The 65,277-nt window shown below is 43.3% G+C and overlaps 5 protein-coding genes across 6 annotated transcripts; 2 read left to right on the top strand and 3 right to left on the bottom strand.

Moving 5' to 3' along the window:
• Window positions 1–12,321: 12,321 nt before the first annotated feature.
• Window positions 12,322–18,891, top strand: LOC129589974 (uncharacterized). Of its 2 annotated transcripts, none has more exons than XM_055484916.1 (5): window positions 12,322–12,401; window positions 13,588–14,513; window positions 15,735–15,846; window positions 16,051–16,776; window positions 18,710–18,891. In XM_055484916.1, the coding sequence occupies exons 2-5, from the start codon at window positions 13,598–13,600 to the stop codon at window positions 18,831–18,833; spliced, it is 1,878 nt and encodes a 625-aa protein (XP_055340891.1). In that variant the 5' UTR covers window positions 12,322–12,401; window positions 13,588–13,597; the 3' UTR covers window positions 18,834–18,891. The 2 variants fall into 2 exon arrangements, with proteins under 2 accessions (XP_055340891.1, XP_055340892.1); XM_055484917.1 differs by lacking the exon at window positions 18,710–18,891 and adding an exon at window positions 17,276–17,393.
• A 10,412-nt stretch (window positions 18,892–29,303) lies between these two features.
• On the bottom strand, window positions 29,304–33,877 carry LOC129590014 (uncharacterized). The gene is made up of 10 exons (XM_055484979.1): window positions 33,594–33,877; window positions 33,303–33,526; window positions 32,976–33,050; window positions 32,611–32,745; window positions 32,179–32,413; window positions 31,877–32,007; window positions 31,167–31,299; window positions 30,448–30,623; window positions 30,206–30,314; window positions 29,304–29,699 (listed from the first exon to the last, which is right to left on the bottom strand). The coding sequence occupies exons 1-10, from the start codon at window positions 33,721–33,723 to the stop codon at window positions 29,611–29,613; spliced, it is 1,437 nt and encodes a 478-aa protein (XP_055340954.1). The 5' UTR covers window positions 33,724–33,877; the 3' UTR covers window positions 29,304–29,610.
• A 346-nt stretch (window positions 33,878–34,223) lies between these two features.
• LOC129589944 (uncharacterized) lies at window positions 34,224–46,381 on the top strand. Its single transcript, XM_055484887.1, has 15 exons — window positions 34,224–34,937; window positions 36,427–36,855; window positions 37,646–38,208; window positions 38,498–38,516; window positions 39,247–39,403; window positions 39,475–39,877; window positions 40,330–40,607; window positions 41,199–41,341; window positions 41,990–42,130; window positions 42,612–42,817; window positions 43,318–43,451; window positions 44,061–44,305; window positions 45,179–45,298; window positions 45,368–45,529; window positions 45,990–46,381. Exons 1-15 carry the CDS (start codon window positions 34,353–34,355, stop codon window positions 46,068–46,070), a joined length of 3,666 nt encoding a protein of 1,221 aa, XP_055340862.1. The 5' UTR covers window positions 34,224–34,352; the 3' UTR covers window positions 46,071–46,381.
• Window positions 46,382–52,349: 5,968 nt separating this feature from the next.
• Window positions 52,350–53,564, bottom strand: LOC129590040 (uncharacterized). The gene is made up of 3 exons (XM_055485015.1): window positions 53,300–53,564; window positions 53,133–53,231; window positions 52,350–52,778 (listed from the first exon to the last, which is right to left on the bottom strand). Exons 1-3 carry the CDS (start codon window positions 53,358–53,360, stop codon window positions 52,630–52,632), a joined length of 309 nt encoding a protein of 102 aa, XP_055340990.1. The 5' UTR covers window positions 53,361–53,564; the 3' UTR covers window positions 52,350–52,629.
• Window positions 53,565–54,259: 695 nt separating this feature from the next.
• On the bottom strand, window positions 54,260–55,344 carry LOC129589928 (uncharacterized). The gene is made up of 4 exons (XM_055484861.1): window positions 55,305–55,344; window positions 54,852–55,124; window positions 54,420–54,632; window positions 54,260–54,347 (listed from the first exon to the last, which is right to left on the bottom strand). The coding sequence occupies exons 1-4, from the start codon at window positions 55,339–55,341 to the stop codon at window positions 54,316–54,318; spliced, it is 555 nt and encodes a 184-aa protein (XP_055340836.1). The 5' UTR covers window positions 55,342–55,344; the 3' UTR covers window positions 54,260–54,315.
• Window positions 55,345–65,277: the final 9,933 nt, after the last annotated feature.

Raw genomic sequence — 65,277 nt, forward strand, 5'->3', positions numbered from 1 at the left:
GATTTTCTGGAGACCAATATGACTGAGCCAGAAATGCGCCGTGTCCTGGACATCCGGCTGCCGAAGTCTCTGACAGAATTTCGGGACTATATTCGGCAGTTTATGGCAGGTAAACTCGAATACGACGGGAAGGCGGGCCAAGGATACCGGGCCATCCGGACGGCCGGACCAACGCCACCTGCCCGTCGTAGCGCAACAGCCAACATCACCGGCTTACTATCCTCCACAGATGCTAACACGAACCTAAATCCAAGTTGAAGCAACATATGCCGCTATCGCGGCTATGAACTTAGGTTCCCACGGTGGTGGTGGTGGTTATGGTCAGGCCCGGAACCAGGGCAATTCTGGCTATAGCCAGGGCAACGGTGGCGGTGGCACCGGGCAAACTGCCGGTGCCTGACAGAGTACTCACGGGAAACTGGTCCAGCGATACAAAACATGATTCACGGGGGTGAGAATTTCTTCGAATACCGCGCCGACCAACTCCTTGCCCTAGTAAAGGGCTGGCTGGAAGAAACAGGTGCACCACTAACGTGGGCGCAGATAGCCGAACAATATGGATCATTTGCCCAAGAACTAAACAATCTCCAAGAAGAGTGAGCACTATGGGAAGACGAACGTCTAGCCCTATTGTGGGACTATAGAGAATACCACATGGAAACTCCGAAAGCACTCCAACGGATGTACTCGAACCTCTTCAATGACATTATCAAACTTAAAAATAATTGGCCCAACAACCTGGCGTAACCGTCAGCATATGGCTAATGTACGACTTGGGCCTGACCAACGTCAGGACCATACCGGAACCATTGCAAGAAGCAGCACCACACATAGCAACCAGAGTGCGCTTCAGTAGCGGCCCACATCCTGAACAGGGCCGACGAAGGGACACCCGCAATGAAATGCAGGATTCTGGCATTAAAGTCCCCCATGCCGGACAGCTATGAATTCACTCCGGCATTAATGTCTCCCATTGCCGGACAACTATGAATTCACTCCGGTATTAATGTCCCCCATGCCGGATATCACTAAATTTATTCCGGCAATAATGTCTCCCATGTCGGTTAACAAGAAAAGTGGTGTACAGTAAAATCTTTCCTTAAATACACTCCTGTATAACATTCCCACTCCAAGGAACCGGATTGTCTCGTAGAGTATATCATAGGGGGATTATCTTTATAACATTCCCCTCTTTATAAGGATTACATACACTTTCCGCGGAACCGAACGCAGTCTTACCGATGTAGAAAACCTGGACATAACATTCAGCTCCGGCTCTGGGGGCTGTTGTTCTTTATCAAATACACCTCGTCATAGCATACGAAATCGGTGTAACCGTGCGTGTATTTTATAGAGAGCTTTTACTGTAGCAGTAATGTCCATCGGGTCACCATTTATTGCAGTTGTTTTTCATTGGTAACGCTATGGTACCGCTGGTGGCGGTTTTTCAAAGTTCAAGGATTGACCTAAAAATCAGCTTTCTATGGTACCCATGTCACCATTCTGGCCGAAGGGTTAGTGTTTTGGCGATGGTGGCAGGAAGGACAAATGTCCTGGGGGAGTCGGGGGACATTCTTGCCGGTCACCCATGTATTTATCTCATACGGTCCACATCTTATCAGAAATTTTATCCTCGGTATCAGCCGTAGTCAAAGTCTTTGCTGTATGCTGCTGCGGTCAGACAGCTCTAAAGGTATTTATTGAGCATGATTATTCAATTTGTTGTCAAATTTGTTAAAAATTTGTTCACGGTGATACCTACCTGACATTTATCGGGCTATTTCAGCTCTGCTCAACCACACGCGGGCAGTTGCACAAAACAATTTAACCATACTTATATGCATCGTTATGTTTTCCTCTTTGCATGTTTATGGTGTAACTTGTTAAAGCGGATTCAGGAATACTCAAATCTGAATCTTTTGATGTGCCGGTAACTGCCCAAGGGGAGATTAAGGGGAAGGGGTCGTGATCATTTTTACCGTGCGTATAAATCCTGCTCTAAAACCGTCATCAGAAAACAGATTACCGAAGGCTAAAATTATTGTTAATTTTGCCGTTAATCTTAAGGCGGCAAAACGCAACCTAACTATTACCATTCCTTAGCAAAATCCAGCGCCGCTGAAGCATTCTCTTTAAGCCAACAATAATTAAAGACAACGAGGCAGCTCCCATGGAGTCCAGGTAGAGGAACCATAGACAACCCCTGCCGTCACTTTTCCAGGATCCATCACAGTGGAAACTTCCGGCGGACGATATGTCGATGCAAGCATTCAGGGCCTCTCCGACAGCAGAAGGCAGGAACAGAACACCATCTGGATGACACCCTTGCCGCAATGTAGCGAATATATTCCAGATCGTCAGCAATACAGCGAAGATGCCGGATATAAGCGATATCCACAAAAACTCCCAAAACATGGTGACTTTTCGGAAATTTCTAGAGTTTCACCTCCTCTATGAACCTTTAGCAAAAACTTAAATTTTGCAATTAAAGATTACGTTACCTAGAATGAGTTGTTTGTGTGAACACTTTTAACTCTAGCCAACACACTTTAATGCATCTTGTTTTTGGCAACCAATCAGCCGGACTGGTATGGGGCAATATAGCCGGAAGGATATCCACCCCCCGGACCGGGGCAAAATAGCCGTCTGGCTGCTCATACGGAGAACTGGGGTAAAATAGCCAATAGGTTATTAAACCCCAGACTGGGGCAAAATAGCCAACCAGCTGTTCCGCCCCCATTAAGCAGTACTGGGGCTAAATAGCCTTAGCCATTTATTTTCTAATTTGTGTATCTGATACTGATAGCACTGTCTGTAATGTACGATCCTGACTTTTTTAGTTAGGCGTAAAAAATTTGGTGACGCACAGGATATCGGGCACGGGACACAACCATCTTGAAATAACAACCGCGCGGCAGTGTTTGTGGCACCTTTTGAACTGAAAATTCGGTTAAAATGATCACTTTCAAAGAAATTACCTTAGAAAGGTTTTTCGACTTTTTGTTTTATAATTATACTTACCTTGTGATATTTTCTCGCCTTTTTCTCGCACGTTTTTGCTAGGATAACGCCATGGCCATAAGATAGCGCCATCCACTCTAATTCTCACCGGCAGACTGTTTAAAAATTTATTGAATTTAGGAATAACCTGAAAGGTTTCAAACGGGAAGTATCTGTGTCTCTTTAAGTTTTCTTTTCAGGGGCCGCTTCCTCTTCTTAACTTTTTAACTGACAATTCGAAATTTAACGAATTATTTTCATTTCTCTCCGCTATCAGCACTTGGCGTGAACACCCTCTGTTTAACCTGTCTCTGTCCAGGCGCACTCCTGTAGACGTTGCGACACCCTTTGATGTTCTTTGAGCTTGCCTTACGCTGACTTTCCTTAGATGCGGAAACGGATTCAGCCTGCACGGTTACTGGTCTGCGTCACCTGCCGCCGTCTCTTCTGAGCGAAATATTTCCCAATATGGACTTACATTCACAGATGCGAGCGAAACGGTAAGGCATCGTACATGGCGCGGAATGTACTGTAAACACGAGTCAAGTTCACGAGACAGTATTGACATTATGATAATTGGGTTTGGCGACGACCCAGCAACATTTCACTGAAGGAAATTAGTCGCGCATCCGTTTTGACGACATCGGAGGTGAGGTTTACGTTTATTTGATTTAGTAAAACCCCGTGAAAAATAAGTGCATCGAATCCTTTTGCGGCGATTTGTCTCATGATTTCAGCGTCCCAAGATGAATTAACGCGAGGTTTCCAGTGGTTAATCATTTTGGGGTTTACAGCTCTTTGTAAAGAATGAAGTGTCCTCCATTAGAATATGGCGCTATCATGAATGTAAAAAATTGTTTACGTGAAAAAAACAGTTTTCCGTTATGAGTGTCGAGGGGGGAAGTGTAATTCAACAGAGAGAAAGCGACTAGCGCTGCTTTTATACATTCCGGGTTATAAACCCGGTCTTTTATGGTCAAGAGCGATAGATGGAATTCTGATGTGAAGCTATTGTTAGAGCAGGTAAAGTAATCAGCCGTTCCAAAGGAATGCTGAGCCGAAGCAATTAGTGAGAGGATGGTGCGATAACTTAGTTGACCGACGGCTGTTGTCTTTGCTTGCAACGTGCGCTTCTGCCGTCTCCAGCCCTTCTGTCCTTTAATTTGCTTTACTGAGCGTTTCAGCTGAAGGTTTTCTGTACTGAACATAGCGCAACAAAACACGGTAGACTTTAAACGCGTTTTGTGAGAAATCAAACTTAATTTCACAGCACATCAACGCGCTATCAAAAATTACTCCAAAAGTGTCATTAAATCGAACACTACCTGCTGAGCTTGTTACACATACCGTTTTTCGGTACCATGTAAGCTTTAAGAGTTACAGCAGAAAATGTTCAGGGGCGGCACCGCCCCACCACCCCTGGATCGGTTTTTTACACTTTAAATTTTTAATAGCAATGATATTGAGATTTCCAATGTGTGATAAGCTTTCACACTGTTTCCGCATCGAATAGCGTTTCCAGAAATTTTTTTGAATGAACGGTACTCAGTAAATTTCACCTGAAATTTTTGACTTTAAAACTTCGTAATTAGTTTACTGTGAGCAAATAAACTTTTTGCTAACGCTATAGTGTAGTCAAATCATTTTCCTGATATATCGTTAAGTGTGTTTGATGTAAAATCGTGCTATGACCGTGTTATATGAGTTACCGCAAAGGGACCGAACCACTGGAAACCTCGCGTTAATTGTCCGCGGCCAAACATCTTGTTTAAAATGTCGATAAGTGAAATGTTTCAACAGTTTGTCTTTAACCGAATTGTCCCTGCGTCCAAAGTTCTCAGTTCTCACGGCGAAAAGCCGCGCATCTGATTTGAGTGCGGCGAAATATCGCACTCCCAGTTGTCCGGGTACGCTATGATCAGTATGGTTAAGAAATCGGGTGCAATGTCAGACAAAAATCTAAGCAATCCCGCCCGGCCATGGTGACTGACCAAGGCCGGCTTAACACTTCGTTGATTGGGTAGCAGATTTGAGCAAGAGGCTGACTTTCGTGATGGAAGTTTCAAGTCACCAGAAGCATCCTGCTGGTCAGTAAGATCTTCTAACCAGTTATGCTTTTTGTTTTAACGAGGTCTGACCAATCATACTGACCTTTAAGACAAGAGAAATACACTAGCACCTGCGTCAGAACTACTGGCGATGAAAGATGTTCTGCTTGGCTACCGATCACTTCGGCCGTTTTCATTTCGGCCGAGCTCATTTCGGCCGAAATGAAAACGAAGTTTTTTCGGCCGCCACTCACTTCGGCCGCCATTCACTGCGGCCGTCATTCAATTCGGCCGCAATTCACTTCGGCCACAATACATTTCGGCGGAAATAAGGTTTACCAAAACTTCTAATCTGCACAGAGAACTAGTAAATAGCTACGTAAGTTCTTACGCGAAAAATTTTGATCTGTTTCTTTTTGTATTTCATTTTTGCACGCTCAATTTGTTTGAGCAGTTTTTGAAGTGTTATTCTCACCGTCATGTCTCCCTTTCACGATTGTTCTGATTAACACCTCTTGTTGACCGTCATAAGGCCGATGACGCCACGCCACGAAGTCTACCGTCACGGAAGAGTACTGAAAACCTAACAGTACGAGACTAGAAAAGATAACAAATGAAAAAGTCTTTGTCCTAAAGCACCTAAGGATAACCTAAAAATACCTATGAAAGCATAAGAAAACCATAAGAAAACATAAGACAATTTAACAAATTTAAAAAAGCCTAAGTAAACCTAAGAAACCTAAAACACATAAGAAATCAAAGAAAACCAAAGAAACCTGAAAAGTCTAAAATACCTTAAGATATAAAAAGATACTATAAGACACCCCAGGAAACCTAAGAACCTAAGAAACCTAAAAACCCTACGAAACCCAAGAAACCTAAGAAACTTAAGAAAAACCCTAAGAAACCTAAGAAAAAACTTGAGAAAACTAAGAAACCTAAGAAACCTAAGAAAGCCAAGAAAACCTAAAAAACCTGATAAAAATTAAAATGGCCGAAATGTCCAGTTGCCGAAATGAGTGTTGGTCGAAATGAGTGCTGGCCGAAGTGAGACGCTGCCGAAATGAACGTTGACCGAAATGCATCTGTGCGGCCGAAATGTAACGCTGCCGAAGTGATCGGACGCGGTTCTGTTTAGTGCTTACCTGCTAATTGATCGCAGGCTCCGCACCTACTGTATTTGCCCCTCGCGTCTGTGCTGAGCTTTAATTCAACCTTTAAGGGAAGTGGCGATGGTGATTTTCACCGTTCTCAGTTCTGAATCCGGCTGCACTGGGTGTGTTGTAAACTGCAGTACTAGCAAAAAGTCAAAAACTAGACTTTTTTTCACCCATACAGCCCATAATTTGCTCTAAAATTATTTTGTTGAAATTAGCTAGTGGTTTAAAAAGGCCGCTTATGGTGTGAGTAACCGTGCTAGTCCACGAAATGTTTTAAAGCGGCGGCTGACTGCAGAGGAGTTGTCTGCATGGTTGTGACTGTAGCAGTATCGTAACGACAGATTTTTTGCTTTGCCATGGTAAAGTGTTTGCTTTGACAGGGTGTGCGCTTTGTGGCAGCTTTTGCTGAGCAGTCCCCGCTTGGCCCAGCACATTATCATCGTATTGGACAGCTGTGCCGGAATTCATTCTGACAACAATAACTGTTTCCGTGCGGCATCGCTCTTGCGCCGCACCCTCAACACAACGACCGAAAGTCTCACCGTGCTGGGTGAATTCCTTCCACACAACTTCTTATTTCTAGAGCACATGTTGCTAACCATGAAGACTGCATTGCCCTATATCGTTTTCAAAAGCCATATTATTACGGGTCTCCAACATTTGAACCGTCAGAAACCACCGTCCTTGATACACGCTGTAGCTACTACTATAACACTGTATAAGGCGTATGGCAAGATCGTTCTTCTACATAACTGCAAAGCGGACCATCTTTTTGGCGAAATAATGTGGTACGTGCTCAAATACGCTTTCTTCGGTCATGACAACGATCATCCCCTCCCAGCACATGAGCAGGCATTCATGAGGGATTTCGCGGATAAATCCCACGAACTGCCCATCGACCAACTGCGCATCACCATTCCGCGGCTCCTGCTGCGCTGCGACGACCACAAAATGCTCATGGCCAGCCGCGTCATGCGCGCCCTGCACGACAACTTTCCGCCAGTCACGGAAGACATGCTAGTAAAGGTTACGGCTGTGTATGCCCGTTGGGTGCGCACCCTCAATTACCCCGATGACTGGCAGCCCATTCGCAATTATCTCGTACTGTGAGTGTATGTTGTAAATTGTAGCTATAACTTTTATTTGGTTTCTCTTAGGTTATATGCTAGCGAGTGTTGACTGTCGCATGCAGGTTTGATCTTGTCTCTAAGTGCGGATCTAATGTTGATTAGGCTTATTTAGGCACATACAGAATTACAGACACCGTTAAATTATCGAATGTGTGCCCCCATCCCGAATTAAGGGCACCTTCCCTCCCGTAACGAGTGAACCGCCCTTCCGATTTAAAAAATAAAGCCAGTCCCCGAAATTGTCACATAGGGGACAGTAGATGTCAAGCGCTGCAAACTAATGCGTGGAGTTAGACCGCCAGTTGCTTTGTGATTGATTCATATTTTCGATTTTATCGTACCGTGGATACTTCGTGGATATCGTACCGTGAAGTATTGATAACTGCCAGCGCCTGCGAAATATTTAACCAAAGACCAATAGCACACATAACATGCCCGCACCTTTCCCATTCATACTTCATGGACTTATCTTTCCATGAATTCTAAAATTCGTGAACCGTTGGCATTTGGCAGTTTGGCTGCGAGGCACTGTTCCAAAATAATCAGCGCTGTCCAATCATTTCGCGGCTAGTCTTACCTGTTGTTCTGTTGCCTACTTCCGTAGACAACAGTGCCACAAAAACTCTCACCACACTCACTACCACACAACAGGAATACCAACACAGTAACTTTCGCCTAGGTACACACTAGTGCTTTCCCTAAACGAAGGTCACTCACAACACAAACACCAACAGGACCACAATGATGTTACTCACTTTAATCTTATTGATGTTCACTCAAATCAAGTCACATCGTAACTCAACTCTCTCACAATTGGCCAACTGGCCGTTGCTAGCCGACGACGAAGCGCAGCTTCCGATCGGAGACTACCGAAAAAAACAGGATATACTACGTCATCGCTAGTACAACAGGGAACACTCGTACTTTCGCATAATAACTCGTACAACATAGTACCAATTAATATGTCAATACCGTGCACAGGTAGTTCACCGTAGTTGTCATCTAATAACAATTATTGTGCACAGGTTCAGCCCATTCGAGCTCGACGGCCGACCACAAATGTGGATCAAGGTCGACTTGCGATTGGTGGATATCAGGACACTAAGCAGAATGGCCGTCTACGGAATCGACGCAGCATTTCGAGAATAGAAGATCTGAATAATCGCAAGCTCTCGCTTCTTGACGGGATAGACATCACGGCCCATCGCTGGCCTTAGTGCTGGATGAAGCAAACTCATTTGGGTGTTTTGAGAACAGTCAATTCATTAGCACAGGAAACAGCCATAGTTGGCTGTTTAGTATAACCGACAAATGCATTGCTTTAATATTATCTCAGCCGCTATGTTCATCTCTTAATGATCTGGATTTACAGTACCTGCTACAGTAAAACCCCTCGTTACATACACCCTTATACAACATTCACCACTTTATTACATACGTGCGGCTGGGAACCGAACTGTTCGGTGGATTATAATATAGGGGCGGTTCTCTATATAACATTCACCCCTCTATAAGTATAACATACACCTTTCGTGGAACCGCCTACAGTATTTAACATACAGTCAACCCCTGCGTTACATACAGCTGGCTGAATAAGCGCAGAAATTTTTCAAAGAAAGTTCCGGTTTCTTTTTCAGATCTGTCCAGTACCAGATCTGACAGTAAAAGCAGCAAAAAGGCGTTGAAAATTAATGGTTACCGGTTTATTCTGTAGAATAAACTGCCAGTAACACAGCAGCTTTTCGAAAAGGCATGCTCAACAAAAGCGCTGCAGAGCCATTTTTGGAGGATTAACATAAATTTGTAAGCAAAACATTAGCGGCACCGTGTTTAGTTGCTATTGACCAATATATGGCCAGCCCCCTGGGGGTGAGTCATTGACCACCCCCAGGGGCAGTGCCCCTGTGTAACATACACCTCTTTACAACATTCAGAGAGCTGGGAACGGAGGGTGTATGTAGTAGAGGGATTTTACTGTACCTTGACAGTGTTGTGTTACCGCCAAACTTGGATGCTATTGCTAAGGACATGGTAGTCGTTTTCTGCCGGGTAGTGAAAACACTACCACCGTCGACATAAGCCCTTCATCGCTTACGTATCTGTAAATGAATCTGTTGAGTTTCTACTTTCTACAGTAATTCTTGTGTGGTCTGGGTGTGACGCGTTATTCCTTCCCGTTTTTGGTTTGATGGTTTTCTGTTCGGTGAGCTTCTGTCTTCGTAGCTGCTTCAGTTGTCTGTTTAAAATCATAATGAAGCTGGTTGTGTGGGTTCGAAACCTGTTGTGTGGGCAAATAAACCCTGTATTTCAGTGCATTTGCCGATCATGGTACTGTCGCATACATTCGTCCACATAGACTTTTCAGCTTCCGAGTTTGAGATTATGAGTTTGTATAAGTAACGTTTATCGTCAGTAGACACCGTTGCGCATGTTCACCAGCTACAATCGGAATGTTGCTCTAGTGCGTTAGCCCTGGCAGAAAGGTTGATGACCTTCATGTAACATCAACCTTCCTGCCGGCTACAGCTGCGGATATAATCAGACGAGCCATTTACCGACGAATGAATAATAAATCGTGAAGGCTCCCGGACACCACCTTTCACCATGAACGGTCGCCTTGCGCCACGCTTCACCACCCCAAGGCTGCCGACACCAATATCTGATTAATTTTTTATTTCAAAGCCTACGCTATACAACACTGAAATATCATCGCTCCCCCACCACGGGAAATGCACACAAGGTTCATTGCTGGGTTCCAGAGACCACCATTTGCAAATTTCTCAGTTTAATGTTGTTATAGGCGAGAAATTAAAACTATATGACCGTATCCTTGAGGTCTGGCCCAGCTTGTTACGTGCCACTCGCCCGTTTCCGTTTCTGTTATTATGAGCAGATCCTTTTACAGAGTGTGTTCACTCAAGAACACATTAAGCAGCAGAACGAATGCGACTAATTAATTTGATCTGCACACCGAATAAATTTGGTATGCACACCACACCAGTGCATTTGCGGTGACCAAGCGGATGAGCATGGATATCATGGTTCAAGTTGCAAGTTCAGTGCCGGACGGAAACCGACCCACGAAAGCCTCAAAGCGGTAATAAAGCGCGCCTTTGCATCGGCCGGAATCGAAACCGAGCTGGAACCTCCCGGAATCTCCCGTACAGATGGCAAACGACCAGACGGAGTGACAATTACCCCGTGGGAAAGAGGAAAGGCGCTGGCCTGGGATGTAACCTGCCGCAGCACCATGGCATTGTCATACATCGCAGCCACATCCACTCGAGCCGGAACGGCAGCAGCGCTAGCCGAGCGGAGCAAGACCGAGAAATACCGCAACATCACCCAGGATTACTGGTTCAAGCCCCTGGCTTTTGAGACCTACGGAACATTCGGACCAGAAACCACCCAGCTACTGAACGTGCTAGGAAAGATGATCCAGCAGCAGTCAGGCGAACCGCGAGCACTAGAGTTTCTGCGTCAACGGATCAGCATCGAAATACATCGGGGAAACACAGCATCTATAATGGGAACAGCACCACCGGCGGCGAATTTAGACGAAATATTCTCTATCATTCGCCCGCCTGTGTTTGTAGATGTTGTGTAACTCGCTTGTGTTTGAGTTTCTCACGATTTACGTAAAAAGTGCGAAACTTTTGTTGCTACTGACGCGAATAAAAAGACATACAGGAAAAATTTGATCGCACTCGTTCGGCTGCTTTACCAGGGCGGTGGCTAAGAAATTCGCTTGACCTCAAAGGATGCTGTCACCCATTACGTTATCGTTTTGCCGCAAAAGAGCTTTCTCCCGGGATCATTTCCGTTAAGCAGATCGTATTTGCGAATGCTGAGGCAAAGGCGTCAGCTAATTACTTATAACAGTATATGCTGTACAGAAGTACAGTACATTCACAAATCACAAGTGCATAAGTTCTGTAGAATACAGTATTGCATTGAAGTTTTAAAACAGCAGGCTCTCGTTGGGTTTCTTCAAATGCCCCCGGATGATTAATTTCCCTCATCCGTGTAAGATGGGTGGCTACGGGACCTACTCTGAAGCATTTCTTCGGAAATACTTCGGAGGCTGTCGTGGCAGCTGTCCCGTAGTTATCAGGGACACACTTGCTGCCTCGTATATCGATCGCACCTCACAAGTCAATGAATGCCGGGGCCGCAGCTGAACACTGTATCCAGATACAACGGGGGAATGCGATTTGCGTAAGGGTACATTCCCGATCAGGATAGCATTGAGGAAGTGTTTCTGTTATCAGTGTTTCTAGTGCTAAGTTTGTACTTGTGACATGATACTTATTAAAGGTGCAAGGTATTCACAAGTCAGTTCACTGAATGTGCATGTATACAGTATCAGTATGTACCCTGTAATCTCTCAAACTTACAATAGGTAGAGCACACTCAGCGCAGAACTGTTACTTATAACTGTGCAACCATAAAGTGGTGTCCTGAGACTAACGGTATTCTGTTATAATCTGTGGTGTCTCAAAAATGGTGGTCCGAGACAAAACGTGGTGTAAAAGTGGTGTCGGGAGCTTAAAGGGTGATAAAATTGTAAAAGGCTTCTATTCTATTTCTCCATAATAAATTGAATAAGCAGCCACACCGGATTTGTATTGTATAAGCGATATAGTGTCACGAAGAGCGTCATCGAACATGATTCCCATCCTCATGAAAGCTGGCGTAGCCCATCATGAACCTGTTGCATACTGACCGGAAATCACAAATTTTTTTTATTATAAATTCAGTCCTAAATCATTTTATGATGAATTCATTTACGAAAACTAACTACTGTTAGTACTGTAAACATCTACCAAAGCCAGGTGGATTCGAATAAATCAAATGGCCTCGGCGTTCTGTACAACGGAATTTGTGTCGCACCGGCCACCGCCTTACCTACACCGTACGTATTAGATATCAGTGCCCAAGCGGTGGAATTTCCACGTACCCTTCAAATTTTAGACTACTGCATATTTATCGGTGTGAAAATATTCTCAAAATGATATAAGTTTGCTGGGATTGTTATCACTTTCAATCAGCTGCAAGTTACAGTAAGTTAAAGTGTTAAACTATTAAAGTACGTAGAAAATGCTCGCGAACGCAGAGAACCTTCGTAAAACTTTCAGCTTTCCAGAGAAACACGGAAAATTTTTAAACTTTCTCCCTGACTTTATTCTACAGGCAAGAAACGAAGAGTAAACAACGGAGAATAACAGTCATTTGAAACTTTTTTACGCAAACCGTTACGTACCCTCCTGTTTTACAGTTTACAGTTTGAGCGCTGCCTAAAGCTCCATGACTTTTTAAAAATATTCTGCGGTCGTTTTATTTGTTATTTGGCTTCTGTCTGAATCGTTCGAATGTTTTAGGAAATTTTTTTCTTTAACTTCATTAAATTTTAGGAATCGCCGTACTACTGATTATTTAGTACTAAACCATATAATATTTCTCTAATATTCAATTATTCCTACTTCCTAGATCATATTTCATAAATAACAGAACCGAATACCAATACTGTACATGAACGGGTAATTCAGAATCTGACGAAAAGACTAAAATTAAATTGCTAAAATTTGATAATTAGTCATTTGTTTTTACCTTCTTATGGTTTGGTTTTGATTATTCGACTACCGATATCCTGTTCAGAAACTGTATAGAAATTCACAAATTAAGAGTTAAAACGAATTAAGTTTCCTCAAGTGTTAAAGTGAATTAAGTTTTAAATTTAGTGCACGTTTCCATTTAGCCAAGCTGAATGGGTGAATCTCTTAATTAAATACGACAACGAACTGGCCCGGCTCAAAATTAAATTGTCGCTTATATTATATCATATAAATATTATATCATATTTAAAAGGTCGCTAAGATAATGCACCAGTTTATTCTGTTATCTCTTGACTAAAGCAAATTTTGGTTCTCTGGTGCTCTAAGTGCTTTACATCCCAATTCCCAAGTGATCCCAGTATACAGTACAGCAGCACAAGTTGTCCTACCTGAATTTATGATTTTATCACGCGTAAAGCTGCAGCAAGTGCGTAATGAGCGCTATGTTAGCAACTGCACTACAATATTCGTAGTGACGAATATATTGAGGCTAAAATATATTTTTACGGTTTTTTATTTTGATAATCATATATTTTACCAATCACCTCCAGGCTCGAATATTTACTTATTTTCATATCAGTATTTGGCGTCCACCAGCCATTTGTCCCCATTAATTACGCATTTTTGCTTTAAGGCATATCGGTATGGAGTGCGCGCCCCTGGTGCTGCCGCAGTTTCAGCCGCTCTTGGCGGACGCCAACCAGATGAATTACCAGAATACTGTGGCTGTCCACAATGATGATGACAGCTGGTGGCTGGGATATATTCAAGACATGGACGGCGACCAGGCCTTCATCCACTTTGACGCCAAAAAGGTCGCTGACCGCTGGGTGCACCAGGAACGCGTCTGGCCGCTACTATCTCGCAATGACTACAGATGGCAACCGTATTCGGCCTATATGCGAGTCCATGCGGCACTTCGTGACGAAGATGACGGACCGTTTCGGTATCGACCAGTCAGGATAATAAACAAACTCCTGGGATGTGAGATATGTGAAATGTACTACATCCAAACCGATACTGCCGCCACCAACGGTCAGCCAGACAACGCTCCCTGCGAAGTGGTTCAGAACTGCCAGATTATCAAACAGCTGCCGCCGGCTGGTTTCCCTGTAATTCAAGAATCCAGTAGCGGTCTGCTTTCCACCAAGTACTTCGCGCCGTTTTCCCGAGCCCAAACGATTTTCAATGACACCTCTGATAAATTTCGCATCATCATGCATTTTCGCCAAGCATTTCAAAGTCGTTTGAGATTTTCTGGCGTGTCAAAATGCTGTGACGCTCACGCCTCCGGTCAGTTTCGAATTGGCCAGCAGTTTCGCCAAGCACTGGAAAGTAATTCATACAACCACTTCTCGGACGGCTTTCGCTTTCACCTGCCAATCGAACAAGCTGGATGTGCATTTCTTCTGATGCATCTCGCTATGGACGCGGAGATGGCACAGCTTGTTACTGCAACATTGACAGAAGTGCTGGAAACACATCTGTTCAGTCGAGGGCTTTTCCCATCAATTAGAACCCGAAATCTACACGTGATGGAACTTGGTCTGCATACTATAGGTATTGTACCCGTCAGTATTCAAGGAACTTTGCAGTGTACCGCAATTTGGAGCGGGCAAACATTCACAGCTGGTAACGACAAACAACGATTTTCAGTGTTGTTGTATTTCGAGTTGTGTAATAGACAACGTGACCGCGCTCAATTTCCTTGTCTTAGACAGTAGCACTAGATATTTGGCAACATAATAAGCACTTAATTCTTAGAAGGCTGCTGAACAAAATGACCTCCATGGTTTGCTAAGGCGAGTAGGTCTATTCAGTACTTAATTGCATGCTATCAGTTTTATTTGAAAGAACAACGGTTTGAAAACGTTTGATTTTTTCTGACTTATTTTTAAAAATGGGTGGTTTTGAAGGACATCTTGCAGACTAAAATTCGAACATTTTCATTTCTATGCTAAACTGTAGGCACAGACACTCAACTAAGTACAGTACCTTATGATGCATATAACGTTACTATTTCGGATAGAGAAATTATTTGTGCATTTTCTGTTTCTGTGAACAAGTGCGGCATTCTACGGACCGTGTCTTACCCACTAACTGGTAAGACCAAGAATCTATATTAAACTTAACCATTTAAGTAACTGTGCAATAAATTTAAGTACTGGAGTACACCCCTCATACATCAATAAACCTTCTAAGCAACTGGAACTGCTATAATTCTAAAGTTACCTTTTCAAGTTTTACCGGAGCCAGTTCTGCCGGAACTGGCATCGGTGGGACGGGGTAAAAAAATTTTCCTAATAAATAAAATGCATGGGACACAGTTTCTGAATATGTTGAATCTGATGCCGTTTAGCCGTTTGCAGTTTTTCTCATTATTATTCAGTATGTTTTTTTCCGATCTCGATATCTCGGATTGTACTATATATCTGTTTTGTAGTAGTTGTAGTTGTTTGTAGTTGTACTATATATCTTTGTAGTTGTACTATATATCTTGTTCCTAACTTCCTTGATAGACTGCAACATATCATGCGCACTAGCATGGTCCTCTGTTTTCCTTCGTGCTGCGGTGTCCGCGTTTATAAAACTGGCGGCGCATGTGCACTAGCACTTTGCAGTTCCTGTACATAGCTGAAGCAGCTGTTTTCTCTATGGAATTTGAATACAACTCCTGAAAACAATGCGAAACAGATTTCTTAAAAGGCACATTCCAGGAATTGCAGCGACATTTTTTGTTGTTCTGGGAGTTGGCTGAGTGAGACTATTATCTTTTTTCAGATGCTGAAACCGATGTAGAATGCACGGGTGTTCATCTATGTCACCTGCCGCCGATTCTTCTGCGCGAAATATTTTCCCACATGGACTTGCATTCACAAATGCGAGCGAAACGGTAAATACAGAGCGCAGATAAGTACACTTCTCAGAATTCTGTCTGCAGTTCACGATGTAGCTTTAACAACCGAGTTGTCGATGCACGTGCAGCAAAAATCAATTGTAAAAGTACAAATTATAGCACGACAAAAAGTTTATGACTAGTATTGACTACCTTAGTCTACCTATGCTGGTGTTCTTATGGTGAGTTTTGCTTTGATAGGGTGTGCGCTTTGTGGCAGCAGCTGCTGAGCGGTCTTTGCCTGACCCAACACATCAGCATCTCACTGGAAAGCTGTACCGCAGTTCATTCTGACAATAACAACTGCTTCCGCGCGGCATCTCTTTTGAGCCGCACCATCAACTCCACAACCAATAGTCTGACCGTGTTGGGAGATTTCCTTCCACATAACTTATCCTTTCTGGCCAGCGTTTTGGGAGTCATGAAGATTAAATTGCCCTTAATTGTTTTCAAAGACCATCTTATTACGAACTTCGGATATTTGGGTCATTTAAACCCAATTTGTTTGAAGCACCCTATAACTAACGTTACGACATTATATAGAAACAAGTGCGGATCAATCCTCCTGCACAACTGGAAAGCCGATCATCTCTTTACTGAACTAATGCGCTACGTCTTTAAACAAGCTGTATACGGTCCGGGATCAAGATGTGCCATGCCATTACAGGAGCAGGCATTCATGCGGGATCTCACAAATAGATCGCTTGAATGGCCCATCGAGCAACTGCGAATCTCCATTCCGCGGCTGCTGCTGAGCTGCGGCGATGATCACATGGACATGGCCGGCCGCGTCATGCGCGCCCTGAGCGACAACACCCCTTCGGTCACGGCGGACATGCTAGGAAAGGTCACCGCTGTTTACGCCCGCTGGGTGCGCACTCTCGGCTATCCAAATGATTGGCAGGCCATTCGCAGCTACCTGTTACTGTGAGTTTGCTTAAGATGTTTAGTAGTGACTAGTACATTATTAAAACTGAACACACGACCTACTCGTAACCCGTGTGGTCGTTTCGTTCTGCCACAAGTGCGTTCAGCTGTCGCTAGCAGAAAAGACCCGTGTTCCGTACAACAACTAAATGCAGTGCTAGTACCTACGGAATTAAACCATAATTATTATCGAATGTGTGGCTTCCACCGTACTAAAAGCACCTCCGTCATGGTCTGTGTATTACTAGTCCGTATTGTTCTTCGAAATCCATAATCCAAGCGTGACTAGGTTGATACGCGGTGTAGTGGGAGGATTTCTTACGTAAATACACACTCTGCGCTACGTAAACTTTACGCAGCCGAGCGCAGACGCAAATCTCCGTATGACGTAAAATTGTTTTGAAAATTTCACGCCGGGCATCGAACTTTTCCCATGGCGGATTTACTGTGTGTGTATTATAACATGCGTCTTATCAGTAAATTATCACTCCACGTACAGGTAATGACGTAACTGAACCCCAAACTCTGATATACAGAGGGGTTGAGCGTGCAAGCATGAAGAAGAAAGGGGACAGAATACGAACGGATGTGTTCAAGAACCACTGATATACCTGTTGCGCGCTTACTCTGTTTTGATAGCTGTGGTGTAAAACAAATGATTTTTTCGTAAGTACTTGGAACGTTAGTAGCTGAAAGTAAACATGGATTAATGCGATGAAATTACGCTTTCGGTGTGTTCCAAGTTACATTGCTAATTGCTATAGATAATCACTGACACAGGGCCTCGGGTCCGCAGAGACAGTGCTGTTTTGTTGTCGATAGGAGTGTTTCATGTTTGTAAATACGATCATTGACGATCAACAATGAATACTGTACTGAACTGATGAATACTCCTTATTAATTATTCAGGTTAACCATTTACACAATCACTGTTACCGCTCAATGCAAATTCTAAACAGAAACAAAGATCAGAATGTTGGGAATCAAAGATAACAAATACCGGATCGGAAAGACCGGGGAGTACGACGCAATCAAATCGATCATGAGGCGCTGCGTCATTGCAGCAGAGTGTGCACTCTGCCAGTAAAGCAGTGTGTATTAAAAACCCGTACCACCGCTTAAATTTTGGTTACGCTGGGATATTAGTGACTTCCATGTACAATACGGACTAGTAATATACAGATTACAGACCATGCCTCCGTTGTGCTCGCCGCCATCCTGAGGCACCCCCCGAAATCACAATCTATGTAATATCTTGTACCCGTGGACTGTTTCCCCGAATTTTTCAAACCGTATTTCAAAATTGATACTCACCTATGGTCTCTCAAAATCGGTGCAAAACCATTGAAAGAAGCTGCATGCTAAAATTCTTGAATACCTCATTTCGCACCACATGGACGACAGGGTTTTTTTTCCCAGAAATTCCTAAAGTATAGCGACAGATCCCAGTTCTACAGAGCATGCGCAGATACACATATGGTAATGAGTTGTTGTAATTTGCTGAACAGGAAAAAGATATTAAACTGCTCATAAAATCACCGGTCTGGATACGAACGAATAAGCGCATGTTTGCGCATTGCACAGAATCTGCTTTTTGTAGTACTGTTATGAACTACCACATTAAAGAGGATATTTTTTTGCAGTTTCCCTTTTATTTGCTTTGTATAAGTAAGAAGATTAAAAATCCATGACATCGTTCCCGTTTAGGTAATTTAAAGGCAAAACACACATCTTCCTTCTCAACCGTGTCGCTAAATGTACCGAGAACAGAAACCGCATTTACTCGCTGGATTTCAATGCCGATTCTCTGGCGAAAAAACTCTGAAGAGCGAAAGTTGCTTGTGCAACCGCTAGTCTTTCTCTACACTAAAGTATTGTAGTAGTATTAAAATAGACTTTGTATTGTGGACCTTGTGGTGTAACTGTATTTCAGGTTCAGCCCCTTCACGTCCGACGGCCGACCAAAATCGTGGGCCACAGACGACCTGCGGCTGGTGGATGTCCGTAACCTGAGCAGACTTGCCATCTACGGAATCGATGCACTATTCCTGTTGTAATCAGTACTGCGGACAGCTGCGTATAGCGTTTGCTGACGTTTTGATCGTAGTCAGCCATATATCCGCGTTGGTTTCTCTGAAATCTGGTGATCCCACTTTCTTCTATGTAGTATGAAATTTAATGTGCAAATTATAGGACTTGTAGTGCAACGAATAACATACTGTCAGAAGACACAGAAGCAGAAGAAGAAAATGGGGGCAAATTCAGCCTTTATTGGAACAATAAAGCAACCACAAAACCAATAGAAAACCGATACGGGATCACTGTGGAAAAAGTAGTGATCATGAACGGCGTGCTGCAGCTGCGTAACAGCTGATGCCGTAAAGCATGGAATAGCTCGTAAGCGCTGGGGTACGCCCCCACGAGTGCAGCAGTGCGCTGATTGGTCAGCGTAGACAAAGTGTACGCTGCCTGTCGGCGTATAATAGCGGCACGAGTTGCGTGGCCACCTGCGTGCGGGCGACAGAGCAAGACACAAGAGGTGTTTACCGCCTCGAGCGGTCTCTGACATGTCTCTGGGCGGGAGTGGGAGCTCATTCGAGCACCTTCCCGACTCTGCCCCTGACCAACCCGGTAGGGCCGGATGCCACTTTGTCTCTCAACCCGATAGGGCCGCTGACTCCAGACCCGCGGTGCAGTGCACCGAACGGCCGAACTCTGGAGTGCACTCGGTGTTCTGGGGGTTCCAGTGTGGTTTGGAAAGGCTTCTTCGGTCGATGAAGTACAAAAATAAAGTTTATAAGGCTCATTAGGTAAACCTAAGAAAAGATCATAGCTAGAGATCCAAAGCCAATTCCTTTTGTTAATAAGGTCTAAAAAGGCAGTTATGGTTAAAAACCTAGACGCAAAATGGCTAACTCCAACTAGGTTTACCACAGGGCAGGTTCGGTCCACACGGGTCCTAGTCAACGGTCCGCTTTATCCGATAGGATTGGTCAGGTCTTGGGAATCCGTGGTGACGGTTCAAAGAGATGTCCACGGTATTTAGTGATGTAAATTCAGCGGTGCTGAATATGGAAGGCACTGTTGCTTTCGGAAGGACTGTTTGTCCCCTTCCTGGTTCAAGATATGGTGGACCGAACCTGTTTCTCTGGAAAGGAGTGGTGCTCCTGTTACCAAAATAATTTAATGGACCGATCCCGTTTGGGTGGTCTACTTGGGTCTCTAACTTTGACCGGTTTGGTCCTGCATGCCGGTTTGGTTATGGGCCTCGGTTTGGTGATGCGCCCCGGTCTGGTCATGCCTCCCGGTTTGGTCCTGCATGCCGGTTTGGTCATGAATTTCTGGAGTATAATGGTGCGCCTAAGTTCGGATGACCAAAAAAATTTAGTGGGCCAGTCCCACTACGGTCCATATTTGGTCTCTGACATGCCTTAGGCGTGACGTGGCTTCTGTTTGGCGGGCCAAAATGGCCGGCAAGCCAAAATGGACGACGGGACACAAACCGTTTGGTGGGCCAATGTTATAACGCACGTAGGGCTTATATTAAGGCGCGCCAATGTAAATTTTATTCGTGGCGGGCCAACGTTAAAGACTCGTTGAGTCCGGTCTATCTCAAGGGCCGTAGACCCCAAGTTAGCTGCCTTCATTTGCCACTGAGACCTAGGCTATAACAAAAATTAGTAGCTCTGATGAAAACATCCAAAAAATTAGGTTGTGGGCGCCGGTGGGCGTTTACCACAAAGGAGCTGGTCTGCTGAATAGAGATTCTTTGCTTTGCCCCTGGGCGGTTGGTGGTGAGGCCTCTGGCGGTGGATGCAAGGTGTGTCGGGTCCGCAAGTGTTTCTAACTTAGCCTCTAGGCGTTTCGGTCCTTCTGCCGATGTCCGCCGGGGCAATGCGATGTGCCCGTCCAAGGGTGTACCACAACGTCTATGTGGCTCCCATTAACTCACTGATTGCAGTTACCTGGTACGGCAACTCGACTCGTGAGCCGCTTATGGTCCGTTGGACACATAGCAGACCTGGTCCAACTTCTATGGGCCAGGACTTGTCCACGGCTTGCCGCAGTTTCAATACAGGCCGTCGCCGTCGTCTGGGCGCTGACTCTCCATGCCGGTGAACTGGGCCTTGCGCCAAGTTCGGTCCGGTGGACTCCGTCGGACGGTCTGGGATGGCCAAGCCAAATTCATGGTCCCAGCCGCTAAACCAGAGCCGATTTGGGGAATCCGGTGAAGATTCAGGGAATCCAGTGAGGTAGACGATACACGGCCGTATGCCACGTTTGTTGGGCGAGGGTAACAACTGATGGATTGTACCCATTATGGTGTTCAAACCGGTTCAGCGTTATGGTCCCACTTTTAGGTGACCAAGGCTACTTCTAGGCCAAATGTCGGCCCACTTCTAGGTCGACATGCAGGATTGGCCGTTGGCCGATTCCTGCCCTCCTCGTCCGGTTTGGTCGTCGCCATCGTCCCGCTCCTGTGTTGCAATGGGTTGATGACGCTCTGTTCCATGTCCGCCAGATCTTGTTCAGTTTGGTTTTCCTGCTGGCTGGAGGTGCTGGTCGGCTGGACTTCTTGGCCAGGGTGCTCGGCCGGAGCCTGGTCACGCGAAGACGACCCTGCTGAGGATCGCTAGGTACGTAACTTCGTTGGAAGTTTCCGCGCCGCCGTCCGATTAACGAACGCTTCCGCTCCATCCTGGAAATCCGTTGGCTGTCGATAGCGGTAGTCTTTAACGCGGTTCCTGTAGACGTTCAGGGCGCTTTGGACTTTGGCTCCCGCCTCGATTTCATGGATCTGGTTCCCAGGCAAGGCCACATGGGTTAGATATGCGGGAATGATCTTCCCTTGCCGGTTGGCAATTTTCCGTTCCCAGTGACACCGCAGGTGTCCCGATTTGGCGGCCAAGATGCGTAGCACCGTGCCGTTGAACGTATAAGCGTACGTTCCAATCGGGGCCGCTTGATAATTTTCAGGTTTGCACGGGAATCCCATAGCGGCCCTTGTGGCCGTGACCAGAAAGCCGGCGTTCGCGTCCGGTAGACGAACTGGGCCAGATACTTGATGTGATCAGGCTGGTTATCCTGAATGTGCAACTGGCACAAGTCATTCCAGTCCGGTCAGGGTGATTGGCTGTCCGAGCAAGTTCACGTCCGTAGCGCTCGATAGAGCGTTATCACGGACTGTCGGGTAGCCATCGCGATTCTCAATGCGGTCCCGCATACTGAAAGTATGGGGCCAGTCCTTCTGCTGGAACTCCAGTTCGAGTCCGGACCAAATGACAAAGCTCTGCAGGTCCTGGATGATGGCGTCAACCTAGGCCATCGATCCGTTGGATATGGGATGGCGCCCATAACGTAATCCGTCACTCTCCGATGGGGGAGTGGCCGGGTGTTGACGCCTTGGTTCTGGCCTTCTGGGCATATTCATATGGATCGAAGTTGGTCGCACTGGTGCTTGTGTCACGTCGGGCCGGTGAGTCCGATAACGGCGGTGCGGCCTCAGCGTCTATAGGTATGTGGACACTGATGTTATGGGCCACAGACCTGACACTTCGTTCTGGTCGTTTGTCGGACCGAGCGACAACCAGGCCTGGATTCTTCCTCCTTCCGCTTTTCGGGTGAGGTCCGCACTTGGTGCGGTTGCTCCTGAGGATGGCCGCGATTCTGGCGACCGGTCTGGTCCTGGTGATCGATGTCATAACGTAAGTCATCTGGCTGCCACGGTAGCGGTGCCGCTGGCGCATGCCGTTCGGTACGCACTGGCTCATACTGGCCCCTTAGGGCGTCCAACAGTCCACCTTCCATAAGCTGCTTGGCAGCTTAGTCGACCATGATCTTGTTGATATTTCCAATGATCTGTTCATGGGTCATTGGTGTAGACGCCTCAAACCCGTAGGGCTGAGAACGCGACGGTTGCTGCTGCTGGTGCGACTGCTGTCCATGAGTTTTCGGGACGACCGTTGGACCGCGCCCTGACTGATCAACGCCCGTGTTACGGGTCGATTTCCATTGTCCCGGTCACGCTGAATTTTCTGCTCGCGTGCAGCCTGGCTGAGAGGAGACAACTGGATTCCAGTGTCGCTCCATCCCCGCATTATAACTCCGGAACGCGCCATGTATAGATTGAAGATTTCGATCTGTTTGCTGTTTCCTCACTAGGGGAAACAGGTGGCGTCCGTCGCGACTAGTCATTTGTGCATAGGCGTCGAAGTTGTCTCTGACCACTTCTAGGTAGAAGCCGTACGCCCTCTCATTTTTATCACGGAAGCCAGGCCGCAGGTGGTATGCGCATGGGAACACCTCCCGTGGAGAGTTGTCCTGTCGGTTCGATTGGTCCATGATATTGTTATTGCAGTCTCGGCATCCTGGGTCATACTTCTGCTGTGGTGTAAGTCCCATTCTCTGTGGTAACAGAAATAAGACATGCAGAACTGAGGTGAAGTCCACTTCTAGGACATGTCCCTATAATATTCACGCCCTATGAATTTTACGTCCCTACAAATTTTTACATGTAACATGATATTTGTTAACCAAGCTTTACTTGCCTGGTGAATTATATCTGGATCACCCCCTAGACCCTATGCAACTTCTATGCCTAGGTCACTGATGGTAAGGCCGCCGCTTCTGCTGCTTTTTGGTGGAAGCCAGGGTGGCTGGATCGGTGGGACCAGGGCCGTATCGGTCTGGTGGAGTGCTCAGCTGTCTGTATCGTCGCTGGGCCTCAGGCTCGTCGACTGTTTGCTTGAGCCAACCTTCGCGCAACATCTTTCGGACGACATAACTGACGTGTTTGCCGATATAATACAACTCGTTTGGGCGAGCATGACCAGAAACGTATTCCAGTCCATCGATCAGCTGGGGGTGGTGCGCCAAGGCATATAGGTTGTACCGTCCAAGGAGTTGATTGGCCATCTCGCCTCGTGTCAGGCCCAAAGGGTGCTGCGTGGTGGTGAGCACGGCCAGGATGGCGTTCCGCCATTCCCAATAGCCTTGAGGGGCCTTGTCACGTTTTTCCGGTGGGTACGTGTAGAAGATGTTGCCGTTGGGCAAATGGGTCCTTAGGATGACTCACTAATTGTAGGCCATCATGATGTATTTCATCACCTTGGACTTGGTCAGCCATGGGCCTTGCTATCTTTGAATGAGTTTAAAGGCTAATCCCCCCGTAGCAAGGGTTGTGCCCGTTTCGGACAACGCCTTTAGGGCTGCCTTGACATACGCCCATCCCTTATCGGTGTTGGAAATCTTCGGCTTTTTGGAGGGATCTCCACCCGGCCATTTCCTGGCCACTGTTGATCTTGATGGCGAGACGTAGTCTGTGCGCGGTTTCTCCGGGCATGGATCTGGCAAGGTCCATTGTATCTCACCGTAGTCTGATTTTGGTGAGGACGTGTCTTTCACATTGTCCCGGTCGGGCTGTGGGACACTTTGGTTGGGTTGGGCGTCTTCTACGCCGCCTTGACCGTCCTGGCTGGCGCCTTCTGCGCCGCTCTGGTCCTTCTGATTGGCGCCTTCCGCGCCGCCCTGGTCCTCTATGCTTTGGTCACCGTTTGGTGGCCGGTTTTCGTCGCCTGAAGGTATTTCCAAATCATGGTCCGGTTGTTGATGGTCAGCTTACCAGGGCTCTGGTCATCATCCCCAGTGCAAATTTTATGACCTCCTGCCAACCGGAAAAGGGCCACGTGCAAAAGGGCCTGTTTACCGGCATAAAAATGGCAAAAGGCGGGGTTTCCAAAGCCCGCCAATTAAGAGGCCCCTGGGTTGGCTTGACGGAAGCCAACCGCGTGCCCTCCAGTTTCAGGCCGCCAGATTCCGCCTTTGTGTTATCTTACGGGCTTCTATGTGGCAACATAATAAGCGAACCACAGGCCTCCCCGTAAACTTCCAAAGGCCCAAAAGAAGGCTTCCGAGTTTTACTCGTACTGGTTCATCAGTACGAGATTTACTAGTACGAGGTGTATCAGTACGAGCTTCCGAGCTTTACTAATGCTGGGTAATCATTAAGCTGTACTCGTACTGGTATACTTCATTAGCTCTACGAATTATCAGTTCTACGAATTTAAACCCGGCACGCGAATTTAGCATTTCGAGGTTTCCTGCTATATTTTTACTTCCATTTGGTGACTGCCAACAAATTCCATTTCAACTTCACTTCAATGCTCGCGCTACAGGACATGCCCTACAAGTCTATAACTAACGACGTACGTCCGTTCATACAATTAAAATATGTATAAAAAATTTAAGAAGAATAGCGTGTCTTGTCCAGCACAATCACATCCGCATAGTCAGGATGAATTAAGGTAACGCGTTCTTGGAGTTCCATATCTTGAGCGGTGAGGAGGAAGTCGCTGCAGTTAAATTTGAACAAATTAGCTGCTGTTAACTAAAGCACAGACGTTAAATAATAAACATATAACAGCGCGCATCGCATGCTATAATTATTAACAATTTTTTAAAAAGCAGTGACCACAAGTACATATGTTCAGACAATTGTGAAAGTGATGCATACCAGTAGAACACAACGACAAGTAAAAATATGTCATGTTAGCGAAATTATTTTTCTCGACTGAATATTATTTTCATATATAATCCTACAAATAATATGCATGTTGTTGCTATTCTGCGATACAGTTTTATCTTTTTTTAAAATATCCAAAAACTTACGGAGTATGGTGCGAAAAAAAGCCTGACAATATTCGGCTCAATAAATTCGGGCCGCATTATGTAGCCGATGAAAAGTAACTGGATACAATCGCTGCACATAAGGAGCTGGTGAACCCGTACGTATTTCTTTTGTTTTGTCCGTCTGTTGGTCACTAACAAGCTAAATATTTCCAGTGAGTTATTCGCCCACATACCAGACGCATACCGTTTTGTAGAGAAAAATCAGCTCTGTTAAGCAGTATTTTTTATAGCGGGGTGGTTTTCATAGTTATCGTTTAAAATACATTTAAAGTTAGTATTGCAAAACGTCCAGTGACGTGTCTATGCGCACTTCAAAGATGCCGCCCATCGCGCATCTGAGATACCGATCTTCTGCAGCGCATAGAGCGGTGGCCTGCCTGTGCGACATTTACGTTAGCGGAAAATAAATTTTTTTATTTGCTCTAATTTTGAGTTCACAAAGAGCGTCAATGGATTGTTGATATTTTTGCGTGCATTTAGCGTTCAAAATCCTCAAAGTTATAATTTGCTAGTTTGTAGAACCAGAAACAAAAATTACACCGAGTTGAGATGTTCAGTGCTCAGAACATACAGCGTACCATATGCCAGCTTCCACTGAATCCGGATATGATCTGCCGAGCTGATAACCACGCGATGCAGCATATCCGCGATCAGCGCGGCAGAAGATCGGTATCTCGGATGTGTGATGGGCGGCATCTTTGAAATGCGCATAGACACGTCACTGGACGTTTTGCAATACTAACTTTAAATGTATTTAAATGATAACTATGAAAACCACCCCGCTATAAAAAATACTGCTCAACAGAGCTGATTTTTCTCTACAAAACGGTATGCGTCTGGTATGTGGGCGAATAACTCACTGGAAATATTTAGCTTGTAAGAAATATTTGGCCAGTGTTCGTTTTGGTTTTCGGTATGCATCCGTCCACACGCTTATTCCGTCAATAACTGCTGTTTTGAGGCCTTTCAAAACGTGGTTTTTACATGGGTGTTCTTGTGGTATTAAGGAACAGTCTGGAGAACTAATTGCCGCCGACCATGACCGCCATCCTGCACCGGTCCACCCTTCCTTACCTCTAAAAGCAATAAGAGTCATAGGAATATCATATAAAGTTATACAAACCCCTATCTGTACGTACAATGGACTGCAAAATTAACTTAAAGGCGGAGGATACCGGCTGTGCTCTGCCGGATATATATCGGCCAGCGTCCGGTTAATTTTGCATTCCATTGTATTACCGTACATTGACAGATTACAAAAAAAATTTTATCATAAGCAGGAGGCGGAATGGTGTTCTTCTCATGAACGAATGCTGCGGTATATATGTACGTATATACGAGTAGCAACCACATACTTTAATTTCTTGCGATGCCGGAAACTTTCCGGCATTTAAAGTTATACCTCTTTCCTTGGATAATGCGTATTAAGTGCACCTCTGCTGGAATGGAAACAAGGTCAGCTTTCTCCTGCAGAATTTGTGAGCCGAGTAAGGTTCGCATCAGGCTACGGGTAACATTGTGTTTTGCATAAGAATGCCGGGTCAACCACCCATTTTTTGATTCAAATGCGAAAAGATCGGAGGCAAATAACGGACCCCAGAGGTCCACCTGCTCCGTTAGGTGCTGCAACCCATGGAAATTTATGCCGAAATTTTCTGGCTCTGAAATGCATGGGAATTTAAGCACGCGTTAGCAGTCACGGTAGGTAATCACGATCAATATACGGTATTTCTTACCAAACAAACTTGGGAAGTCATCAGAAAATTTAGTAAGGCTTCGCGAAGCACGCTCAAGGTCATCAACACGGATTTTGGAACTGTTGAGAATCGTGTAAGCATCCACCAAAAGGTACCAGTGGTTAAGGTATTCATCGGGCAGCAGACCAACCATCGATGGAATAGAGAAATAGAGTATCCAGTTACGGATATCGGATGCCTTCCACTCCTTGACATTAATACTTTGAGGTATCCGACAAATAGATGGCGGTTGACGAAATGAACGATACCGAGAGTTTGCTTGTTGTCTCTATGTACAAATGCAACTGTGCAATGAACTTTGAAAAAGCAATGTGTTTATAATTAAAAAAACCGAAAAATAAGTCTGAGTTAAGAGCACTTTTTTACGGAGCCCGGAGGTTTCGACATGATTACCTGCACTTCGTTTAAAATAGTCTGCGCCCCACTAAAAAGGATCGTGGTGTAAGCTTTTCCGACACCCAAACATATCCCGTGCATCGCGTCAATGAGAATGCCAGTGCCGAAATCAAAAGTGTTTCCAAGTCCAATAATTTGCGGCAAACCGTTGAAGCCGAGTACCTTAAAATATTTTCGATAACAATGTCTGGTATTTCCGGTTTGTGTTCCATAAAATTGAATGCAAGTTTAAAATTGATTGTTATGCTTTATGTACTGTAATTACCGGTGTTTCTGGTGTCGCCTGCTCCGCAGCCGCTCTTATAGAATCATCTGTTCGTCGGGCGCAGATGCTGTCAGGCGGATAGATGCGACAGGTGCTACCGCCTTTATGAACGCGTTCTCCTTCAATGTCACAAAGTGCGCAACACTGGAAACCACCGGGACCGACCATATTCAAATAAAATTGTCTTGCTTGTAGGTCACCAGTGATTGCAGGAATCGTAACATATACTCTTTTCCTTCCAGTTGCAAAGTTTATGAATAATCCCGAATTATTTATTTCATCAACTTCTTCCATCAGGTTGTGGATTATCGCAGCCAGTGGCGGTTTTCCAACTCCTTGCCACAGCGCGTAACTGATAATTTCTCGTTCCGGTAACGTATGTCTGCCGATAACTCGCAAATCGTGCAAAACACTGGCCATAAACTTTGAGCCGTGCTCTCAAAGATTTTCACACCGTCGGTACTCAGGATCAAAGTGAAAACCACCTCGTCATCCCCGACGTAAGGAGCCTATCGAAATTTCTCCTGGTTCTTCCTGTAGACCTTTCCGTCAGTAATATCTGTAATGGTGCCCTGGTATCTGTACGACGTCAAATTAAACTCCTTAACAACTTCACCTGAAAATTTAATTAACTACTACACGCATACTCACAATTTTTTTCATGTAATTACAAGCACAATACAAACCCTCAAATCAAATATTTATTGCTCGTTTAGAAAAATGGCCCACTCATGGTGACAGAAATGAGATACTTACACTAAAACTTTTGCTTTCGCGCACTCCAAATCACTTTTTTCTAATATTTTATGTCATTCTAATGCTAAATGACTTGTATACCGTATACGTGTTCGAAAACTCGTTTCCGCACGAAACATCCCACTGCCGATATATCCCACTCAGATGATGATGATGATGATCATCATCATCTGAGTCGGACTTTCGGGATTCCATGTCCTGGTCCTCGTCCTCCTCATTTTCTTCAGCCTCTGAGTCCTCGGGTTACGAGCCCTCAGCGTCGGAGTCACTTGGTGTCGGTGTGGGTTCCTTCTTCCCACGCCCATTTTGTAGCCGTAGCCTTTCGGCTCTTCGTAGAAGGGGCTGACGGGGCTGGCGAAGGAGGTCTGGACTGGCCAGCTGCGTTAGGCTGTGACATAGCGTTTCGCGCCACCGACCGGTTCCGGCCGAGCGCGCACGTTCCTCCTCTGCTTCCTTTCGCATGGCCACCTCTCTTCGAAAGACTGATGGTCGGGGAGGCTTTTCGTGCGGCAGATTCTTCATGGTACAGTAGTTGACGAACGGGGGCATCACGAGTTAAACATGCGTATGAGAAAAGCTGTAATTCATCCGTTAACGCTAACAAATACGTTGCTGTGCGGTTTTCTAAGGTGCTTTTCACATGTTCGGCGGTAAATGCCGACCGAGGTTGATTTTTAATAGTGAGCATTATCACGTAAGAAACGACGGGATCTCCACGGAAAACAAAAATGCAATGAACAAAACCAGTAACAAAGGGAAAAAAGCACCAGCCTGAAACGCAATACGTATGCCATATCAAATTCACATCGCGCGAAGTCCCGTCTTCCCGGTAAAAAAATAAGATCAAGTCCAATTCAACAGCAATGCACGTGCAATCAAACGACAGAATGTTCCCAAACCATCAACAGAAAAATCAGCGAGATTGTCTCCAGAATTCTATCATAACAAAAAAATGAGTCCAGGCAACGGTGGTCAGGCCAACGGCGCCGTCATCTTGCCCACGCGCACCCAGAACAACTCCAGATTCTCCCCGCCAACGGCCTCCACGTCGTACCAACGCCCTGCAAAAATACGGATTACTGTATTAAAGGCATGTACGGAAATCGACAATAAATCGCCCACAATTATTCAACAAATATTATTAAGAATAACCAGTATTTATCGAAGAAACCTCCGCATAACCAGGAATGCGGATAAAAACTTTTTACGTGTGTTTTACAATAAAATACAGAATTTCGGTCCAACTTTTATTATTCACCTGAAAATAATGTTCTATCAATTTTTTTAAAATTCAGCCCAAGCCAGCTTTATATTTTCCTGTTTGCAATTTTCTTAATAATAAAATTTTTACTAAACGAGGAGCGAAATTTTAGAATTGCAACCAATTTAATTTTACTGATTTTTCTCATTTCTAGTTCAACGAAAATTGCTTATCTCTAATATTTTTCTTGGTTCTCTGTTAGTGATACAATTTCATTATCAATTGGGATTTAATTTCAAGATGGAAAACGATGACGCAAATTTATTTTACTTTAACTAACGAATATCCAAATGCATCGAACAGTACCTGGCGCAACGGTGAAGACGCCGGCCTTCTTCACCAGAAAACTGGACAAATCCCCCACGATATTCTCCGCCGTATGCACCATCGCCTCGCCAGCGTGGACAAACATCATCTGCAATTGCAAAGCAGCACCACTGTTACAACTATCCGATACAGTAAAATAATATTAAAATTCTGATTAAGAAAGAAATTAAAAAATAAAATGCAAAATAACAGTTTAAACGGTCCAACAATCTCCCACCCACCATGTGCGCATCCGTCGAGCAGTTGGTGCCTCCCTTGCGGTGTCCCGCCTTCACCAGCACAATGCCCGATTCGGAGGCGGCCATCTTGATTAATTTGCAATACTGCACTTTATCCGTGGGACGGGCCAGTTCGCCCGCGGCGGTGTAGTACGCCTCACCGCTCGGCTCATTGGCAACTGCAGAAAAAAACCCCAAATTATTTCCACATTCCCAATTTTAAAAAAAATCGGTGAATTATTCCTAAATTTATGAAATTATTCCATGATGGTTCCTAAAATTACGAAATTATTCCTAAATGGAAATAAAATTATTCCTAAATTCTCCTAAAGAATGAAATTATTCCTAAATGATGCCAAAAAATGAAATTATTCCTAAATGGAAATAAAATTATTCCTAGATTTCCTAAAGAAGAAATTATTCCTAAGTGATGCCAAAAAAATTATGAAACTATTCCTAAATTATTCCTGAATTTAAAAAAAATTATTCCTAAAATTATGCCAAAAAATTATGAAACTATTCCTAAATTATTCCTGAATTTAAAAAAAAATTAATCCTAAAATGATGCCAAAAAATTATGAAACTATTCATAAATTATTCCTGAATTGAAAAACATTATTTCTAAATGATGCAAAAAAATTATGAAACTATTCCAAAATTATTCCTGAATTTAAAAAAAATTATTCCTAAATTGGCTGCAGTAGAACAAACGCTATACTGACCAAAAGAGACCAAATTGATATCAACAGCGTCATCAGCCGTCTGCTCCACCAGGCAGTGCGACTTTGCGGGAGATTTGGTTTTTTTCCGATCTTTTTTGGTCTTTTTCAGACGCTGGGCACTATCCGGTTTTTCCTGCAAAAACGCCACTATTATTATCGCAAAAGTGTCCAAGTAAAAACAAAATCTGTATCAAAAACGAAACTCTGCAATATTTTCGGGAGAGTGAAGTGTAGAAAGATCATTAATTTTTTCAAATTCGCATGCAGTCAGTACTTAAAATCAGTTTAAGAAAATGTATGCAAAACCGCTCTTCATCCACTAAATAAGAGTAAACGCCAACAGAAAATTCTAAAACACCAAATGCTAACAAAATGCGAAACAATAAGACTCTTACAATACCAAATCGCTACGAAGGCATTCGTGCAACGAAAATGATACGAAAATAACAAAAATATAAAAAAATCAATACAAAGTAATAAAAACAATTATTTAAAATTTTTTAAATCGTCATTTTTGATTGCGTAATAATCTGCGCTCTTTAATTTTATTTCATTCATATAGTAGTATCGAGTCGGCTGGGTGCTTGTGCCTTCGGTTTATATGACAAACTCTGAAGGAAACAGGAAGGATTACAGGAAGCGAAAAGAAGTATGAAAATCACACGTACTTGAGCGACTGAATGTCGGCTGAACGTTAACGGTTAACCTACCTTCCGCTTCTTCGTCACATCCCGATGTTTGGTTTCCGGTTGCGGCTTCGCCACTTTCTCCACTTTCTTTGTCGCCGGAGGATTCTCAGCGACCGAACCGCGCACTTCCGGAATCGGCGTATCCGCGCGAACTGTAAGAAATAAATTTACACTTTTAACGTAGGAAAATTCTACGGTAGAATTTGTTTATCCAGCACGCTGCAGACATAAAGAAAAACCAATCGGAAACCCAGGAAGAAAACAAGGAAAAAAATTAGGAAAAATTATATAAAAAATATCTACAGGTCTAACACGTCACGGACCGCTGACGATGGGTGGCTTGGTTGGTTTCGCGCTGTGCGAGCGGTCCGTGGGCTTCTTAGGGATCCGCGGACGGACCGGATTGCGGCCGATGGTGCACAACGCCGTCAGCGCCAAGGCTTTGGCGGCTCGCCCTTCCACATGCGCCCGCAGCTTCTCCGCATCAAACACCGGAATCACCTCCGTGCCGGCTCTCTTCTTGGGAGTAGTCTTCGCAGCATCCCGAAATTCCTCTTTCTATGACGACAAACAAACCTTGTTATCTTGCAACGCAAATGATTGTCTTAAAATTTTGTCCAATTTAAAACTTTCCATCTTTTTATATCCCACACAATAATGCTATTAATTTTCTTATTTCATTATTATTAAAAATTATATATAAATGTTTTACTGCATTTTTTTCAAGCAGATAATGCCGTATTTTTGATGAATACCTTTCCCTGGCTGGCATTCGGCGCGCGTGCAAACTGTCCCGTTTCAGCGCGACAGTGCGACTTCACTTTGCGGACCACCTGCGCCGTTTTGGATTCCACACGCTTCCCATCCTGTTTCCCTGCATTTCCGGCTTTCTACCATCCCCCGCAACGAAATACACAATCAGCATAAAATTCTGCCAATTTCTCAAAGTTGAACTGTCAAAATTAGTTGTCTTATTAACGACGAAATCGAAAACAAAATTTCCGAATTAATGTCGGATGAGCGTTTCAAGGTTTACTCGTGCCCGAGTTTTTCTGCATGTTTTGATTACGCAAGGATAATTTTTTTCATCAAAACTAATTCACGGTTTTCCTGCATTTACCGTGAGAATGACGCCTGCAACGGTTTCCGCTCGCATCCCCTGTCGAATATTTTCATCCACGATTTTTTTCACAGCCTACGAAAAACGAGTAAAAATGGTACAAATCAATGCATAATTAGATGATGGCAAAATTCTGTAGATTACAGATCACTGATTTGTTACGCAATAACAATTTATAACACTCTTGACATAAAATTGCTCATACCCAGAGCAATAAATACTGAATTTTGAATAATAATAATAACACAATATTCATAATTTAAACATAATTAAAATATTATTGATATTCGGGAAATTAAAATACAAAAAATATTTTTCGTTGCCTACCGTCTGGTCTTTGCGCGGTCGGCCCTTGCTCTTCTTGGGCACGGTATCCAGCGCGAAATTATCGCTGTGAAATTTCCTGCTCTTCCCGTTCGTCATGAGTGCCGTTTTGGACGAAGAGGAGCCATTATTCAGGGAGGACTGCGACGAGTACGTCCCGTCTTGATGTGCTTCGAAGCTCACGGCTTTACCGTCGTACGTCTCCACTCCCGCAAATCGCAGATTCCCTGTCACATACACAATCCCCATAAACGATAACTGGTAAATTTTGAGAGGATTGTACAGGGCACCCACCCTGGCCATCATCCAGATATACTGCGCGCTGATCGGCTGGCAACGGCGGCAGACGAGCGCGATCGGAGCGACGCGGTTCGGTCTGCAGTTTCTGCTTCTTCGCCACTCCGCTCAGCTTGTTCTTCGCCATTTGCGCGCACACAGTTGAGCTACGCACAATAAATTTTAAAAGAAAACAATTTTAAAAAACAATTACTTCATAACTCGGATAAACGGCAAACACGCAAAGACCAAAGTGATTTTCATTCCTGCAGATTTTATTTGCGTATTTTCCAGCCTGAAAATATTTTTCGCTCGACATTTGACAACAACGGCGCGTTTTATCGTGAAAGCTCGAAGCCAGGTTAGAGGCATAGCGAGCCGAGGCACCACATGTTTTGGCGGGGGCATCATCTCGTCGGTATGACCAGGTCGACCGCCACAGTAGTCGGTCTGTATAACAAGTGTTCAATCGCTTCGGCGCAGCCTGCAGAAGAACTGCTCGTTATCAGACAGGGAAACACCTACTACAGAGTCGTTTATGTATGCGCTTGTTTCATGTAAAATGAACAAGTGGCGCTTGAAGTTCCCTGTCATCGAGTTGCCCACACTTAAAAATGACGTGAAAAATAAACAGAAACTTTTGGAAACGGCGTTCTGAAAAATCAAAAATGTTTTTGAAGTCTGGCTGGAAGTGATGTTTTGGTTTTATTGCTGAAATCACTACAGTTTCAAATCAAGTAAATTTTTAGTACGTGTTTAAGACGTTGCATAATAAAAATGGCCGATCCCTTCGCCTCCGCCTTCGAACCATCGTTTTCATCACCAGCCCAACCCAACTTCTCCCCCCGGCCCTCCATCTCGGGCTTCCCCGTGGCGCCCAATCAGGTCCTGGCCGTGTGGTCCGTCACGGCGCCCGAGAAGGCCAAATCCGATCAGATCTTCCTGACCATCGACACCGATCAGGACGGATTGATCAACGGCGGGGAATGCAAGGGTATCTTCCTGCAGTCCGGACTCCCCCCACCCATGCTGGCCCACATCTGGACGCTGTGCGACATTAAAAAGAACGGGATGCTGAACGCCGAGCAGTTCGCCCTGGCCTTCCATCTCATCCACCAGAAAGTCAAGTCCAACACGGACCCCCCGACGGCCCTGTCCCCCGACCTGGTACCCCCCTCCATGCGCCAGTACTCCACGCAGTTCCCCGTTCCGGGCGTCACGGGCCCGCTGGAGGACAGTGAGGAAGGCGGGGATGAGGATTTGAAGAAGGAGATTAAGGCGCTGGAGGAGGAGATTAAGGGCATCCGGGCCGATAGGGCGCAGCTGGTGCAGGATGTGGAAAGTCGCAAAGCAGAAGTCTTGGTAAGCCTGAGTTAGGATACAATGGTAAGCTTAAATAAATAAATAAATAAGGTAGCTGAACTAAATCATAAAATTGAATTACGTACATTATTAAAAAAATATCAAATTAATTAAAACAGGATTGGATGTTTTGGTAGTACCTAATTTTGTAGCAGTAGTGTCTGGTTAATACTGTCGTACTCTGTAATTATGAATCGAAATAAAGAAGAGAATAGTATTAATCGTAAATCAGAAGATCCTACATTGGTGAGATATGTTTAAATTGATGAAATTTATTTTTTTTTCGATGACAAATTTTCTAATTTTTCAGCAGAAAATAGCAAAAGTGTGCTTTGTGCTTCTGACTGGTGAGTTTTTGTATTCGGCAGGAAATTTCTAAATTTTAATGTTAGTAAATAGTAAATCTGGGTATTGGTAAAAGTTTCAGTTATATATGGATTGCGTGATACAGTATGAACACTGGCGGGCAGAAAGTCATGTACCGTACTAAAATTTCTTTTAAGTTAAAATTAAGTAAGTATTATGTTTATCTCTGTGATAATGTGATAAAGAGGTTTATCTCTGTGATAAAAAGCTGTAATAGTATAAATTCATAAAATATTGGTAAAAAGTAACGTAATGATAATGATTTTTTTTTATTCTACTTAAGTATTTGCGAATACTTTTTTGCTGTGAAACAACGTCTCCGATGGTTAGATTTTGCCACTTGTCTACGAAATTTGTGGTCCATCTTATGAGCATACTCACAGTCAGGTGATCTTAAAAATCAGACTATCTTTATTGATCTTAAAAGCGCATAATTTAGAGTTACACTATTATTACGCGAAAAGGAATGGAATAGGGCGTGCCGTTGCAGCAGTTTTTTTAATAATTTTTTGTTGTCTTCATTATTTTTGCACTTATGTGTTTTTTTTTTAAATTGATATTATTCATAAATAAATTTACGAGAACAGCAGTAATTACTGTACGGAACTGACATCCACCTACTTGAATTTCTAAATTTCCTTGGTAGTATTGTAGTAAATAGTAATTTTCAGTGGCAGTTTTGATTAAGGACTACGTGATATGAACACCAGCACAAGAAAGCCATGTACTTAAATTTGTTTTTCAGTTAAAATTAAACATTGCGCTTTTCACTGTGAAGCGATGTGCGAATATGAAACTGAGTAAAAAGTAACGCGAAATTTATAATTTCAGTTTTATTCCAAAATTTCGCAATTACTTTTTTGTTGTGAAACACCGACTTGTAAATACTGTTGCGCGCCACTTGTCTACGAAACTCACGTTCTCACGTGTGTTCCATTTTAGGTTAAAGGCGATTCTAAAATCACGCTTTATTAAACCATCTTAAAATCTTAAAATCACACTATTATCGCGTGCTATTATTACGGGAAAAAAAGAGTTCGACGGGCCATGCTGTTTTTTTACACGTTTTTTGTTTTTACTGTTTTTTATTTTTTTTTATTGTTATCATTTTTTCTCTCAATAGGGACGTCAGACGGAGCTGCAGAACATGACGAAAGAGCTGGAGCAACTACAAACCGCCGCCAAACAGCTGGACTTCCAGCGCGGGGAAGCGCAGAAGCGGCTGGACGACCTGGACGCCCAGAAACTCCGTCTGCAGTCCACCCACACCGCGCTGACTGCCGAAATCCAAGCGGAACGTGAGAAAACCCGCGAACTGCGCGGGGAGATTGAGCGCCGGCAGCGCGGGCAAAAGGACGAAGAACTGGAAGCCAGTCAGAAGAAGGCGGAGTTGGAGCGGCTGAAACGGGAGGAAGCGACGCTGGCGCAGAAACTAGACCACCAACGGGCGCAGATGGCCAGTCTGGAGGTGGCGGTACGCGAGGGTGACGGGCGGATCGGGCAGATTGAGGAGCACATGGCCACACTGGCGGCTATGAATGCGTCGCTGCGCGTAAGTTGCTCGTTGTGTTTTGAACGGTTTAGATGATTTTTATATTTTATACGACGAGGCTACTTTACTGCATAAATTTTTATTCAAATTGTAATAATAATTAAACAAATTTTAATACTGTACTGATTAAATAAATAATATTGCTCATTTTATTATGAATTAAATAAACAGTAATACCTAATTAATTTTATTATTGAATAATTATTATTAGGACTCGTAGTACTTGATTGAAATATTAATTCCGTAAATTTTTTGTACTCCCTTGTATGGCAAATAGCCAAGTATCAGTCCACGTTACGGCAGGTGATTTTGGTTTGGTTTAAATTAGTTTTGACCAAAAAAATTGTTTCATAATTCCATAGAAGTACTCATAATTTTTTTATTGGTAATCGTCGGAAAAGCGGTATAACTTCCGGATTGCGGACCACTGCACTACGATTCGCACTATCTGGGAATCGTTTTTATTATGACGTTGCGGTTTGGTAAGTTTTCGGTATTATTGGAGCGTGTATTTAGTATTTATTTTTATTTTTTTCATAGATTAATTGTGGCAAGCTGCTAACTATTGACACCAAATATTACGAGTCGCTTCAGTTGAAGGAGATTTTATTTATTTTGCCAAAAAATGTTATTTTTAGATTTCAGGGCTGCAATATTTATTGCAATATTTTCAGGCCGGTTAGTGTGTTCTTATCAGACCACTACACTACGATTCTCATTTATTCAGAGCGTGCTTGACACGATATTATGGTGCGATAAATTCCCGCTATTTTTATTTTGTCTTTTACAGGATGCCATCACGCAGTTCGACGCCGCGCTGGCCTCCAACGACACCTCCGGCATCAACCACACCTACCTGCACCGCCCCCTCTCCGACTTCACCTTCAACGCCGGCCTCCTCAACTTCCAGCCCATCTCCGCCGCGCCGACCTTCCCCGTCAAGACCCCCGTCACCAGCGCCTTCGACGACCCCTTCCGAGGCGAAGACCCCTTCGCCTCGTCGGCCGCCTCAACCACCATCGTCAGCGATGATCCCTGGGGCGCCTCGCCCTTCGGCGCCTTCGCCGCGGACCCCTTTGGGGGCGGGGGCGGCGGTTTCCCCCCGGAATCCCCGCTGCCGGCCCTCCCCCCGAAGAAGAGCGCGCTGACGCTGGGCGGGGCCGTCAATAAGCAGCCGCCGCCGCGGCCCGCCCCGCCCAAGGCCGGGAAGAAGGAGGGCAGTAGTCCGGCGCGTGACGCCTTCGAGAGCGATCCCTGGGGGGCGGGGGGCGGGGCGGACGGGGTGTACGCCTTCCCCGGGTTTGAGCAGCCGCAGGCGTCGTCCTTCGCTACGGATTTCGATGATTTCGGGAAGTTCTGAGACGGAATTGGGTGGTCTGTAATCTGCGGTGCGGTCTCGGTGATTAAATGTGTTTGTTTATACATTCGTCGTGTTGTATTTATTTTCCAGCAGATTTCTCACGGGTTCAACCGATTTTGATTGTGGTTTTGAAAATTAATAAGAAATTCCATAGTGATTGATAATAGTGTGTTGTGTTTCACGTTTTGGCAGTGTTTAGTCAGTTTTGTCATTTATTTTGGCGCACATGCACATGCAGTTTTCAGTTATGAAGTGCAGTAATGTTAAATTGATAAATTTAAGTTACTGTAATATTGTTCTTGTATGTGCGGATGTCAGTGTCCGAATGTGCTAAATAATGAGAATATTAATTCGGAACAATAAACGGCTAATCTGTTTTTATTGTGGAATGCTTAGGTTTCACGAGGGAAAATATATACAGTACATTATAAACCGGGCTTTTTAGTTTCTGGGCTGGGTAAAAAATTATTTTAAACCACCAAAATTGCCGCATTTAAAACTATGGTATAAAATTAAATACTTAAGAGGAGAACATTGCTGATTTACAGCGAGTGCTTACTTGTTGCGAGTCGGAAAATGAGATTTTATGGGCTATCTTAGTGCAGTGGCAAAAAATGTATAAAAATAAGTGTAGGTGTTGATTGCTGAACACAGTTACTTCAACACCGCTTTTGGACGCGGGAGTTCTGCAGTCTTATTCATAATAACAACCAAATTATGTATTTTTTTTATTTTATACAACCTACAATTTTAATTCTGGGTAAAACTGAATAATGGGCTGGATTGTTGTCCTTTTATTACACGTGCACTGACGGTGAAGTGCCAGCTGCGTGGTGTGGACGTACAGTAAACTCGTACAGCAGCACGTATCACGTACGGAAAACTATCAGTAGCGCTACCTTGTCGACCAGACTCACTCGATCTGGTGTTTTCACTGTTTTGACTTTTGATGCTCAATAGTCAATTAGCACATGTTTACTTTTCGTCATATTCACTTCCGCTTTTTCCCACATCGTGGTTAATACTTATAGTACGGGATTTCAATCGTTAATCATCGGCCATCACAGAAAATGGAGCATCAAGATGAGGTGCCGAGCGACAGCGAGGAAACATCCACTAACCCGAAAAAGAACCAGAAGCGCAAATCGGACAACAGCTCCGACACATCCCCGACTGCATCACGTCGAGGCAAACGTCTTTCAACCCCCTTCCCCAACTTTTCCTGCTAAAAAAATCACCGCTGGTTTTTCCCCTTGTAGATACTTCAGCTGAAACATCTAGTGGTAAGGAGTCTGCCCAGAAGATGAAGAAATCCAATGAACAGATTTCCACGAACCCTGTCGCCCAGCCGTCCGCCCCGGGATCCGATGACGAGGAGATGCCCGCGCTGCTGGATCCCTGGCAGATGCGCGAGCTGGCCCTGGCCGAGCCGAACCGGATGAAGCAGGAGATGTCACGGGAGCGTATGAGCGAGCGCATCGCCACCCTCCAGGAGAATGAGGAGGCGGCGCAACGCGATGCGCTGGCGGACATGCCCCCCCTGATGGAGCCGGGGGCGGCGGGGGGCCGGGCGCGGGGCATTCGGATTATCAGCGTGTCCACCGGGTCGGATGAGGAGGAGGGACCCAACGCGGACGATCTGCCCGATCTCCTGTCTCCTGGGTGAGAAAAACATGCAAAATATTTTTATTAGTTAGCTGTTAGGAACTTATTTTTCAAAGTGCCTTTTTAATTAGATTTTTTCTTTTTAATCAGGTTTTCTGACTAGTTTTCAACGTGCTCTTTTTAATACTTTTTCGTTGTATTTTTTTAGAAATTTTCTTTGTAATTACGGTTTATATTTTGTGGAGGTTTTTGTTGTCTTGAAAAGAAATTATTACGGTTGTGCGCAGCGGCTTTTTGAAAATGTTGGGCAAATTAGCGCTTGAATTATGAAATTTATGTCATGTGAGTTAATTAACGTTAAAAGGGTAAAACGCGTGCGAACCGATTCCTTTGAGATTTTCTTGATGATTGCCTATTGTTGTAGAGTATTACGAACAGGGATTTCAGAAGGGTGATTATTAGGAAGAAATACAATATTTTCCGTTATAAGTACGTATTTTCTCGGGCAGGGACTCGGATCGCATGGAAGTGTCGGACGATGAAGATGAGGACGAGGCCCGCGGCGACGCCCAGTCGGACAACCCCATCCTGTGGCACACCCCCGCCGACCCCCACGAGCTCATCGCCCCCCTCCCGCCCCTGTCGCCCCGCCAGTCCCTGCCGGCACTGCTGCTGTGGAAAGAGCTCAATCCTTTCCCCGCCGCGCTGCAGCTGCGCCAGAAACTCGCCTCCCACCGCGATCTCGTCCAGCGTCTGGGCCTCTACGCCACCCTCGACCATCATACCGGTATGGTTCGTCTGAAACAGCGTAAAATTACTGCAGAACGGAATCCGGGGCGTATCCTATGGAATACTCAGTTTTCTTTCACATTATTCGTGATTTCTTTAACTTTTTGTGGAGATTTTCTCTGATAAAATTTCTCAATCTTTTGCCAGATGTTTTGGAAATTTAATTCCTATGAATCGTTGAGCTGTTTTCGAAATTATTAATTATTATTTTGTTTTGAATTTTTTCCAGTTTTTAAATTATTTTCAAGATATTGTCTAAAATAAATTGCGAAGTCGGTGCTATTAAATGCTTTCAGAAATGTCTAGATTTCTGAACTTTTTAGCCGTTTTGTTCACTTAATTTATAACATTGTTTTGCCGATATTCTGTGATTCAAATTCTTTCTGATCGTTCGGAGCTAGTTTCAGAATTGTAATTCTGGAAATTTTTGAAATTATCACTACTCATACTCGTAATTGATGTTTTGGGTTTCGTATTTTGTACATTATTAAAACAGGATTTCCTTCATCGCGGTGCTGGCGATAGCTGTATATGCTTCTCCATTAGAAACTGCGGGGGCGAAACGTGAGTTTTTTGTGCTGTGTTGCAGGCTGTGTGAATGCGCTGAACTTCAATCCGGCCGGGACGCTGTTGGCCAGCGGATCGGACGATCTGGAGGTGGGCGTGTGGGATTGGATGCAGAAGAAGCTCAAGTACTCCTTCCCCTCCGGCCACAACGCCAATGTCTTCCAGGTACCCGTCTAACTGCGTTTTTTAAGCGGTAATAATTTTGTTGCCACGCTAATTGTGTTATAATCCGTGGAATATGGTACAGTACGCATAAATAATACTTCCGGAAATGCCTCGAATCACGTTGATAATAATCGTTAATCAGCTGGTCTAAAAAGAAAATACAGGCCTCTGTATTCTGTTCTGTTAACCCATTTTTTTTATCAACCATTTTCCTGTTGACGGCTGGCAGCCTCAGAAGTTACTCTGGATTATCCAGTGTACTACGCTTTCTGTGTTGTAAATAGTACTGAAAGCCTATTGCTGCAATAGAGATTAGAATGTTGTCATGTGACAATGTAAATTGAGTGTATTAATTTTTCTGTTGAACCCGGTTAAAATGAAAAGTATCTTAAAAGTTTACATTATGTTGTATCATTAAAAAAGTACTGAATAATTTGTCAACAGAGATCGAGTTGATTATTCAGTATACTGCGAGTGCGTTTGATATTGAATTTACCCACTGGACTACGTATTCTGTCGTCGAAAGGTAGATAAATACATCGTTGTCGAATTGTCATAAAAATATAAAAAAAAATCTGGGAAAGTAAAATAGCTAAATAAAATAAAGTATCTGTTGATTAAATATGCGGGATGTGTGATTGATTGCAGACGAAATTCTTGCCGTTGAGCAACGATTCACTGATTGTGACGGCGTCGCGGGATGGTGGAGTGCGCTTAGCGGAATTGTCGATGGCCGGCGGACGCCCGAAAATCCGGCATTTATGCCGACATCACGGCGCCTGCCATAAGGTTGGTAAAATATGCCGATAAATTAATTCGTTACTGTCCGTTTTCTACGTAACGATCGTCTTTAAATAAATACGGAAATTATACTTATGGTTTGTCGATATTAAACTTAATTGTTTTTCGGTGCGTTTGTCGCAGTTGTTTTTAGTTAAAATTTGGTAGAAGTGCTGAACTTCTTTTCGGTAGCCCATAATTATTTTCGGTGGAATATTTCCAGTAGATGTTCGAAACTGATTTTCCGTACAATGGTCTGCATTATTGCTGGTGGATTCCAGTAATGAAATTGTAGTAAATGTTTCGAATTCTTTCCGATGCATTTCAGTACTTAATTATTTTTTCGGTAGAATATTTTCAGTAGATTCCCGTAGATTATTTTCCGCTGGTGTTTTATGCATTAGTGAATTTTTCCGGTAGATTTTATCGTCCCAGCAAATGAATTTTAGTGCTAGACTGCTAGTCAATGCTTCCACTTTTTCCTCCGCAGATTGATGTAAGAGCCGATGCGCATTATCATATTCTGACCAGCGGCGAGGACGCCGTGGTGAACTACATCGACGTGCGGGAAGCCAAGGCCCGTAAATGCGTCGTGGTGCGGGATTCTAAGAGCTCCAAAGTGCCGCTGTACTCCATTATGTCCAATCCGCTCAACGCCCACGAATTCGTCGTGTCCGGCTACGGAAAATACGTCCGGTAGGGTTTCCAATTTCTCTAACTAGACATTAAACAAGTCACGAATTAATTAAGTTCACTAAGTAAATGTTTTTGCTGAAATTCTTTTTGAATATCTACCGCTGAATTTATTTCAGTTTTGCTGATTAGCTTGTTTTTATTTGTTATTTACCATTACAAATTATTCTTTTGATTTATTATTTGTTTGTTATTTATTAGTAACCATTGCCGATTGAATTGAATTATTTTTATTTTACTATTGCAAATTGAATTAAGTTATTTCTTATTTATCATTGCAAATTGAACTGAGTTACCTGTAATTATTATTTACCATTGCAAAAGTACCAGTAAATTCGAGAACGTTAGGCCCGCGTTCATTACTGAAGTATACGAAAAAGTACGTAAATGAGAACAGCAATGTATTTTTAAGTTGCGCTTGAAGGCAAAAAATGCAGTGATAATTTTTGCTCGTGTAGTAAGATTTAATCAATAATTGCTACATAATTTTGCTGTTACGACAGCGCGTATGATATGAGAAAATTGGACTCGGATCCGTCCAAATGCCAGCCGATACTGAGCCTCTGCCCGCCGCTGCTGCAGCCGAAAAGCAGCGCACTGAGCGTCTCATCCGCCGTCTACAACTACAACGGATCCGGTGCGTTGGATGTTGTGCATTGACAATTAGTACTAGTGTAGTATTACGTTACATAATTGTAAGTTCATTTTTGATGAAGAAAAACACTGTAAGAATGAATTAATCGTCTCCCGGAATTAAACCCCCGGATAAAAAATTCAATGATTAAATATGTTTTGATAATTAACAACAATTTCTAGGGAAGAAATCAATCAATGAAAATAAATTTGACAAAGTAGATTTCACAAATAATATTCTTGATGCTTAAAAGGAATTTCGGAAGAAATAAATCGTCCATCAGAATTAATTTCGATTAAGCATATAATTTTTGCGGACAAAGCGAATTTGGATAAATATGGAATAAGTTTTTTGAATTTCGATTATCCTGCATAAATAAACGTCCATCGAAATTAATCTCGACAAAGCATAATTTGCGATTTTAAATAAATGAACAATAAGTTTTTTTTGGTTTTCAGTTTTTCTTGATAGGTAAATCGTCCCTCGAAATTGATCTCTAAAAAACATAGAATTGTGCGGATGAAGCGATTTTTGACAAATAAGAAATCAGTTAATAACTCGTCTGTGGATTGTGGATATTGATCTGATGTATACACAAAAAAATAATTGTAGAAATTCTGGCCACCTACAATGACTTCCACATTTTCCTGTTTAAAAACTGCGCGGACGAAACGGTGGCCACGGTGGATCTGCAGCACTACGAGGGCCATCGCAACAACCAGACCGTCAAGGGCGTCAACTTCTACGGCGCCAAGAGCGAGTACGTGGTCAGCGGCAGCGACTGCGGCCGCGTCTTCTTCTGGGACAAGGAGACGGCAAGGATTGTCCACTATCTCATGGCCGATGAGATCGGCGCGGTAAGAGCGATAACCCGATTTTTGTTTTTTTTTATTATTTTTGAGGAGAAAATAGTTGATTTCCTCCCCACAACTTATGGTTGTTTTAGGCTTCCAGCTCTGTTTGTGCAGCGTCGTCTGCAGTGATCTGCGATGAAAATGCATCGTATAAAATAATTCAGAAAAATAATAAACAAAAATTAAAATAATAATAAAAAAATAAAGAAAAATAGTGATAATAATAAAATAATAGGTGTATAAAATAACGCTAAAAAATAGGTCATATGTATATTAATATTTTATTGATTTAATGGTACTGGTATTATTATAAATCAAAATATAAGGAAATTAATATATACGTTGGTTATATGTCTGTGAGTGTTAAGTTTTACTCGCTCAAGGATATCGGCAGTTGTGCAGTCGTTGTGCAATCTGCCAAAGTGGAAAACGTGGTCTTATACGGTGTTTTCGTAGTGTATCGGCTCAGTGGTCGATTAAACTCGGAAAGTGTGCTGAAATTCCGTGTATATGAATTTATGCAAATTTGTTCTCAAATATTGCCGAAGTTTTTCCACAGCTTTTGCTTCTGTGGGGTATGTTTTTGAAACAAGCCCTTGGAAAAAAATCCGTGTGAAAAACAGCGATTAAATGGAATAACATTACAATTTAATTGTAATTAAATACCGGCATATTTTCGGTGGTTTCTTGTCCGGTAGACAATTTCGGTTACGTTGTTATTTTTTGTGCATTAAATTCTGGTGGCGCCCTCGCCATAGTTTTCTCCACATTTGTGTTTTAACCAGCTCATTTGAATGATTTAAAAAATTGTAATAGCGCAATTTGAAACTGTGGTTTTTCTGCGTGATTTTTTCTATATTTAACGATTTTTTGCAGGTGAATGTTCTGGAGCCGCATCCCCGGGATCCGTATTTCGCCACCAGCGGACTGGAGCATACCGCCAAGATTTGGGCACCTCTCAACGATGAGCCAGCGAATTTGGAAGATCTCATTCCCGTAATGCGCAGTTAACAGCCATTTTAAATGAATTAAAATCCGATTTTTACCCGGGTGTTTTTTGGACAGATTATCGATAAGAACAGCAACGAGCGGAAACGCGATGCCCGGGAAATGGGCAATCATTCGGCCCGCGAAGAGCGATTCTTTATGATGCTGATGAACCATATTGCTCGTCGCGCCAACCGTGCCAATCGCGATAACAACAACGACAACGAGGATAACGCTCCGGTAAAAATTTATATTTTTAATTTTGTTTAGGTAGTAATTTTATTTATTCAACGATTTCTGTTGATTATTTTCAAGATATTTTTGTTTGATATTGCATACGAGTATTTACATTTTCAGATACATTTTTGTACATATTTTTCGTTGTTTTTAATCCTCATTTGTTTTATTTTAACTTTTTACCTACTCGAATATGGAATTTGATGTTCATATTTTTGAATTTTTCATTCCCGTTTTTATTTATTTTTTCATCGAGGGTGATATTTTTTGTTTTATTCGAGCACGTTGGGGTAACGTTGCACGTTTTATTCGTTGCACGTTGGGGTGTGGTTTCTTACTTGGTATTTAAGTATTTAATTTAAATTTAATCTTATTAGTTTTGGCAATGAGTAATCATTGTGAAGTTTGTTCTTATTAGTTGATTGATTTTATTTTATTGCTATTTAAATTCAATTTAAATTAGGAGGAAGCGGAGAACGATTCGGATGAGAGTGAAGGCGATGCCGATGTGCAGGTGGGCCGGGTCCGCTGTGGAACGAACTGACGCTGCGAATTTTCTTATGTTTTTTTGGGAATGAATCTGGGATTGTGGGAATAATATCCCATGCGTTTGATGATCGCTGTTTGTGAAAATTCATAGAAAATTGTAAATCCTTATTTTGTTGTCGGAAGGGGATCTGCTGTACAGTACAGATGCGGAGGATGAATTTATTACTGGTTAATAATTGCGTTGAAGGCCGGATTGTAAAGGCGTTGTAGAGTTTTTCTGATGTACAAATTCCCCGAAATGTGTAGAATAATTTTGAGAGAGAAAATAAATAGACGGTGGAGAAAAATAAAAAGAGAAAAAAGAAAAGAAAAATGAAAAAAGTAAACGTCTCGAATTAATAAAAAGTTAGTAAATTAATAAATAATGAAATTACTGTAATAAAAATTAATAAATTAATAAAAATTAATAAAAAATTAATAAATTAAAATTAATTAAAATAGATTAAATGTAAATTAATAAAAAATAGAGTTTTCTTGGAAGTACAGAAAGCGAAAACTGTAGCAAAAAATAACAGGAATTTTTTGCAAATGTATATATACAGAGTTTATGGAAAATGTGCGGAAAAACTGAATCGGCGATCAATCACGGCGAAGAGGAGCGCTTGCAAAAAATATGATTTACGCTGAAATATTTCTCGTATTTTAACTGCAGTTAAATGGTTTTAATATGATATTTCCCGAAAATTCTCGATGCTTTTCCGCGTATCGCGGGTTTACGTCAGTGCAGTTGAATTTGTCGGCGAAAAATGATGGCGACTGCCACCTTCATCGCGGGATTCCTTTAGCTGCAGGATGAATGTCCCATAGGAAAACAGAATGCCAACCATCTAGAAAACCGATAAAAACTATTAAAAGATATATGTAATTTAATTATCAATCGAAAGTTTAACAAATTCCTTTAATTAACGATACATACATATAGATAAACTGTTTTTAACCAATGAAATCTTTACAAAATCATTTTAATTAACAATAAAAAATTGTAGCAGGTTTTTTTAAAATTGCTGATATAATAATTTAATTATTTTAATTAATGACAGAAAATATTTGGATCAACTTGTCTAACTATTTGTAACTAACTAAGTATTTGTAACGATACAAATGCTATGAAAGTGCATGGGTTATTGATTAAAAAAATGTTATAAAAGTAGTTCAACCAAAAAAAGCGACGGCTGACCGTCGCAATGAAAGAGCGATCCACCAGAACAATTCCCGCGATAGAGAAGCCGGTCGGTTTTGCTGTGACACGGTGGAGAGTGGCCAACAGTTTGGTGCTGCCTTTATTACCGTCGGTCTCCGCGTTGATCCTGTCTTGCAGTTCATCGGAAATGTCAGCCTGTAATTTTTTTTTAAATTTATATGTACATATTAACATGTATGAGCATTTAAAATAAGTTTGCTGTATATGAGTTTAGTTCTATGTAGTTTGTCAAATTTTTATATACTTGTACTGTTGTACATGCATATAAAAGTGGTTTATATTTAAAATTTACGAATTCAAAAAGTTATGCTAGACAGGCCAGGCTAAATTATTATTCGCATTATTTAAATCTACTCGTTCAAAAATTTAAATAACCTGTTCGTGCACGTAAATCATAGAGAGCGTAATGGTCAGCAAAACGATCAGCAGGACAATTCCGCTCTGGATCTGCACACCGGCCGATAAATACACCGTGGAACGCGATCCCGCGACACTGTTGATGATCCACACAATCCACAAGGTCGCTTGCAGATAGAACAGCAGGAAAAACACACCCATGTGATCGGAGAACCGCTTAATGCACCGGCACAATGTGGTATGATCCTGTACTACGGTATCTACCAGCTCGGTGTCCGTCACGCAGCGGAGACGCTGTTTCATCCGATGACACAACCGTCCAGAAACCAGGCACACCAGAAAGCACATCCCGATGATGCAGTACACCGCGGCGATGCGCATCACGTTGAGGATGGCGAAGGTGTGGGTGAGGAGAGTGGAGGTCTGGAAGACGGTGATCCCGTAGTGGGCCGCCCAGAAATCCGCTTCGATGGTGGCCGCACGGCGCAAGGACAGCCGGAACCAGGCAGCAGATTGATACCTGGAAAAATTTACCGTTTTTCCTTTTTTGGGCGGTTACTCGTTTTCTCTATCGACTCTTTTTCTCTATCGGTCTGAAGGAAATGACCCGGTAGGGGGGGGGGGGGTTCCAAATTCGTGTACATGCACGAAAACTCTCACTTTCGCGCACGTCCAATTTTGTATTGGTTTCTGAGATTCTGTCGTCCCGATGATTTTGTTTAGTGTTGCCGTTTGTTACGAAAACATTTTCGAATACTATTTAGTAACATTTTCGTTGTCGTAACGAAAACTAAACGTCGGAGCGTTACGAAAACTAAAAGTCGTAGACTTTTAATTTTCGTTATGATTACGGAAAGTTACATTGTATTCGTATGCGTTACGATTACGAAAACGAAAATTTTTTCGTTCGACAACACTAGATTTACAACCAGCTTGTCTCCATGGCACTAACACAGCGACTATAGAAATTCACGGGTTACGCCAAACTCCAGACTACACTACAGTTACACTATTTACGCTCTACATGGTTAAACCGTCGTTAGAAGAGGAAAACCGTTATTTCTTCGACGTACAGTAATGTCGTTAGCGCTGTCAACAGAACGGTAGACAGGGTGACCAGAAACCCGGTCTCGTGCGGTGTGAAGTAAGCCTCTTCATAGCGACGTATCCGCTGAATGCACGCGCTGATACCCCTCCACTGCACAGCGATGGATACCGCCCCTACGAACACCACGACATCCGCCAGTTTCGAGCACATGTTCTCGATGAAACTATCCAGCGTCCCGGTTAGATCGTGAAGAAACAGTGGAATCACCACCAGGAACAGGTACACGCAGCGGAGTACGGTAAAGATCACGATCCACAGATATGCAAAGACCAGGGAGAATGTGGATGCACTGGTGTCGTGTACTGTAAATAAAGGACAGATTCCGCAGGTTTTCAGCATCAATTCACATAATTTCATCCAGCCATCCAGGATCGTCGTTACCGGTTTGTGGGGCGCGGTTGTGGCGGTAGGATGGATACGCCGGCTAAAGTGTTTTTGTAGGGTGGTCATCACGAAGCGCATGGTTCGTATACCGTTTTGTATCTGGTTGCGAGAGATGCTAGAAATACGGTTTCGCGTACAGGCTTAGCGAATAATCCCGCAACACCGCTCTAGCTGTTTATATCAATACAGTGATAAACACTGACAAGGACCGTTGGGAGAGACTATCAAATATTTGCGTTCAGTGTCGCATAAATGGCTTTGCACCTTTGCTCAAGAAGCATAAGCTTTGTAATTTACATACTGTTGTGGGAATTAAAGGAACCAGTGCATGCACCAAGCGTGTCAGTCGATACCATGTGAATACAGTGGACTAACTGGACTTTATAGTTCATAAAGATCTGACACGTGCCGCCCCCAGCCGTATAGCGCTATGCGTATGAGTGGATATGCAGTAACTTCGTTTTGAAGTCCAGTGTCTGATACTTACTACTAACTTTATGTATTTATTGTTAAGAATGAGATCAAGTCTGTGCTATATGCGTCAAATTCATACGGCACTGAGGTTAGTTAGAAGTATAGACTCTCTTCTTATCCTCTGATTAGGATTACGCGAGGGAAAGATAATTTTGACCGGGTATGTTTGGTACGAGTATACAGAGTACGATGTCAGTTTGGTGATGGTTAATACAATAGTTATGTGGTAGTCAGTGACTCAGTGCCCGGAGGTAACAATCTAGTAAACGTCAGAATTAAGGTTATTTTCGTAGCCATCGTGGTACTACCGTAGAGTATATCACTGCAGGGGTATCACAATGTACAAGAAACATAGGAATCACACATTCTGTGTTCTGTCGACAACAGAAATATTGTAACGAATAGTATGGCAAACAAAATGGCAAACAAACGTTCTGCACTTTGTGAACAAACTAGCGCTAGTTGACACAGTACGAGTAAATTTCTTATTAACCACAGACGAAGTTGCATTTTGAGAAAAATTTTGTTCTGATTTTATTTGTAGTACGTTTTCACTGTGTTTTACAAAGAACTTTCAGTTTGTACTAGAGTAGTTATATTGGTAATGGTACATAAAGTGTTATGATCGGCACTGCCACCTTCGTTACGGGATTCCTTCAACTGAAGAATGAAAGTTCCGTAAGTGAACAGAATACCGACCATCTAAAAACAAAAACGATACAATAAAACTTCGCTGTACGCATTTTTGTATAGCAGTACTTATATTCTACGAACCGTCGCAATGAAAGAGCGGTCCACGAGAACGATTCCGGCAATGGAGAATCCAGTTGGTTTGGCAGTCATGCGGGACAAACGTGCTAGCAGCTTGATGCATTTACTGTCGTTGGCTTCTACGTTAATTCGCTCCTGTACTTCGCAGGAAATGTCAGCCTACACGAGAATAAAAGACCCTGCCAAAATAATTTGATTATTAAACCTCAGAAATCGTTACATCATTTTCCCAGTTAGTCGCTAACCAATAACCTGTATCATGCAGCCATTCTACGCTTCGCTCACAAAAATCTGGTGCACTTTGATGCTATGATCCAGTAGATCCTTGATTTTGATGATATAATACATCTGCTTTCCGGGAACATGGTACAGTACAAGTTCTAAACCAAACACCAACCTGCTCGTGTACGTAGATCATGGCACATGTGAAAATAAACAAAACAATCATCTGTGCAATGCCGCTCTGTATTTGCACCCCGGCCGACACGTACACCGGGGAATTAGCACTCCCGCCAGCCACACTATTGATTATCCAGGCAATCCACATAGTGGCTTGTAGATAGAACAGCAGCAGGAACACCCCCAGATGCTTCGAGAACCTCTCTATATCGCGACACAGCGCGACCTGATCCTCTACTACCTTATCAAAAATCATGGTGTCTCCAACGCAGCGAAGACGGTGTTTCAGTCGCTGACATAACCGTCCAAAAACCAGGCACACCAAAAAACACACCCCGATAACGCAGTATACCGAAGCCAAGCTAATCACGTGGAGGAGGGCGAAAGTAGAATTCAGGAAGGCGGAGGTCTGGAAGACGGTGACCCCGTAGTGTGACGCCCAGAAATTAGCTTCGACGGTGGCCGCACGATGCAATGACAGCCGGAACCAGGCAGCTGATTGGTAGAGTAGTGTCGTTAACGCTGATAGCAGAACGGTGGAAAGGACGATTAGTAAACCGGTTTCGTGTGGTGTGGAGTAAGCGTCTTCGTACCGGCGTATCCGCTGGATGCACGCGCTGATGGCTGTCCATTGCGAGGCGATGGAAACCGCCGTAATGAAGATCATTACGTGACTGAACTGGGAGCAGGTGTTCTCGATGATACTGTCTAAAGTCCCGGTGAGATCGTTGAGGAACAACGGAACGGCTATGGAGCACAGGTACATGCTGCGGAATATGGTAAAAGTCATAATCCATAGGTACGACAAGACTGTTGAGGATGTGGATGTGCTGATGGTGTACGCGAATAATGGACAAAGTCCGCTGATTTTCAGTAAGGACACCCATAATGCTAACCAGACATCCAAAACTGTACTGATCGGTTTGCGCGATGCTTTCTTAAGATGGATAATGTGTTGGTAAATTGCCGCTATGGCGAGCTGCATAGTTCGGTGGCACCGTAGCTATAACTCTGCAGATGGTGAAAGCCAGGAGTGAGAGTACTTTCGAGGGTGCGTTACTACCTTAACTGCGTTGAAGCGAAGCACCGGACGCCAGCAATGGTAGTTCTTGGGTTAATCAGACTCCCTGAGCATGAAACCTTTGGACATTTGTTGTACGTTGTTAAACGCGTCAGCGATGCAGTATCCATTTCACGCTTAGTCAAGTGCACCTAGAATATTTCGAGTAACGAGCTGCTGCATAGGCCATAAAGTTTTCCCATGGCGCCGGCAAGAATCACTGAATAGCATTGACGCGTTGATTATCGTTGAACAGTATTGAAGTAGCTGTAAATTATCCACAGACCACAAACGATTAACCAACAGACGGGAGAAGCGCGCAGTAATTGTATCGGAAAAGCGTTTCTACTATTGCAGTTCCTTGTGGTATGCTCTACCAGGTAGAGTATATGCCGATAAAATCCTTGCAGATCCCGATTGGATAACGAGAGTTGAATGGATTAGCACTTAGCAGTAAATCTACTCGTAGCAATTTAGCCGACCGACACGACAACCGTAACTGACCACATCAGCAGCTGCTTGAAAATTTGTTTATATCAGAAAGAATCAAAGACTGTGCACTTGTATACCTAATCGATCAACAACGGGGACTACATGTCTCGTTAAAAAATGCTATGGGAAAGGTCAAGCGTAACCAGTAAACAGACGTTGATGGAAAGCTACGAATCGCCCAGTGAAATACGATTACTCTTGTATCCATAGCACTGGCTGTAGACTTTCTCCTGACAAAAAAAAAACGCATTTAGTTATGTAGGGAAGTCTCGGTGGGATTTAACCGAATTCATTCCGAATGCCGTTCATCAACGGCACGATGTTCCAAATTCCAGCACCCGGGTGAAGTCAGGATCGACACAAAACTGCTGTCCCTGATTGGTAGGTGGTACCTGCACTCTGGCAAACTTTCCATCCACCGTGCACACCGGTACATAGGGATTCTTCAGTTGGACGGCTACAAAATGCAAAAATAGAACGACTTCGCATGTTGTCTCTACTGCAAAATTATGCTATACCACAATATTAGATCCACGCTCTAAGAGCATCTCAAGTCGAACTGGTTAATATTCGAGAGGGAAATTGTGTGCAGGTTTAGAAACAGAATCGCCAGATTCCGATAAATATGTGTAAATATGGTACGCTCATGGTAGCTGGTCAGAACAGATAAACACGATATGGTGCAACCACTAAGACAACATTCATCCGCTTGCATACTTAGACACCGATTAGATTTGCCGTAAAATGCCATAAATTTTGGCATGAGATGCCAACAAAATTTAAACCAGCAATTTATGTCAATCGTCGGTACCTTGCTGGCGTGCTTTCACGCATGAACACTTGCCCACGTTGTGGTACAGTCCGATCGGTGTTCGATCGCGGAGAATGCACCGCTCACTAGGAGAAATATCTGAAGTGCCAACAAATCCAATCAGTGTAAACGACAATGCGTGCGTATTTGGCAGGATCACCACTCACCGCCATCCGTCGCTCCCAGGAACAGTGTGCCAATAATGAATACAACTATTCTTGTATCCATTGCCCTGGTTGGGGATATTCTTCCTGGCAAAAAGAAAATCACTGCCTACAAGTGCCTAACCGAAGTGATTCTCCAAGCCGAAGCACGCTTCTGTTTAACAGCCGCTCTGCCACGTGTTGAGCTACCGTTGGTCTACCGTAGGAAATGGTACTGCAAATGCACAGACACCGACGGTGTACCGTTTGATCTTTTGACTGAATACTACCGACTGTGTGTTCATAATTTCATGCACAAAATAATTTCACACCAGTTGCGGTAGTTGGCCTGTCGAGCATGGGTTGGGTCAAAGTGCCTCGAGGCAGCCAGCATCGACATACGCGGCATAGAGGAATAAACAGAAGCGTTTCTGCACCCGGTACACTAATTGGTAAAATATTAGGCTAAACAAATAGTTTCGCCTTTCGTCTCTGCTTTACTGAATTTCTGGCTGCATCACAGTGCTTACAAACTGCTGCAGCAAATCACGCTTATCTCAAAGATGTGCCTTTTTGTTGTATAAGTGTGGGCCGCTCTGCTTCTCAAAAGAGCACCAATGGCGATCTAGTGAGCCGATTAATTCACAGCTTGGCTGAGATCTGCGATCTGCAGCGTTTTTTTATGTTGAAGAACTCCGGGCTAATGTTACTGTGCTGTCAGTTTGTTCCGCTAAATTTTATAAAACACAGCCTCGATCTATTATCGCTACGAGACAACGTCGAATAACCGAGTGTGCGCTGTTTGTAACAGCACCGGCAATGACGAGTTTAATTTTTCTTTCACTAAGAAAAGTGACCGCTGTTTGTAACTGTACAACCGTAAATTAATAGAAAAGCGCTTCATCGGAGGAGCACGTACACGAAAGATTTCACAGCACTAATTATAGATTTCTACAAAGATCCAACTGCAAATCGGGTATACCAAGGCTGCAAATCGGGTATACCATCGCATCAATGGAAACTGAATGTAACTGCCGGAATCATTCATCATTGTCCACAAACTGTACATCGCCTGCAAAATGATCAGCACGTGATATGTATTTACGAATAATTGCGAATATGATCCAAACGTAATATTTCATACCATTTGCAGTCACTTTCCACGATGGCTTTCCCTTATCACGGTGCTCGTAACCGGAGGTTGCCAGTCCTCCAATGTACGTTTTCCCGGCATCGTTATCAATGGATACACCGCGGCAACTCCAGTTCCTGCCTAAATCGTTGTTTAAAATACAGGTCCCCAAGTATGTCTTTTTGTTCTGGGGCGCGTCCCTCAAAGCATCATCAAACGCGGACGCTGTAAAAATCATACTTCTGTTGAATTCTGTTGAATCATACTTCTGTTGTAACAGCAAGACGGTGAATTTAAAACTGTCTGTACTTTTTAGTAAGTTACCATGACTTTTATTTTGTTTTGTTGAAAAATATTATTAACGATTTGTTATAATTGTGGAAATTTATAATAAAATAATTTATTTCAATTTCATACTCATAAACCTGCACATTTTCGACTCACCGAATTGTTGTTTGGATATGACATCCCCGTTGGAGGTGACGGGTGGATCGCTGCACTTGTAAAAAAAGAGCGGAGTGTTCTTTTCATCGTTCAGTCGTTTTTGAGGGATATCATTAGACGCCGGGCGGTCGTTGAGTAGTTTATCTCTGTCCGCTTTCGATGCATAGGTGCATTTCTTCTGGCATCTTTTTTCACCGTTGCTGTAAAACCGGCAAAGGTACGCCACGGGCGGCAGCGCGAATGGATCGTCTTCCGCCAATGCCACAGCACAGACTGAAAAATATAAGAGCAATTACTAATTAATGAGCAATTAATTATTGCCTAAATATTTAAAGAACTAATTACCCAGTTTCCTCAAGTAATGTTAATGATAAAGTCACAAATTAGTTAACTGACTACTGTAAAGCGTAAATCGGCAAATATTTTCAGTTTGTTCGATGAAGTCTCTCTTACCGCTTAAAATGACGATTAAGCCGATCAGCTTTGTCATGGTATTGCAATTTAGCAAAACGAGGAAGTCCTACAGCGAAATCGACACCGAGATAATCTGCGTGAACAGAGAGGAAAACACCGGTTTATAACGGCGGAGCGGATATGTTTGCTCACCGCTCCGAAATTTTTTTGTTTGTTCCTGATGACCGTCATAGCTGACATGTAGTGGTTGTGTAAGAAAGGTAATTATCTTGGAAAGACGGATGACACGTATGCTGGAAAATCTGCTGATTTAGATTTGCAACACCCTGTTTGACCGGTCCTTCTTCTGGAAAACAAATATAGTCGGAGCAAACCAGCACTTCTGCTCGTGGAAGAAGTTTTTTTGTTCCGGTTTCCGCTGTTGCGTTCAGCCAGCTTTTTCCAAGCAACTGTCTCTGTAGAGTGTAATCGGTCGATAACTCTGACAATGAAGAAACCCCGAGAATTAGGCATCAGTTGTAAAATAATAGAATCCAGTCACCGCATCTGAGAATCGCCGACGCTGTAGGTCATCTGTTGTTCCAAACCATAAATTTATTGAACTGCAATAGCGCATCGATTTCAGCAACTACCTGGATTCGTAATGCTAATGCTGTAATTTGCTGTCATTTAGTGCTGTAATTTGATTCTTCTTTGCTAATGGATCTTCAAGTAATTGGAGCTAACTTGGTAATTGTAAGGCCCTAACCGGCTCTCTACCTACCCTAGATTGTAATTGATCATTAATCTATTTTATATAAAAATTATTCTTATTGCGATCAAGTTATAATCTGTGTTTAAGAAAGCTGTTGGTTGATTGTTTGCGGTGCCGGCTGCAAGTGACTGTCGTTTACAGTTCACCATAACGTTTTACTTCTACACGTCAGGGCTAACTTGTTTGGATACTCGTACAGAAATAAAACTTATGTATAAGGCAATCAAAAAAAGACCAAGTAATCGCCACCCAACATGATAAGTACCGCAATATTGTCGCAACTCGGGCGGTTCCTCGCGCTAATGGAAGTCGAAGCTGAGGCGTAGCCATGGCGCACAATCCATGGTTTCACAGCTTCTTTCTGCCGTTGGCTTCCATCGCGATTCATGAATAATTCATGAATCGCGATGGAAGCCAACGGCAGAAAGAAGCTGTGAAACCATGGAGTGTGCGCCATGAGCCAAACAGGAACCATCCATCGCTGCTTATAATTATTACAAGCAGGACGCGCGGCGCGTAAGCGCCGCGCTGAAGCAGCCACGGTTTCAATGGGCTCAGAAGTGTGGGTACCACACGCGTGGCCCGCGCTCAAGCTCTGACTCAGACTCTGACCGCTCAAACTCTGACTCTGACTACTCAAAGTCTTGACTCTGACTGTCCAAACTCTGACTCTGCCTCTGACTGAATAACCTAAGAATAACCTAAGAAAACTAAGAAACCTAGAAGTTTAAGAAGTCTAAAAAATCTCAGAATCTAAGACGGATTAGCTCAACGCTAGCGCAAAAAACCTGACTGATTGGCGATTGACCGATTTCCTATAGCATATGGCACTGTAGTTATTCACCAACTTCTCCTTTAACCGTTTGCCATTCGTAATAACGATGTTTGGTTTGATTTCATTATAGGCGACTGCGTTTGAACAAGGAAGAACGAGTTAGGCATATTACCGCTACTTATCCGAGAAAACCAAAGTAAGGAATGCTGAGGCGACGCAGAAGACTCCCTTGCCTGTTGAGGAACAGGGTTGGGCGTTGCCGCTGCCCGTGCTGAAGGAGATCTTCCAGTCACTGGACACCGTCGACCAGCTGCGTTGTCGTCGCACCTGTCAACTGTGGGAAACGCTGCTGATGTCAACGGAGCTGCGGCAGGTGGTGCGTGTGGTGCGACAGAAGAACAACTGCAGTTTTGTCGGTATACGCGCGGCAACTACGCCATGTACGGCTGCTTCGTCCACCACCCCACGCCCGCCCTCCGCACCGTCTGCATCCGGGATATCGACGTGCGCTCCGAAATCCGCTGGACGACGCGGATGCCGATGAAGCGGTGGACCTGCTGAAGAACGTATTAGACGACGCCGGCATCCGTCTCGAACGTTTGATCTTGTCCCGACGATCCATCCAGCTCATGGAGGTATCCGCAACCGATCGATGGACACTGAGAACGTTGTCCGCCGATGTGACCGTGATTATGACCAAGTTGGTGTCGTGCTGCCAGCGTTTGGTTCTGGACAAGTACACACTGGCCGTGCTTGGCAAGAATTACCAGCCGGTGATTGAAATCCGCATTCCCGCTGCCGTCTTCACGCCGGGACAAATCGGCTGGATGGAGATGCTGGAGCTGTTGGAGCAGCATCTGTACTGTGAGGGGTTGCCGGTAGATATGCAGCGCATGGCCCAGACCTTCGCCCAGGGGATCAACAGTGAAGTGAAAGCCGGGAAAGTGATGGAGGTACAGCGCAGCATTGCTATGAAGAGTGTTATAAAGTGCATAGCAGCTTTCTAACAAAAAATGGGATTAAGGAAATGCTGAGCAATCGCTATAGAAGTATGTATCTGTACTTGCTTAGCACAGCGGCCACAGCCTAAGGTTGTTAACGGTGCGGTTTTTTACCAGTGCACCGGTGCAATTTGAAAAAATTGCGGTGCGATTTTGAAAAATAAATTGGTACAGGCGGTGCGGTTTTTGAGAAAAACCGCACCGACGCACACCGGTGCGTTTGGGAAACCGCGTTGACGTACACCGGTTAACCACCGGTTAATTGACGATATTCTTAAATTCATAATTATCATAAATAATACTTATGCGATGACGCTGCACGCTGTGCTCACGCCCACGGGAAGCACGATCGTCCCAGATCGTACGTCCAAATCGTATAAAAACTGACAAGTACTGTAATCAGTGCTCACTCACACTGCCTACTCCCTAGTTCAACTTGTAGCTGCTGCAGCAACCGGGTTACCATAAGAAAGAAAATGTGTAGCATTGCTGCGCAAGAATATGACAATTTGATTTTCCACGCTCTACATTGAGTTTGTTTTCGTCGCAAAAATTCTTAGAGAATTTGTTTTCGATATTTACGTTTTCGTGACAGTTTTGCTACGACTGGATACATCCTGCTAGTGATGCCCTTAGAAGGCTTAATGCTAGCAGTGTCAAGAGGCCAGGGTCAAAAAGAGGGAGGAATTTTGTGAGGGAGGAATTTCACTGTAGTCAAAAAGAGGGAGGAATTTTTAGAGGGAGGAATTTTGCTGTGGTCGAAAAGAGGGAGGAATTTTTCGAAGTCGAACTAAAGTACTCGGAGACCTCGTACCCGGCTCTCCGAGGTCGCCAATGCGATTTTAACTGTAAATATACAGTTTGACATGCTGAGTCGAACTGAAGTATTGGGGGACCTCGTACCCGGGTCCACGAGGTCGCCACTGAGATGTTCACGATATATATGCAGTCAAAAGTGCTAAATCGAACTGAAGTATCGGGAACTTCCGACCATGTTTCTGACCATGCTAACAAAACCAACATTACTAGCATGCTCCGACGAGTGATGTCCGGTAGCAGCAAGTATATTTCCTTACACAAAAGAGTGCTGAACTTTTCTGGCATTTTATTACTTGATTCGGGGAACAACGCAAATTTAAAAATTGTTTTTGCGAACAGAATACGTTTCTATTGTGGGAACTGGTGAGGTTCTCATCGCCTTCGTCATGGATGAATAGCTGGTAAACGCAGTTGAGTTGACCCTTCCCTTATTGTTCGGATTGAAAAATTAAAGAAAGTGCTGTGCAATTCGACAGAATTTATAGCTGCTTCATTGTGCGATTTTAACTATATATATACAGTTTGACGTGCTGAGTCGAACCGAAGTACTCGGGGACCTCGAACCCGGGTTCATGAGGACGGCATCAAAGTTTGTGGACATTGACTCTGAAGTCACTAGATTTGTCTCGTAAATGTCACCATTTGTTTCCCTGTGATCTCCGAGTCATTTTGAAATGTTAAGTTCAGTTTTTAAAGTAGTTTCCAATAGGTTTTGTAATGTTTAATCTTCAGTTCCTCAAGTCAGCTGACTCATTTTCATTTGTCAAACTGATTTCTGAATTTGTTATCCGAATTGTGTTTCTAAACTTATTTTAATTTTCTTGATTTTCATGACAGATTTCGGCAGTTTCGCAGTCGTATCCGGAAGTGACCGAAACTAATCCGCTTAATTATCACATTAGCGGTTCAATTTTATTAAAACATTTATAAATATGTTCCACATAACCTCGAAATGATTATTAAAAACTAAAAAGCTTCAGAATTCGTGGTTCATGTATACAAAATTCGGTCGCGCTAGCACGCCACCAGCGCTTCCGATCACTTCGGTTGCGATACATTTCGGCCGCATGCGATCACTTCGACCGACGTTCATTTCAGCCGGGGTTCACTTAGGGCAGCAGTCATTTCGGCCACTTCCCATTTCGGCAAAAGGACATTTGGTCATCTTCAATTTCCCAAGCTTTCGTTATGTTGCTTCGGTTTTTTTAGGTTTCTTAGGATTTTCCTAGATTGTTCTTATTGTTAGGCTTCTTAGTTTTGTTAAGATTCTTTATGATAAATTTAGTTTTGTTAGGTTTCTTAGGTTAGGTTTCTTTGGGTTCCTAGGTCTTAAGCTTTCTCAGGTTTCTTAGACACGTACGAGATCAAATGAAGCCTACCATCGCGGGAGAGAAGGCTAAAATTCCTGAAAACACACCGGAAATTAAAAAAAAAACCTAAGCAACCTCTGAAACTTAAGAAACCCAAGAAAACCTAAGAAACATAAGAAACCTGAGAAACCTCTGAAACCCAAGAAAGTCTAAGAAAGCTGAGAACTTAAGAAACCTAAAAAAACCCAGGAAAACCTTAGAAACCTTACAAACACAAGAAAACCTAGGAAATCCTAAGAAAATCTAAGTAACCTAAGAAATATGGCCCAAAAAAACCTAAAAACCCAAGAAAAGCTAAGAAAATAACATAAACAGGGAAAACTTGGGAAACCGAAGGCGGTAAAATGTGCCGTTGCCAAAATGAGCGGAGGCCGAAATGAGTGTTGTCAGACGTGAGCTTCGGCCGAAACGTAACGCGGCCGAAGTGATCGACCTCGCTGAAGGGCTCCATATTAGTTTTACTCGAAAAGGAATGTTTATTGCATATACAAGTTCAGTTAGTTCGACGTTTTGAAAAATCTTTACTTTTTTTATGAATTGCTTTGCGAAACTAGTCGTAACACCTAATAGTTGAACGATGATCCGAATGCAAGAATTCGAATTCACCCTTGCCAAATAAAAATAACTGTTTATCAGCCAAGCCGAGTTTTTAATGTCATGTTACTCCGAGCAGGGTTAATGTTCCTTGATTCTTTACTGCAGGAACAAAATTTTAGTGACGTCGGTTGGCAAAAAAATTGTAGAACGCCGACCGCGCCCCCTGAATTCTCTAATAATCCGCAAACTATCTTTGTTGTAAGAAACTTTTTTACCGACATTTGCGAAAGGATCTCGCGCAAACTGTTTTTTTTAACGAAAATTGTAAACGAAGACGGCGACGAAAGGCCACGAGAGTTCGAATCTTCCGAACTGGGACACGAAAACTTTTTTCACAATTTTATTCGATACAGGGTATAACAAAAGTGTGTGAATTTTATAAAGAAAACTGTAGCCTTCCTAGGAGTCGATAAAATTGTCTGTCGAATGGGTCTGAAAACTTTCAGGAGCGGCAAGTAGTTTGCTAAAGTCAAACGAAAAACGGTGACGGCCATTTAGTCCAGCCACCCGGTACCTTGAACTCACAACGCAAATAAAAAAGGAATTTTCTGTTATTCTGGACCGCTACAGAAATTTTTAAAACTTTCTGAAATGTCACAGCACTAAATTTAAAAAACTTTTTTGAATCTCATGCAGTTCAAAAATTTTCAAAAACACTTATATCACAAACAGTTTTTAAAAAGGATAATCGCTTCAAAGATTGAACTTAGAGTTACTTGATTTGTAATAAAGACGTTGCGATTTATGTGTTAGTGGATATTTGACGGGTAAATTTTGTTACTGAGTAATTTCAAAATTTATGCAGTGGAACAATTTTGAAGAAAAAGCACAAAGCAACAGCAGAGCAGTGATTTCTGTATGTTATAGTGAAGATGTAAATGACCGTAGCCAAATCCCGTGTCCGACTCCGATGCTTCTTCATTACGTTAGTAACTTAAGCCTTCGCCCTTGACTTCATGTGATGTACAAGTTTATAATGCCAATTTGCCCCTATTTAACATTAACGAAGAGTCCAACCGTAATTAAATGCCCGCCTTCTGTTCAGTCACAGATTCAGCATCGCAGCATGCCCAGTATCTACCACAAAAGAGCAATTTTTTGCATGCTTCAAGAATAAGCGAACTCGATAATAACTGCTTACCCTCGATGCAAATGCAAAAAATTTGCGAACATTTTTGTTTCTTTTCTTTTCGTTCTACAATAAATTTGAGATTTCGCATGAAAAAATGGCTCATACTTTTTTAAAATCTTTTTTAAAAGAAGTAAACAATAGTTACGATATTATTACAAAATCTCGGCAAAGTGAACTTGTATGCCAACTAAACTGCAATGCCCGTTCCAAGACCCACACTCTGAGGGTCACTTTCAACCGCAACGTTTCAAAATTTCAATGCCGTTTTTTCATCGAACTTATTCCACTACATTTTTGGAAAGTTACCAGTGACGAGTTCTCGGTATAATCATATTAGGCGGTGTGATCCGGATGACCTCATCCCATATGGTGCTTATACTGAGTCGGACGGGGATCGCCTTTTGGCAAGAAAAGGTTCTAAAGTTCATAGCAAAATATACTCCTATATTTTTATTGCCTTTGGTTTGCTTGTTTTCTTATGTTTTGATGTTTTTATATATAAATTAAATTATATTTTTCTAGATTTTCGTACGACTCTTATGTTTCTTAAGATTTTGTATACAGGGCTACGGCAGCAACAATGAAGCCGCTATAAAGTCTGTCGAATTGCACAGCACTTTCTTTAATTTTGCAATCCGAACAATAAGGCAAGGGTCAACTCAACTGCGTTAACCAGCTATTCATCCATGACGAAGGCGATGAGAACCTGACCAGTTCCCACAATAGAAACGTATTCTGTTCGCAAAAACAATTTTTAAATTTGCGTTGTTCCCCGAATCAAGTAATAAAATGCCAGAAAAGTTCAGCACTCTTTTGTGTGAAGAAATATACTTGCTGCTACCGGACATCACTCGTCGTAGCATGCTAGTAATGTTGGTTTTGTTAGCATGGTCAGGAACATGGTCGGAAGTTCCCGATACTTCAGTTCGATTTAGCACTTGTGACTGCATATATATCGTGAAAATCTCAGTGGCGACCTCGTGGACCCGGGTACGAGGACCCCCAATACTTCAGTTCGACTCAGCATGTCAAACTGTATATTTACAGTTAAAATCGCATTGGCGACCTCGGAGAGCCGGGTACGAGGTCTCCGAGTACTTTAGTTCGACTTCGAAAAATTCCTCCCTCTTTTCGACCACAGCAAAATTCCTCCCTCTAAAAATTCCTCCCTCTTTTTGACCACAGTGAAATTCCTCCCTCACAAAATTCCTCCCTCTTTTTGACCCTGGCCGTGTCAAGAAGTTCTGGAAATTGATAAGTAATAAAGTCGGTAATTTGTTGCTTTTTCGGCACTAAAGTGCGCTCCACCGGTGTAAACCGGTGCGGTGCGGTGTGAAAAATTGCGGTGCGATTTTTATTTTTCACCGCACCGTCCGGTGCGGTTTTCGCTTTACACCGGTAAGGTAAGTGCGATTTCTTGCAAAAAACCGCACCGACGGCACACCGGTGTACACCGCACCGCACCGTTAACAACCCTGCCACAGCCTTTCTCAGCTACACCTACATTACGCCGGTCGCCAGACTCGCCACAATACCGAGTGCACGAAATTGACCGCCACGGGGGCGACAGCTAATAAAACCTAAGAAAACTTAGAAATCTGAGTCAGTTCAGCAGACTTGCTTCCGTCAACCGAGCGTTGTACGACGGGGGATACGACAACATGGTGCATAGTGCATACCTACCGGGCCCAATTTAACAAAATGTATTGCCGCGACGTCATACTTCATCGGGCCGTGGCCCAGCCGGATGGCGAAAGGGGGTTGTTTTTTTCGCCCTTTCATCAATCTTGTATGCCAACTTCATATATAAGACCGGTGAACACTATAGTGTATATAATCAGCCAAATCAGTGAAACTGTCGCTGTTGCCCTTATAAAATTGATGTTTTCTCCGATCTTCTCATTGGTCCGAGTTTTTACCACAGATATCGCGGAGTCTTTTGAAAATCACACCTAAATAGAAAAATAACACCAAAAAAGAGATAAAAAGCACTAAAATAGCTTGCAGTCGCTGTAATGTGTGCAGACTGCTGTCCCTTTTATTGCAGATTCTACAGGATTATCAGGCCTGTAATCCGCGTCCATCGGCGCCCTATCGCAATGACAAGTGGACACTGGACAACGTGGTCGACGTAAACGTGGACCAGCTGAACCGATTCTGCGTGTCCGCGTTGAGGCGCCTCATGAAGCACTGGGCGCCAGCATCCGCGCCGGATGACAACGCACAGCGATGTCATCTACTGATGCTCAGAGGTGAACCCAACGGCAACGAATCCAACAACTACCCGTCCGAGGACGTCCAAGGGAAGAAAGTTCAAGAGTGTAAGGATTGTTTATGCGTTTATCTATTAATCACCGTCCTGAACAGCTCAGGATATTTGTCAGAAAGAACGCCTTCTTGTACAAGCTGGTCCCGTAGTTTCTAACGCATTAGCACAACAACAAATACAAAGTTACGGGTTACACCAAATTTCACACTACGACTCGCCACGGAACACGATTTACGCTTTAGCTTTTCCGGCATAACTGACTGATACATGCCGGTTGCCAAATATGGATTTAAATTATAAATTCATATCGATATAATTTATTAACTTTTTTCCTTAATAATATTGAGAGGAGTTATTGAGAGGAGTTATTGTGGCATTGTGGTAGACGTACAGTGTACTGTCCAGTAATCGTCCATAGCGCTAACTTTGCGCAAAATACGTTTGTATCTTTGCGATAGAAATTTCGGGACACGCTTGTGCATTAGTCGAAGATCTTGAGGTAGCTGCTGATCGTAGCTTCAGTTTACAGTTAGTCATAGCTTTGTGCGAGCTTTGATTTTATTCGTTATGTGTTTGGACAGCTTGGGTGTCTTGTCGATTGTGGCCTAGTTTAAAACTCTTTTAGTCACGTTCTGTTCCTCACCCTGATACGATTAAATCAGTTCGGTATCTCCAGTCTTTTCCTCATAAAAAAAATTAGCGCAATACCCCATCGCATACCGTTCATTTCTAGAACGGCTAAAAGGCCGGCAAGCGGTAATGACAAATGAATAATGGTGGAGGTCAATTACATTTGGGTAAACGTTGCGCGTCGGGTAACGGGGAAACGCGTAAAAAGTGTGACGCAACAGCGCGTAATCAAGTAAACATTCTGATTGGTAATCGCGAAATCTGGGATGGGTTTTTGGCTTACTTGTCCGCGTAAGCGTTGCGCTTCGACGTCGAAGCGCAACCATTACCTAAACTTCTTACGCGCACCGATCAGCAAATTTTTGAAGTTCTGAAAAATTTTGATTGTTGGCTTGAAGTACAAAATTATTTCTCTTTAGAAGTTGTTGTGCTATTATCGTTTACGATTTTTATTTGGGGTGTAATTATCATCATCATATCGAGATGAGATGATGTTTTAAACAAAACGGGGCAACCAAAAGTGTTTTGCACTTAATGCTGACTGCTTTACTTAATTAATTAATTAAAGGTCATAGCCTTTTAGCGTAGAAACGGGATTTGTCTTTGAACTGTCTTTATTGATCTGGGGGACGCACAACTACTTTGAGCTGCATTGTTGAAAATAG

Source organism: Paramacrobiotus metropolitanus, unplaced genomic scaffold (assembly GCF_019649055.1).
Source record: "Paramacrobiotus metropolitanus isolate TYO unplaced genomic scaffold, Prichtersi_v1.0 Parri_scaffold0000038, whole genome shotgun sequence".
Taxonomy (NCBI): domain Eukaryota; kingdom Metazoa; phylum Tardigrada; class Eutardigrada; order Parachela; family Macrobiotidae; genus Paramacrobiotus; species Paramacrobiotus metropolitanus.

Coding starts and splice junctions, on each gene's coding strand:
- LOC129589974 (XM_055484916.1), top strand. CDS start 13,598: ATGGAGTGCGCGCCCCTGGTGCTGCCGCAGTTTCAGCCGCTCTTGGCG. Junction 14,514..15,734: donor ACTTGGTCTGCATACTATAG/GTATTGTACCCG, acceptor ATCTTTTTTCAG/ATGCTGAAACCGATGTAGAA. Junction 16,777..18,709: donor ATTCGCAGCTACCTGTTACT/GTGAGTTTGCTT, acceptor ACTGTATTTCAG/GTTCAGCCCCTTCACGTCCG.
- LOC129589944 (XM_055484887.1), top strand. CDS start 34,353: ATGGCCGATCCCTTCGCCTCCGCCTTCGAACCATCGTTTTCATCACCA. Junction 42,818..43,317: donor GGCTACGGAAAATACGTCCG/GTAGGGTTTCCA, acceptor CTGTTACGACAG/CGCGTATGATATGAGAAAAT. Junction 45,530..45,989: donor ACAACGAGGATAACGCTCCG/GTAAAAATTTAT, acceptor AATTTAAATTAG/GAGGAAGCGGAGAACGATTC.
- LOC129590014 (XM_055484979.1), bottom strand. CDS start 33,723: ATGGCGAAGAACAAGCTGAGCGGAGTGGCGAAGAAGCAGAAACTGCAG. Junction 31,300..31,876: donor ATGTGACGAAGAAGCGGAAG/GTAGGTTAACCG, acceptor GCGTTTTTGCAG/GAAAAACCGGATAGTGCCCA. Junction 29,700..30,205: donor CGTCTTCACCGTTGCGCCAG/GTACTGTTCGAT, acceptor GTATTTTTGCAG/GGCGTTGGTACGACGTGGAG.
- LOC129589928 (XM_055484861.1), bottom strand. CDS start 55,341: ATGACAAAGCTGATCGGCTTAATCGTCATTTTAAGCG. Junction 55,125..55,304: donor CTTAATCGTCATTTTAAGCG/GTAAGAGAGACT, acceptor TATATTTTTCAG/TCTGTGCTGTGGCATTGGCG. Junction 54,633..54,851: donor CATATCCAAACAACAATTCG/GTGAGTCGAAAA, acceptor TGATTTTTACAG/CGTCCGCGTTTGATGATGCT.
- LOC129590040 (XM_055485015.1), bottom strand. CDS start 53,360: ATGGATACAAGAATAGTTGTATTCATTATTGGCACACTGTTCCTGGGA. Junction 53,232..53,299: donor CCTGGGAGCGACGGATGGCG/GTGAGTGGTGAT, acceptor TTGGCACTTCAG/ATATTTCTCCTAGTGAGCGG. Junction 52,779..53,132: donor CGTGAAAGCACGCCAGCAAG/GTACCGACGATT, acceptor TGCATTTTGTAG/CCGTCCAACTGAAGAATCCC.